Source organism: Zosterops lateralis (genome assembly GCF_965231275.1).
Source record: "Zosterops lateralis genome assembly, chromosome: W".
NCBI classification, from domain to species: domain Eukaryota; kingdom Metazoa; phylum Chordata; class Aves; order Passeriformes; family Zosteropidae; genus Zosterops; species Zosterops lateralis.
The window spans coordinates 32,094,670-32,166,758 of NC_139801.1; the positions used below are offsets into that span (position 1 = coordinate 32,094,670).

The 72,089-nt window shown below is 41.6% G+C and overlaps 2 protein-coding genes across 5 annotated transcripts; one reads left to right on the forward strand and one right to left on the reverse strand.

Annotated features, from left to right (window-relative positions):
* Positions 1-2,681: 2,681 nt before the first annotated feature.
* On the forward strand, positions 2,682-27,820 carry MEX3C (mex-3 RNA binding family member C; the record flags this gene model as incomplete). The annotated part of the gene is made up of 2 exons (XM_083882555.1): positions 2,682-3,270; positions 24,615-27,820. 2 exons carry the CDS (start codon positions 2,682-2,684, stop codon positions 25,838-25,840), a joined length of 1,815 nt encoding a protein of 604 aa, XP_083738681.1. The 3' UTR covers positions 25,841-27,820.
* A 2,326-nt stretch (positions 27,821-30,146) lies between these two features.
* On the reverse strand, positions 30,147-58,064 carry LOC310922113 (mothers against decapentaplegic homolog 4-like). Of its 4 annotated transcripts, none has more exons than XM_083882477.1 (12): positions 57,850-58,064; positions 50,842-51,207; positions 49,772-49,946; positions 49,331-49,360; positions 46,457-46,672; positions 44,568-44,687; positions 44,312-44,422; positions 42,492-42,542; positions 38,898-39,081; positions 37,775-37,943; positions 36,458-36,596; positions 30,147-35,280 (listed from the first exon to the last, which is right to left on the reverse strand). In XM_083882477.1, exons 2-12 carry the CDS (start codon positions 51,088-51,090, stop codon positions 35,069-35,071), a joined length of 1,656 nt encoding a protein of 551 aa, XP_083738603.1. In that variant the 5' UTR covers positions 51,091-51,207; positions 57,850-58,064; the 3' UTR covers positions 30,147-35,068. The 4 variants fall into 4 exon arrangements, with proteins under 4 accessions (XP_083738603.1, XP_083738605.1, XP_083738604.1 ...); XM_083882479.1 differs by having other exon boundaries at positions 44,568-44,627; positions 57,850-58,063; XM_083882478.1 differs by lacking the exon at positions 57,850-58,064 and adding an exon at positions 57,760-57,778.
* Positions 58,065-72,089: the final 14,025 nt, after the last annotated feature.

The following is a 72,089-nucleotide window of genomic DNA, read 5'->3' on the forward strand; positions in this document are numbered from 1 at the left end:
GCACACCTCTCTCCTATGAAGACAGGCTGAGACATGGGGTTGTGCAGCATGAAGAGGAGAAGGCTTCAAAGAGACCTCATTGCAGCCTTCCAGTACCTAAAGGGGATTTATAAAAAGGAGGGAGAGGGACTTTTTATATGGGCAGATAGTGACAGGACAAAGGGGAATGGTTTTAAACTGAAAGAGGGCAGGTTTAGAGGAGATGTTAGGAAGAAATTCTTTACTCAAAGGGTGATGAAGCACTGGAACAAATTGTCCAGACAAGTTGTGGATGCCCCATCCCTGGAGGTGTTCAAAGTCAGGTTGGATGGGGCCCTGAGCCATCTGAATCTAGTGAATGGCATACCTGCCTTTCTTTCATCTCTTAGAGACCCCCAGAAACCACCACGATGAACTGAGCATGTCCAGAAGGGTGTGAAGTTATTTACCATACTAGGAGAGCACAGGATAGGCAAGGAATGAATATGTATGAGGCGGATTGTGCAATGCCATGCATATGTAAGACCTCAGAGAATAATAAAAAAGGCAAGCTCTCGGATATTTGTGCGTGTCTTTGGTGAAATTATTTCTCATGCATCTCGACTTTGATTAAATACATACCGCTCTAACAACTATTATTAGTTGTAGAGTTCTTTCCGCCCCGTTTCAGGCAGGGAGGTTGGAACTAGATGATCTTTAAGGTCTCTTCCAACCTAAACCATTCTATGATTTTATGAAGTAGTGTTTTATAAAAGAAAATGTGACAAGCCTGAACTGTCCCTCTTGGGTCAATAGAAATGTAGTTCAGATTTTAATGATGTTCTTTAATAAATTCCTTCAGCCATGATGGGGGTGAGTAAAGCAATAGGGGAAGACAGAGGGTTAAAATCGCTTCCCTGGTGTGAAGTGAGCTGTGAGGAACAGGTCCCAAGAGGTCACCAGGTAAGTAATTATTTTTTTGGATCTAATATTCCATCTCAGTTTACAGTTAAGCACATAATCCTTCTTGCTTTGATATTTATATCTCACTCTGCATCTTCTCTTTGTTCTACTAAAAACAGAAAAAAAAAGAGTAAGACTGGGCTGAGAGATTCAGATGTGTGTGGACCTTGTAGGTCCCTCTTCTCTTTTGGGAGAAGGTCAACTTCTGGTGTCATGGCAGGGCTTGGGATGGTGTTAAATAGATCCAAATACAGGACTTACTTCCCTGACCCTGTATGACAGTCTAGCTGAATAAATTAATCCCAACAATTTTTTGTGAGACATCATTTTGGAGAATGCTAAGGAAACTGGGACTTCACTTTACCTGCAGATGTTAGAAATATGGTCCTCCTGGGGGCTCTAAATGCCTTGGAAATTACTGGAATTTAGCAAGATAGTGATGAAAACCAGACATTCTAATCTGTGTTTCAAAAATGAGCTGGTCATTTATGGGTGAGCAGCAGGATGTGTCCCCCAGAGAGTCCCCAGAACAAAGAATCCTAGAATCAAGGAATGGTTTGGGTTGGAAGGAATTGTAAAGATCATCTAGTCCCAACCCCTCTGCCAGGGGCAGGGACACATTCCACTAGACCAGGTTGCTCAAAGCCTCATCCAACCTGGCCTTGGTAGGAGTTGCCATGTAGGATTTATGGGGAGTATTTGTTGTGTGTGAAGTAATGTTGCTGCCACAGCAGGGACGGCCCTGAAGCTGTGAGCTCATTTTGCCATTCAAAAGAGCAAATTGAAGTGAACCAAAAGGCAGAACTTCAGCTAGATCAACTGGCTTCCACCTGCATCTACATTTGATATACCCCATAATCCTTCCGTACTGCCTACTGCTTCAGACAATAGATTCATGTAACTATTTTACAACCAATACGGATAGAAGTTTGGAGAATTACACATTTTTTTATTGACTGCAAAGTCATTATGCAAGTCTATCACCTCAAATATGAGCACGGTAAAAAGAACTTGATATTCCTAAAGCACACTTTATAAAAGCTTTATTGGATTCTAATTTCTAGTATGGGCTATAAATTGTTCAAGCTGCAGTGCTCATACCATGTCCCTGACACATTGGCCTGCCCTTGAAGATGCTCTGTTTAATAAAGCAACTAACTCTGCGAGAGATCACTTTTAAGCACTTTATTATGATTGTATTAAGATGTCCACAGCCAATTGCCTTTGCTTTTAGCACGGAGAAGGGAGATGAGTTCTGTTAGGGATGGTAACTGGCAAATCACAGGGCCTTCACCTCAGCGGGGAAACACACAACAGAGGGTATGAGGGGAAAGAGGGCACCACGTCCATCAGAGCCTTTTGAGTTTTATTTTTGTCTGTTTTGGGGCTCACCCCATCTCACCGGACCTTAACTCACAGCATCCCATCGTCCCAGGACTCACCGAAGCGCTGAGGCGGCGGGGCCGCGGGCGGAGCCGAGGACGGGGCCTCCCCACATCCTGCAGGCCCCATTCACCCCTGGCACCGCCCAGGAACCGGCTCTGCCGCCCAATGGCGACTCAGCAAGCGCGGAGTGGGACCACCTCCTCCCCGCTGCTTCCCCTATTCCATCGCTATCTGTGGTCCTGCTGTGGGGAGAGTTATGGGGCAAAAGGCGCGTTGAGAGCGCGGCCCTGGGGCCTGGGTCCTGGGTCGTGCTTCTCTCGGCATGGCGGCTCTGCGCCGCTAGGCCCTGCCCGGCCTGCGGTGCCTCTCCCGCCATGCCGAGCAGCAGCGCCGCCGCGGCCTCCCGTGCCGCCGAGCTGCCGCGCCTCCCCCCCCACTCGCTGCCGCTGCTCCAGCAGCACATCTCCGGCCTCGGCTTCCGCGACCATGGCCTGCCCGCCGGAGGCAGCGGAGTGATGGGGGTGGCCCGGCAGCGGACGGGCTTGGCGCTGCCGCCAGACTCCCTCGGGGAGCCGAGGCTTGGCGGAGCGGGGGAGGCGGCGGCGAGGGGCGAGGGAAATCTGGAGCTGGAAGAAGAAGAGGACGAAGAGGACCACCTGGCCGCGCTGCTGCTGCTCTCCACGTCTTCCTCGCCCTCTCAGCCGCTCCCGCTGTTGCCGGCGTTGGGATCCGTCCTGCTCTCGCCCGCTCTCGATGAGCAGGAGGCAGCGGCGGGGGCGCACGATCCTGAGGGCATGATGGCGGCAATGCTGTCCCACGCTTACGGCGGCGGCCTGAGTGGTGGCGGTGCGGTGGGCCTCAGCGGTGAGCAGACGGCGCTGCTCCGCGGAAAGAGCGTCAACACCACCGAGTGCGTGCCCGTGCCCAGTTCTGAGCATGTGGCTGAGATCGTGGGCCGCCAGGGTGAGTGGAGGATTGGACAGGGTGTGGGGCGGCCTGGGCCTGCTGTCCTTCATCGGGATTTGTGGCAGGCCCCGCACGTCCCTGGGGCGTGCCCCTTCGGGGCCGGCTGCAAGAGCCCCTCGCCTCGGTAGTAGCTTTATGCCTCCTGGGGACGACCTCTCCCTCCCAAGACCCCGGCTTCCCCATGAGGGATAGGATGCTGGCACCAGGTCAGCCCTACTTGAGAAGGTGAGAGCAAGGACTGGATTAGCTCAGACCTTCCATTTTTGTTCATCTGAGCTGTAAAATGCAGTAGATAGCTTAGCAACATACAGGTAGTTGTTGGCATAGGCTTTGCTCTTCAGTGACACTTGGCTCGTGGTCTTTAGTGAGAAGCTGCCTTTCACTGTACGAACTTAGTACTATGTTTTACAAAGATTTTTGAGTGAAGGGCTTTAATTTGCCTTGGAGAGCAAGGTATGGGCTGACACTCTTCCTACAGCTTTTTATGGTGCTCACCGATTACAAAGACCTGAGGAGTCAACAAGATGGAGAAAAGAGCCATGTCTGGCCCTCCTCTGTGTGAAAGCCCTTGTCTTTCTGTTCGGGTTATGGCTTCCTGTTGATTGCTGTTGCTACAGTCGGTGGGTCTCTATTATGTCATTAGGATGAGGTCATATCAGTGATGTCACCTTCATTTTGTGCCTCTCATGGTCTTGTGGGAGTGGTGCTTGGAGGAGTTAGAAAGGTGTTTTGCACCAGTTTTCTAGTGGGGAACCTAATTTTAAAAGCCCTTTTTATATATTGAGAGAAGCACTGAGCAGTGTCAAGTGTAGGTGTGGAAATGCAGACAATGAAGTTGCCACTGTCTCTTCCCTTTCTGTTATTTTTTATTGTTTTGGGGGTGATATGTCTCATTTGCTGATGAGCTCTGATAATGAGCCACTAGTTATGCTGCCTGGTCTCTCTACACCAGTGTGGCTTTGGATTGTTTTTTTTTCCCTTGAGTATGGAAGAAATAGTAAGATTGGTCTAAACCAATGCAGTACTAAAGAAAGGCCCACCAAGCACCAATGCTTAGGTGGACTTGTTTTCTCTTTCTACATTTATTTTAGGTTTTTAGCAGTTAAGGGTGAGGGTTTTGCTGTATACGTCAAAGGAGAATAGAAGGCTGTGCAGCAGAAATTTGCAGGTAGCTTCCTCTGATACAGACAAGTCTGTTCTGTTCAAGCAGAAAATTTATTTTCCAAGAAGTTATGTTTCAATGTCTTAAGACTGTTCATGTGTCACTGTGGATGGTGGGCAGAGGAGAGGGGAGTGGGTGGAAAACAGAGCTGAAAACCATGATTTCTACAGTCCTTTAAAGGAGAAATAGAAACTATTTGGCTTCAAGGACTGATTAGGCTACCATGTTTATTCTCCACCAGATCAGGGTTTTTCTCTGTAGTATATTTTTCAGTACTTTGAGTCACTTAAAGACAAGATAATGGGGTTTGCATAAAAATAGGATCATTGCTCCTGAGGGTTCATTTGCTGCTTCTGCTTTTTCATCAAGTGTCATACTGTTTGGCTTATGATAAAATATTTAGCCTTGATGGGGAGGGATTTTATAATACAAAGAATTAGGGCTACAAAAGAGGAAGGAGCAGGAGTGGAGGGAGAGCTAAAAAAATTGTTACTAAATATACTTGCATGAAAGTTTTATGCAAGGAGGCCCTTCAAAATTCTCATTCATGGGAGACTTATGCTTAAAGACTGCCTTATGTAAGTTGTATTAGTTCCACTAACTATTTGTCAAATGTCTTAAGACATACTAGTCCTTGCATCCCCTTTTATGGTCCAGAACTGTGCGGGTTCATTGCCTGGGTTAGAGGCTCTTGCTTTCTCATCCACTTGCTTTTCATGTGTCTGTGCCCTAGCCCACAAAGTGTTGTCAGTTGTAGTGCAGCTTGGTCTGCCTTGAGCAAGGCTGATCAGAGCTGCATCCTTCACAGATCATTCTGCTCTCTGTAAAAATGAAGATGCATAGTCTCTTCCTAGCAGACATCCTAACCAGCTGGTTACATTATCATACTTTCCACTAGACCAGGTTGCGCAAAACCCCATCCAACCTGGCCTTGAACATTTCCAAGGATGGGGCATCCACAGCTGCTCTGGGCAACCTGTTCCAGTACCTCACCACCCTCAGGAAAGAATTTCTTCCTAATATCTAATCTAAACGTACTCTCAGTTTGGATCCATCCCCCCTTGTTCTGTCACTACATGCTCTTGTAAATAGTCTCTTTCCATCTTTCTTGTAGGCTCCCTTCAGGTACTGGAAGATGACAATTAGGTCACCCCAAAGCCTTCTCTTTTTCAGGCTCAACAATCCCAATTCTCTTAGCCTTTCCTCATAGGAGAGGTGCTTCATCCCTATAATCTTGGTGACCTCCTCTGGACTCCAACAGGTCGATGTCCTTCCTGTGCTGGGGGACCCCAGAGCTGTATGTAGCACTGCAGGTGGGGTTTCATGAGAGCAGAGGACAGGGACAGAATCACCTCTCTTGCCTTGCTTCCCACACTGCTTTTGATGCAGCCCAGGATACAATTGGCTTTCTGGGCTGTAAGTGCACATTGCTGGCTCATGTCCAGCCTCTCATCCACCAGCACTAAGTCCTTCTTGGCAGGGCTGCCCTTGATCTCTTCATTCCCTAGCCTGGATTGCCCTGATCCAGGTGCAGGACCTTGCACTTGGTCCTGTTGAACCTCATGAGATTCTCATGGGCCCGCTTCTCAAGCTTGTCCAGGTCCCTTTGGATGGGATCCCATCCTTCAGGAGTGTCAACAGCACCACTCAGATTGGTGTAATTTGCAAATTTGCTGAGGGTGCACTCAATCCCTTTGTCTGTCATTAATGAAGATAATAAATAACACTGGTCCCAGCACAGACCCCTGAGGGACACCACTTTTCACTGGTGTCCATTGGGACTCTGAGCTGTTTACCGCTACCTTCTGGATGCAACTGTCCAACCAATTTCTTATCCATCTAACTAATCAAATCCATCTCTCTCCAATTTAGAGAGAAGGATGTTGTGTGGGACTGTGTCACAGGCCTTACAGAAGTCCAGATAAATGACATCTGTAGCCCTTCCCTTGTTCACTGGTGTAGTCACGTCATCATAGAAAACCACTAGGTTGGTCAGGCAGGACTTGCCCTTGGTAAAGCCGTGCTGGCTGTCCTGAATCACTTCCTTGTCCTCCATGTGCCTTAGCATAGCTTCTAGGAGGATGTGCTCCATGATCTTCCCAGGATTATCTTGAACAAATTCAGATAAGTTTTATGCCAGACTCCTCTATATTGCAGTACTTTAATATCTAATTATGTAAGGGTGATGAGACTGAAATGCTACTTCTGATAGATTTCCACAAAGATTAAGTTTATATCCTTTCTGTTGCTCTCTGAGGTATAAAAATAACTTGAAATGTCTGCAGCCTAAAAACATCAGCTGTGAAATACCAGGAATGATGAGTTTGATCTAGGCTTTGCTTGAGGCCTCACTGCTGTGTCTTAGAGCATGTTTTTTCTAAGTCCTAACTGAAAAAGTAATGATAACCAGAATTCCACAGTACTCTTTATCCAAATTCAATTTTTTGCACAGTGGAAGAGAATCTCTAGACACTTTATCAGACCAAAGGAGCTTCTGAGTCCTAAGCAAGCTGTAAACAAGCAAAGACCTTATGGTGCACGCATTTAACATTTTTTTCAATTGTGTGTGTTTTAGAAACAAATATAGCACTTAAGGCAGTGCAGTGGTGTTCCCACAGCCCTGCTCTAGGTTGCTGGATTCCAGATTAGAATAACAGAGTGGTTTGGGTTGGAAGGGACCTTAAAAATCATCTAGTTCCAACCCTTCCTTGCCATGGGCAGGGACACCTTTCACTAGATCAGGTTGCTCAGGGTCCCATCCAACCTGACTTTGAACACTTCCAGGGATGGGGCATCCACAACTTGTCTGGACAATTTGTTCCAGTGCTTCATCACCCTTTGAGTAAAGAATTTCTTCCTAACATCTCCTCTAAACCTGCCCTCTTTCAGTTTAAAACCATTCCCCTTTGTCCTGTCACTATCTGCCCATATAAAAAGTCCCTCTCCCTCCTTTTTATAAATCCCCTTTAGGTACTGGAAGGCTGCAATGAGGTCTCTTTGAAGCCTTCTCCTCTTCATGCTGCACAACCCCATGTCTCAGCCTGTCTTCATAGGAGAGAGGTGTGCCAATCCTCTGATCATCTTTGTGGCCACCTCTGGACCCACTCTTAACAGGTCCACGTCTTTCTTGTGCTGAGGACCCCAGACCTGGACACAGTACTCCAGGTGGGGTCTCAGAAGGGCAGAGTAGAAGGGGAGAATCACCTCCCTCGACCTGCTGGGCATGTCTTCTGCTGCAGCCTAGGGTCTCGTGTGGGCATTTTTGTTGGTAACTGTGCACAGATGTGGGATGCAACAGCTATAGAACATGTGGAGTGCTTGAAATGTACCTTGTGGTTGATATTTGAAACTATGTTGGAAGTTGCTGGGTTACTGTGACAGCAGTTCAATGTGTTGCTGCTGGAAGCATTTACATCACTGGAAAAGGCTTAAGAATTTAATGAACAGTTAAGTGCTCCTTAAAAGTCATGTATTATTTCTGAAACCTGGCAGGTTTTTGTGCTTTTTTTTTTTTTTTTTCTTTTTTTTTTTAATGTTATTTTTATTAATCTTAAATGTTCTCAGCCTTTTCTTATTCCCCTTGCCCCCTGAAAAATGAAGTTAACAGGCACTTGTTGGGGTAGTGCAATATATTTCTTTGTAGTCCTTAAGGTAGAAAAATCTCAAAGGTGAACAACAAAGGAAAAGATTTTTGTATCCTTTTGTCCTTGTAAAGGCATTTGACTGGGAGCCAGGAAAACTAGATTCCATTCCTGACAGTGTACAGGCTTCCTGTATGAATTTGAACTAGCCGTTGAATCCACCCTTTGCTAACTTGGCCAGTCATCATGCTGAGCAGAAAAGCTACTTCCTTTGCTGTCAGCAGCTAAAAATCCTACATGCACAAAGTTGCATTGGTTTAAAAAAATAAAATCAAGTTAGAGAAAGTGCTCTTGAGAAGTGGTAGCAAGAAAGTTGTGTTGCTGAGGAGGTGACCTTGTTTGCATGAGAAAAGCTGGAATTAAATAAGCATGTATCCAGACTTAAAAAGGTTCCTGAAGTCTAACTTAGGTTTTATTTTAATCTCTAAATTATGTGAAGGACTTGTGAGTCTTCTGTGGATCACCTGAAAACTTTTCCCTATGTAAAGTTGGTGATGCTAAGCCTTCAGTGCCTCCTGCACTTTGCACTTGAAGTAAGACATTTAAACACTAACACGTCTTTTGAATAATGCAAAAAGAGGGGTAGTTGTAGTGGTTTAGGGCAAATTTGGGAGGAAACTTCCTAAGGGGCCCTCCCTCCCCCAACCAGTTCGGGAAAGACCTCCTCAGAGAGAAGTGGAAAGAAACCTGTTTATTAAACAGGCAAAGCACTCCCCAGCACAATAAATTGAACAATACCAGATGACAAGAACTTCGTGCCGCTCTGGAGAGATGACAAATTTAGAAAAGAAGTCCCTCCTGTAGGTGGTTGCTCTGTTCTCAGTCCCTCTGGCGCTGGGAAAAGTTGCTGCGCAGGAGAGATCTTGGCGGGTCCCAGGTACAAGCACCCCGGTGCTCCCCCAGGTCCTCAGTCCAGAGAGATTTGAACAGTTCCAAGGAAAGGCAAAAAGGGGGGGAAAAAGGAGGAAAAAACCCCCATGAAGCTTCTATGCCTCAGCTAGCTACACTAACTAACTAAAAGAAGGGAAAAAACAAAAATAAAGCCCTCTCTGTCCCACATCTGTGTGTTGCTGACTCCGACTCTCAAGGCCAGCCGGAGGCGGAGGGTTTCTGAAAACAAACTGCCTGCTTCTCCCTCCCCTTTGCTCTCAGACCCAATATTAAAGGTACAGAGTGTAATATCCAGCATAAACCCAACAGACAATTGGGGATACAAACATCATAACGTCACCCTAGGACAGACAAACACAAAACCTGAAAGATGCTGGAAGGGACAAAGTCTGTCGTGTAGAGATGCTGCATCCCTGAGTATATTGACTGTTTTCAGATAGTGATTGCTGGAATGTATTTAATGCATTCCAGTGTTTTGACTATCCAAGTAATGTGATTTTTCCATGTTTATATCCTCGATAAAACTGACAATAGTGGGTTTTCTCCCTAAAACATCATGGAGTTGGGAGCTGCTTAACTATAGCAACACTTTTATGCAGATTTCATGATCTTGGACTCTTTTTTGTTCTTTGTTTTTGAACGTGGGCTCTTGAGCAAAATACTATTTTGCTTAAAATAATCCTAGAAATTGAAACAAACGTAATTCTGATAAGTTGCTAGCTGATAACTACCTAACATAGCTGAACAGCCAAATAAAAGCAATAGCTATCACTCTTAGGTAGTGGAAAAGTGCTAAAACAATCCTAGAGCTAAATATATTATAATAAAATATAATAATAGTAATATAATCCTAGACCTTATGTTAAGATATCTATGTACTGTATTTAGCTTTGGGAGGATTAATTATAGTCCTTTCAAAAATACTGAATATCTGGTTTTATCTCTCAATGTGTTGTGATAATAGTATTACTGAATTACTGACAGTACTTACATAGCCTTGACTGGTTATTAATTATCTGTAAGGCATAGTCAGCATAAGCATAGCTAACTAACCTGAATTGCATGTTTGTTGTTTTTTGGGGTTTTTTTTTTAAACTGGTTTCTTAAGATTTCTACTTTCATGGATAAGTTTAATTTGTAGGACAGAAGTTGTCATGTATCTCGATGCCAACTGGTTGCCACAGACAACAAAGACCACAGGTTCAACTAACTTAAGTGAAAAAGGCAATTACACTTCAGATTATTCTTTTGCATGTTCTATAACAAGCCAGTTATTAAATGCTATATTAAATGGCTTGTTCTAAAGGCTGAAATAAAACTTGAGCTATTTGTTGAAAAGCTATTTTTCTAGGTAGTTGAAGTCTTGTCATTCTTAGAGCCTGGAACTCCAGGATCTGAAACATGTGAGCATACTGTGGCCTGGCACAGTTTGAAATTACTGCTGAATTTTCAGTGGCCTATTTCTCTGATACCGTGTAACAAATGTGATTTCAGTTATGTTATTTGTCATTTGTCCTATGCAAAGATCCAACTCAAGTTGTGAAGTGTGTTAGAAAGGTGCAGGTTTTCCAGCTGGGATTGTAAATCCTTCTCATAAATGCTGTTCTTATCTGGCTTCTTGGGTGGGAAAGACACCAAACACAGTGCACACTCAGGAGACTTTGTGTAGTCTGCCAGAAATTCTGTAGATTTTAATGTATGAATGCATCATAAGATTATTTTTTAATGAAGTTGAAATTAAAAATCTTGGAAGGTAAAATACCAATTTCTAATTGTCTGGTCCTTTTGATTTTCTTGTAAAATTGCTATGTTATAAGAGTATGGTTTTCTTTTTTATGTTTATAGCATACACATAGAAAAGAAATCCTGATTAATGTGCTTCTGAACTGCACTGGATTAACCTGTCTGGCATGAGAAAACTGATGCATTCTTTTAAGCTGTTAGTAAAGTCAGCAGATGTTGTGTGTTTCCCTGTCTCAGCCCCTGTTACCCTCTCTTCTAGTACACTGTGATCTGAATTTCTAGAAAAGAAACTTTGTTATAAACAAAGTGGTGGATATCTCAAAGATCTTAAATTTTGTTTTGATGCAATGCTTCCATCCCACAGGGCCAATTTCTCATTGCAGGCAAAAATTTTACCAGGGATAAGGTTGCAAACTTCCTGTAATAAAAAATGTTGCTGAACACTAGTACACTTTTATTTAATCAAAAGAAAAGGCCAAAGAGCTCTAAATCAAGCATTGGTTTCCAATTTCAGTTACTCCTTAATGTCTTAATTTTCTCTTTCATGTATTCTTTTAAGAGCATGAGATTTTGTCAGTGTCTGAGATCTGTTTCCTTCACTGGTGTAAGTCAGTAGTTCTGAGGTCTGCATCAGGTTCTCTGTTTCTCTTTTGAACAGACACAGAATCTGTTACTTTTTACCTTCTAGATTATTTTACCTTTGACAGTACACTGTGGGATTTTGTCCATAAAAACACAGGTCTAGCAGCATTTTTGAATCAAGGTTTTGGTGTAAATGAAGATTTGCATTGTCTTTTGCAACCTTCCTTTATTGACCATCTACTGCATGGCATGAATAGTGTTTCTTTTTAATATTGTCATGCAGGTCAGTTTTCCCAAAGCTGTTGCTCAAACAAATCTGCTTCATTCAGTAGATCAATGTTCCTAATCAAAACAACTTTTTTCCTGTAGTTATTTGTTGGATGTATTCCCTCTTATAACTATTGCTTTTCTGCTATTGTACCTTCCTAATTTGGCTCAACAGCTGCTACCTTAGTCCTGGTGCTACAGCAGTGCAAGCAATTAATAATACAAGTTGCTGCCCTCTGGCTTTTTTTGCTCCATGGACCTTGTTTACAGAGTTGCCATCTGTTTTGGGAATTGGAGTATTCTTCTGCCTGTGAGATTGCTGATTTGATAGTGTCCTGGACTGATATATAGAAGGAAACAGTGTCTAGGCTGACTACTTCATTCTGTACTAAATTGATATCTATCTATTGATAAATTAATACATGCCTAAGAAATCTTTAATAAAGAGTTTCTACATGGTTCGTGAACCAGGGCTCTTTTTTCTTTAGATGAGAGAAATATCCCTGAGAGCTTTTGAGTAGCCTTCTCTTGGAAAGTTTTCTCAACATCATCAGAGACTCTTAAAGCTGCCCTCTTTTCTCATGTCTTAGCTTGGCACCAATAGGGTCAAACTAAGTCCTGCTTCCTTTGATCTGGCAAAGCCAAGTGGTCGGCCTCAATTCCTCAGCTCTTGGTTAAAGTACTTGAGATCTCCAGACTCCTCTGTCCTGGTACCTAGGCAAAGCCTGTGTGGCTGCAGCACCTGGTGCACTTGAGCTTGAAGTGCTGGTCTGGAAAGTATCTTGTCTAAAAACACTTCTACAGCTCCAGCTGGATAATGACAAGTAAGAAAGTCATGTATCATCTTTGCTTTGTGTTTTTTTTACATGTACTAATGCTAAGTGGTCAGTTGCTCCTCAGAAATGGGTGTGATGGAATTATAATGGGAGCAGTCTTGGTCACTATATATAACATAGAATCATAGAATATCCTGAGTTGAAAGTTACCCACAAGGGTCATCAAAGTCCAGCTCCTGGCCCTGCATGGGACAACCCCAAAAAACACACCACGTGCCTGAGAGTATTGTCAAACCACTTCCTGAATTCTGTCAGGCTTGGTGCTGTTACCACTTCCCTGGGGAGCCTGTTCCAGTGCCCAGCCACCCTCTGGGTGAAAAACCTTCTCTTAATATCCAACCTAAACCTCCCCTGACACAACTTCGGGCCATTCCCCTGGGTCCTGACACTGGTTACCAGAGTGAAGAGATTTGTGCCTGCCCCTCCACTTCCCTGGAAGTTGTAGACTGTGATGAGGTCTCCCCTCAGTCTCTTCTAGGCTGAACAAGTCAAGTGACCTCAACTGCTCCTTGTATAGCTTCCCCTCCAGATTCTTCACCATCTTTGTTGCCCTCCTTCAGATACTCTCTAATAGCTTAATAGCTTATATTGAGGTGCCCAAAACTGTGCCCAAAACTGTAGGTGAGTGTGTGGTGGGTTGACCTTGGCTGGACACCAGGTGCCCACCAAGCCACTCTATCACTCCTCCTTCCCAGCTGGGCAGGGGAGAGAAATAAAGATGGAAAATGACTTGTAGGTTGAGATAAGGCGGTTTACTAAGGCAAAAGTGACAACTTTTGTGTGCACAAGCAAAGAGGAAAAAAAAATTATTTTCTACTTCCCATAAGCAAGTGATGTCTGACCACTTACTGGGAAGCAGGGCTTCAGCATGTATAGCAGTTGCTCCAGAAGGCAAACATTGTAAGGAATGCCCCCCTTCCTCCTCCTTTTCTTAGCTTTTATATCCCTTTGGTTAATCTGGGTCAGCTGGCCTAGTTGTGTCCCCTCCCAGGAACTTGCCCACTCCCAGCCCCTAATGGGGGGAATGTTGAGAGACAGCACTGATGCTGTGCCAGTGCTTCTCAGCAGTAGCCAAAACACTGGTGTGTTATCAACATCTTTCTAGCTTTCAATGCAAAGCATAGCACTGTGAGGGCTACTTTGGGGAAATGAACTCTGGCTCAGCCAGACCGAATACAGAGCCATCTTGATATGTTCCACAGGCAGGCACAGGGGTTTGGCAACTGCATGTCCTGGTTTGGGACAGATTTGGGAAGGAACTTCTCAAAGGGGTCTCCTCTAGAAAGCAAATTCAAGTGGCCTCTCTCCCAACTGGTTCAGGAGGTAAACCTCATTTAAGAAAAGTGGAAAAAACTTTTTATTTAACAAGAAAAGTACTCACAAACATGAAAAAGTGAATAATATTAAACAATGGAACCTCTTATTGTTCTGAATAGATGGCAAATTCAGAGAGAGTCCTTCTCATGGGGTGTAGCTCAGCTTGCTCAGTCTCTTATCAGTCCCTCCTGCGCTGGAAAATGCCGTGTCCCGGGCCCTGGGGGGCCACAGGCGTGAACTTCCACTGTTTTTCTGGGTTTTTGGTCCAGAGCAGGGCTGATCAGTTCCAAGAAAAAGAAAAGCCACAGTCCAGAGAACTTTTCTGCCTTAGCTAGCTAAAAAAACAAACTGAAAGCAAAGGAGAGCTCTTTCCCGCTGTCTGTGCTGCAGACAACACAGTCCATGAGAAAGAATGTGGGGGAGCAAGTGCAGTTTCTGCAGACAAACTGCGTGCTTCTTCTCTCCCCCTTTGCTCTAGGATCTAGTTTTAAGGGCGCAGAATTCAATATCCAGCATAAACAAAACAGATGATAGGGGATACAAGCATCATAAAGTCACCCTAGGACACTGCAGTGTAACTAAAAGCTTGTGATTGCAGGGGTGAGTTTTTGATGGGCCAGGAGGCAAGGAAAAATCTTTTACGTATAAAATGCTCTTATTTTTTTATTATTATATAGTGAAAGGTTCAAGAGTTAAGGGCAGGGAAAGATCACTCACAGATAACCATCACTGGCAAAACAGACTCAACTTGGGGATATTAATTGAATTTATTACTAACAAAATCAGAGCAAGATAATGAGAAGTAAAATAAGACCTTAAAAACACCTTCCCACCCCTCCCTCCTTCCTGGGCTCTTATCTCCTCCCTCAGCATTGCAGGGAGAGAGAGAATGGGAGTTACGGTCTGATGTCAGGGGCCAGGGAGCTATGGTTACCTCTCACCCTGGCCACACTGGTCAGGAGTGGCTGTCCTCGGACTGCTAGCAGTCTAAGTGACAGTGTAGAACAGAGATGCCTTCTGCTCTCTATGGTCCCTGTATATCATTGGCGTCTAGGTTTGAAGCAAGAATCAGAGAAGGCTCTCTCAGATGTCTTTATTCTCCAAGGGTGTTACAAGAGAGAGAGCGAGAACAGAGTCCTGCGCCTACTTTTAAACTGGGTGATAACGGGGTAGGTACAGTTTTTCCAACCAATCAGGGACACAGCAGGGAGGGGGGAGTGAGGGACAATGGGGCAGGGGAAAATCTGGGGTAAAACCAAACAAACCAAACAATATTGGGGGGATAACAGGAACAAACCATTGGGAGAATCACTTATCAAAAACCCACCACTACAACGGTCAGTTCATCATGTCACCAAAAATGTCAGGATAAATGAAACTCTCTAACACTTATTTCTTTTAGTATTAGGGAATAGGCATTACTTTATTCTGGCCAGGGTGCATAGTGGATACCTTCAGCCACATACACCACTTTCAGAACTTTTCACTTATTTATACATTTTTAGCAAACAAAAAAAAATGTTTATTGGTTCTAAATTGCATTCTCTTCATTAATTAGTATTCTGTCTTCTATTGGTTATTGATTTCTTGCTTCCCATGCCAATTAGTCCATGTTTTTCACTCTTTTTATTATCTTTTTCCCAGACAGAGAGTCTCCAGCACTCAGGCTGAAATGTCTTTGTTAGTATCTTCTTTATCTCATGGTTACTCTAACATGTCCTTGAAGGACTATAAATTCTGGATTCCAGGTGTCCAGCCTTTAACTCTCCCAGGCTTTGTTCTCTGAAACTTATCAGGGTTAGTTTAGCAAAACTTAAAAGTTTCAGTGATCTAATAATCACACTTTAACAATAGAGTCTGTGAAAAGAAAATTAGCTGTACTGGCCAGAGTGGAAAATTACACTGCTTAACTTCTTATGATTAGTACACTGCTTATGATTAATTAAAACAATTTAAAAGTTAATTAAAGGCATTAATTAGAAAAAATTATTAGGAAAGTTATATCATTTCCAACAATCACATGTTCCTGCTGCTGCTCAGGGAGAAGAGTCCTTCCCCTGTTCCTGCATGGGGTCTCTTTCATGGGAGACAGTCCTTCATGAACTTCTCTAATGTAAGTCCATCCCACAAGCAACAGTTCTCAATTAACTGTTCCAGTGTGGCCCCCTTTTCATGGGGTGCAGTCCTTCAGGCACAACCTGCTCCAGTGTTGGTTCCCCATAGGGTCACAAGTCCTACCAGGAAACCTGCTCTAGTGTGGGCTCCTCTCTCCACAGGTCCCTGCCAGGATCCTGTTCTAGTGCAGGCTTCCTACAGGGTCACAGCCTTTTTTTGAGAATCCACCTGTTCCCATGTGTGTCCATCTTGGAGCTGGCTGGCATTGGTTCTGTCTGATATAGGGGAAGTTTCTAGCAGCTTTTTACAGAAGCCATCCCTGCAGCCCCCTGGCTACCAAAACCTGGCCACACAAACTCAGTACAATGTAGACTAGCATCTTTGAAATTACTATCTTCATCTTACTTAAATCAACTAATTATATTCAACAGCCAGTTAAAAAAAATAAAATTGTCAAGAGTTAAAATTTTCAAGTCCATTAATTAAAATAAGGTGTAAGATGAAATTAATTGATCTTAGTTGAAAGGTGATAGTAACTAGTCACTATCAACTGACTAGACAACAGGTAGTATTTAAAATGGCCTTAATAACCCAGTGAAATGCCACAAATGTTCTGGTTTTAATTTTCTTGTGTAGCCAGCCTGCTTAAGGAGGTTTAACCATTAAACAATTTAGAATAGGTTTTCATTTTGTCTCCCAATGCAGCTTCATCTCTGCTTAATAAATGGGGCATTTATCTTTTTTGTACTGTATAATCACAAACTGTAGAAATACTTTTAGTTTTTTCACAACTGAGAGGAAGAGTTCTGTTTAAACAAAAGAATGAAGCATGGAAATGAACAGCTCTTCTGAAATATGTCAAGCAGTCATTCTTAATGAAGCAGATTAATTTTTCTTTCTTTGTTAATCAGGTGTGCAGTGTTATGCTCTGCAGACCAGCAGCTGTTGGCCTTGTGGTACTACCATCCAGTGTTTCAGTCAGGTAACAAAGGATTTGCACATAGTCACAGGGGTTCTTGCTTTCTGATTAAAAATTTGTGGCAACCTAGCAATGAAAGAAGGGCTGTGCTGGCTTAACAGACTCTCCCTTTAAAGCTGTTTCCATATGCAGCTCCTGCAGGCTAATATAAAACAAATCCCTGCATGTTCCCCTCAGCACACTTAGCAATGCTATGCTATCCCCTGCTGGTCTGGAGGGACTTCCCAGACCTTGCCCTTGCTTTCTAGGCAAGAAATTAGCTATGGCTCTGCTAGCAGCTCATTGTTTGGGGTTGATGTCAGTAGTTATTCTGTTGCTGCCTTGTTACTTGGTGTCAGCTTATTATGGTGGTCAGAGTGCTAAAGACAGTATTCAGAATGGAAGCTGTAATACAATATTGTCTTTCATCAGATAACTGCAAAGCTACTGAAAAATATATTCCTGTGAACTATTGTTGGGGTGCGTATCTTTCTCTGGTCAGCCCGGTGTTCGGCTGGACCACCTGGTCAGCTCTGATATGCCTCAACAGAACTGGTTTGTGAGTTCTTGGCTCTACAGCACCTCGACTTACACTGTCATGGCCGTGGTTTGAAAGAGAGGACCCTCAGAGACATCCGGGAAACAGGTTTATTCGAGGGGTCACAGAGGAACCCCTTTGCCTCCAGTCCGATGCCTCCAGAGAGACCCCGGACCTGGGCTGCAGGGGGTTTTTGTCCAGGACAAGTTCAAGGGGTGGATACAAGTTGTAAACCAATAAAACAAAGCAAAGCAACAAATGCCAACTGAATTACCTAAACACTGACAAATCCGAGTTAAATTGGGGAGTGGTCTCTAGGGAATCTGTCAACTGCTGGCCGAATCTTCTCGGAAGGTTCTGGACCTTGGAGATAAGAATTCGGTGATGGACAGAGGGAGAAAGGATACATTAAAAAAGATGAGCCATGGGAAAAGGACCAATGGGAAGCAGTCTCTGGGCAGAGACCAAAGTTGTCATAGAAACCCTTATCAACTTATGATAAGAAAAGAATTCCAGGACAGGGGGCCCATATAGGGTAACTAAAACTACACTAAAGTTACAATTAAAAACTATACTATACTCATAGCTAAAACCTATAAAACAATTCCTGCATCCCCATAAACTATGGCTTTCTCTTTAGTGCTGATGAGCTGTGAGATCTGTGGTTGCTCTGGGGATAAGTTGAAGGATGCCAGACTTGGTCAGGGCTGCTCATCAGCCCTCCCTCCCGTTTAAGAGATGAGTTGGTGCTAATACTATTTCACCCTGCTTGCTGCTTTTCCAGCCTAGGCAGCACTGGTGGCTTCACACAGGATTTGTATGTTTGAAGAGCTGCAGGAAATTCTCAGTTTTGATCCCCTTAGCTAGTTACTTGTCAGGAGCAGGGAAGGAAAACAAACTGGTGTTCATTTGATTGTGGTTCACAGGGGCTGCTCACTGAATTTTTACCCACCATTGTTGGGAAAGATGGGACAGGAAGGGCTTGTGGATATGATTGCCTGGTAAGAAATCCTGGAGATGTAAAACCTGTGAGTGAAATAGAAATGAAGGCCAGTTTTGAGATGTAGGCATGGCAGGCAGGAAGATGGTGATTAGCTGGAGTTAGGTTGAAGGACAGAAAACAAAAGGACCCAAGAATGTAGCCCCTCTCCACCCTGCTAAAGCATCAGGGAAAAAGTAGATAAGAAAAGTAGTCTTTAGATTTTAGAATATAGGATGATATAGTAATATAGTAGTTCTCATAGGCTGCATGCAGTTTGTAGGTTTTGTATCTTGTGCCGGTTGGTCACTGTAAATTAGAATATTCAACACAAAAAGAGATATAATGTATTGTAATAAGGTTCTCACTCTCTTACTCTGACCTTTCTCTTGCTCTTACCTCTCTTATCTCTCTTACCCCTCTTAGCTTTTTTACCTCCCTTACCTCATACCCTCTCTCCCTTCCTTTTCTCTTTGGGGCTTCGCTTCAGCCGAGGCTGGTGGCTGAAGGCCAGGCCCTTTTTACCCACGACCCCTGCAGTAAAACCACGTGTTTCTAGAATATCTCAGGTCTGCAGAGTTCCTTCTCCCTGCCGTCCACAGATGTTCCTACACACCATGGCTTCCAGGCTTCTATTTGGATAAATTTCTTTCAGTTTTTTTTTTTTTTTTTCCTAAAGCTCTCCGTAATTGGGGAGGCAAAGTTAAACAGACATGATGGTAAGAAGGTTTAAGTTCCTGTGTGTGCCTGAACCCCAGTTTTGCAGCACTTGGCAAGAGGGTATAAGGTATGTGTCCCTGCTGTGACAGGTTGCATTTTGCTACTGTTGATAATTGGAAGGATTAAGGATTTCTGTCCCATGGTGAGAGAGGGGATACCACACAACAAAGGGAACCTCATCTATAAATTGATCCTTGTCCCATTCCCATTGTGTGACATGGACGTGAATTCAGCAGAAGAAAGAAATGGGGGAAAGGTTACATTTCTCCATGGCTGTGCAGAACAGGTCTGGAATGCTTTTTTGGGGTGGTTCTTGGCTCATGGAAGCAGCTCAGCTGGTGTGGTGTGAAGCAGGTGTGCACAGGGTTCCCACTGCGGTCACTTGGCTCTGCTGGCTCCATTGGGGAGTTTCCCCTCATGGATTGAATGGCCTGAGACTGGGTTTGATGTATCTCATCCTGTTAGTGATGATGAAAGGGGGAATGAGGGCTGAGCTGGTTGTTGCTGTGTGATGCATGAGGACTGCAGGTGCTAAGCTTAACTGCTGCTAAGCTTAACTCTCATTTCAAGGGGAAAAAAATAATGTCTTCCTATCATCTCATTTTAATTAGGAAGTATTTAATTATTTCAAATTGGCAGTGTATGAGGTAAACTATTCCTTTAGAGCTACCTTTAAGTTTCTTGAGGAGTATAATGTTCATTGTGTGGTTAAAATGTATGGTCGAATAATCCTCTTAAGGGGAAAAAAATGGGGAGAAGGCTTGAGAAGAATGATACAGATCAGCCAGCACAGGGTGAGCACTGCCTACAGAACTTGGCTCAGGCTTGGCTCCTTGTCAGATGCCTGGGCAGGCAAGCACTAAATCTTTGCCTAAATGAAAGCAAACCGAAAGGTTTTTATCGCCACCCGCCTCTGCCTCTGGCTAGCTCTTCTGAGGGCAGCGACCTTCCTTAGCGAGTTGCCTTGAGTAAGGCAGCCTCAGCCCAGGTAGTGCAGGGCGCCTCGGCAGATTTCAGCTCTTTTGTGAAGTCCAAGACTATCAGTCCGGACAAGGCTCTAGCTGTTGGAGGCTGCTCTTCCTGAGGGGGTGATCCCAAGTGGCGCAGAAGGAAACACAGGAGCCAGGGATGGTCTTCGGGAGGCTTCTTTACTTCATCTCTGCCGACGAGCCAAAGACCCCGAAGGGCTCGGCTGTCAGGGTTTTATGCACCTACCAAAGGGGGTGGGGTTTTACCAACAGCCAATGGGGTTAGAAACTGAGGAAACGGACCAATCAGGGAGAACATTAATAAACAAATTAGGGGATCGAAACTTGGACCAATTAGGGGAAGGATACAGAACTGACCAACCAGGGAACAGAACTGGGGTAGCCAATCCATAGTTGGGGGGGGGCTCATGCACTGTCTGCTCTCCAAGGGAGTGCAGGGTGCATGACCCTTTCAATGTCCTCTTCAGAGGCAGGGGCCTCCACAAGTTTTTGTTTTAACTGTGTCTGTATGTACTTATGGCTGAATGTGCTGCTTAGGAATGCTTATACTGCTGAACGAAGGATGGTAACTGGTATTGAATAGACTTCTGTTATCACACTAAACTAAAATCACTTGAAAATGTTTGATTAAATGAAATTTCTGGTCTAGAAGTCCCCTTTTCAGGATTTTTTCTATGTACTTCAAAATCTTGGTTACAAAAATCTTATTTATTGCAAAAGTGTGAGTGATATATTTTTTATTCCCCTTTGTCTTTTCCAGTCTCCTGAGTTTAGATACAGAAACTTCTTGATTTATCCTTTGGCCATGTGATTTCATAGCTGGCAGAACTTGTCATTGTGGCTGCAGAATTGGTGGAGAGGGAATGGGATCAGCTGTGCTTTGCAGCATTGCCTCAGTAGTGTCTAATGGAGGAGTGTGGGAAACCAAAGCAGCTGAATAAAAGCAAACAGGTGATTCAGCTGGAGTGGTATAATGGGCTACTGACCTTGTATTTTGACATGAGTCTTTTGTGGGGGTTTCCAGCACTCCTTGTAGACAAAATCCAGTGAGTATTTAGACTGACTCATTCAGAAATACTTTGTTTTATATGTGGTGACTTTCTTCAGTTTTTTCTAACTTTTCAGATAGAGAGTTGATCTTGATATTCTGGGGAGTCAGCTTTTCACTGAAGCCAATTTTCTGATGTTTAAAAGTCTTGTTTTGTTGCTACAGGGATTTGAGGCAGTGTTTGGCCTCTGCTTTTTAGGTATGTGACTCACCTTAAAAGCAAATCTCTACCCATCTTGGTCTGTGCTGTTCTGCAGCCTGAGGAAGAAAGGCAAGAAGGCTTTTCTTTATACTGGAGTGGTTTGGAAATGTGACACTGGCAAAGCAACCTGGGAATTTCCAGGGAATGGAGTTGAAAGTTCATAATTCTAACTTAATTTGAATTTCTAAAATATCAGGAAAATCTTCTCTAAAATGTAAGCTTTAGGACTAGGTAAGGCTGTTTGGAATCTGGAATTAGGTGGGCTCTGAACTGTGATATATAATATAGAATTATATTGCTATTTAGATGTCTATGTCTAAATGCCTCTAGTATTCTTTAAGTGTTGCCTCTGTAATTTTTCAGGAAATAAGGATATATACTTGGGTGTAATGGAGTAAATTAAAGTAATCTGCGTATATTGGAGAATAATTGATGCACATCAGGAGACTGACTTTGGGTTTAGGTGTTCCAGCAAAGAGTGTAAAAAATTCAGTGGCACCATTTTACAGATCCTTTGGGTTTAATGTTTGAGCCCACTATATTTTCTGAGTAACTGGAAAGGAAATGGGAATGGAGGGGGCAAGCAGATTTACTACAGGGAGAAATGCAAACAAAGACATGGAAGGAGTAAAGGTAAATTGCCAAAGTGGGATGCTGTTCTCTGGTACATGTAGGGAAATGGCCTTGGCTTCAAAGGATGTGTTCTTTGCCACCTCTGTAAGGCATCTCATGTCTGTTTTCCTATATTTTTTTTTAATCTAGTAGAGCACTAGTGCATTTTCAGTGGACTGTAGTAGGAGGTTGAGGCTTATGGGTTTGTTCTCCTGCTGATGCTGCTCTTTTTGATCTACGTGTTTGGCTCTCTGGTCTGCATCCTCTCCTTTGCACAGATCTGTCTGTGCCTCACACCCTCTCTTGCGGGAGCCCTCCTGTGCTCCTCCGTGTGCTTTCTGGGAGAGGTAGGGCCTCTCAGCCCTCACTAGCTATTGAAGATTAATGAACTTTCTTTCCAGCTGTGTCATGAAAACAAAGGGCTGTTGTGTTGAGCCTTTGTCCTTGCTATGTGCAGGGGCCCTTCAAGAAGCAGCTGTTCCTCTCCTCTATTCCAACCAGCATCTGCATGTTTGCTACTTTCTTTTTATTAGTAGATAGTACTGAATAAAGTGCATCTTTGTGTGGTTTTGTAACTGTACAATTTATTGCTTGTGATACCTTGGGTGCAAAGGACTAACAAAACACTATTTTGAGAGATTATTTTGAGTACCCAAATGGTTATGAGATGCTTAAAGTAAATAAGGAAAAGTTGAATAAATTGCTGCAAGTGAAATGATGCTTAAAACATTTGATCTGAAAATGTTACTTATAATTTTTCCAGGATGAGGTTCACTATAAAATAACATTTACTGTGACATGCTTTTGAATTTGTTTTAAAATAGGATAAATTCAATTAAGACTGAATCCAGTAGACTGTCTTGCATGTCATGGACCTGCTTGTGTCTCTTCATCTTGCAATGCCTGCTTTTCTGGTCCTGTCATGGGTAAAAAGGCCTTCTGTATGTACCATGCCTTTCAAAATGCCTTGAGCATCTTGGGAAAGAGCCTGTTGTCATTGTGTCATGGCAAACTTTATAATTCAGTTCCCAAAAAACAAAGACAAATATTTCATTAACTTTTTGCTTTTATTTCAGAATGCATTTACTCAGTTAATGAATGAGAGAAATTCCATGTAGGCACATACTATTACATAGTAAGCCTTATTTGCATGCAACAAACTGCTTTAACTCCTTCTTGACAGTTCAAGGAATAGGTTCTTCATCCCCCAGGGAAGAGTAAAGTTTTAAATAACACTTCCTGATTGTTATAAATACATATTATATAATTGTCTTTTGCAAATATTAACATGAATATTATATGTGTTATGTTAGAAAGTTATGCTGTATTAATATAGTCTCTTTTAGTAGTGTGATAAATATAGTTTTTAGGCTATAGCATATGCTTTTTGTAACTAGTCCAAAGAGAAGTGGGAGAGGCAATTAAGAAATTCCTCACATCATCCTATCTGGATGAGATAACAGCAAAGACACCAAGAAACTCCAGAAGGAAGAATTTATTGCCTCCGTTATAAAGGGACTTGTGACTTTGTGGAGCCACTGGAAAGATTTATTTGCAAGAAAGAATGGTGGGGGAGAAAAGTTAAAATTAAACAGAAACACTTAAAGTTCAAAGAAATGTTTAAATCATGTCCAAAATTTATGAATATGCAATAACCTATGATATTTAAAGGAAAGATCCTTTGTTAGCCGGTGTGCCTTGGTGTGGAATGTCAGGTACCCAGATGTCTGTAATCCCTTGTTGCTCTATATGTCTCTTATTGTCTTTTTTAAAATTATTATTAAACTTTTAAAATTTTAACAAAAGTGAACCGTGTTTTTCACATGATCAAAGGAAGCAAAAGAAGAGTTCTCAATTAATCAGTTTTATCTATACCCTACACAGGTTGCAATACAGACACTTCTGTCACTTGTAAATGTTTAATTTGCTTTTAGGTCATGCTTGTTGGTGGAAGGCTAATATATCAGCAAACTTGTGTGTGAACCTTTACTCCTTTTGCAGGATCTTAGAAATAACTGAAGTATACCTATGGGAAATCAAGGCACAGAAAATTCTCAGAACGTCATGCATGCAGGCCCAAATACAGCAGAGAATACAGGGTTCGACTTGAGGCCTTAGAAAAGGCTTCCAGCTTTAGAGACCATAAGCAAGAATGTGGATTTGTAGTTTAGATAGAAACATGTTAAGCTAGGTAGTGGAGAGTTTTAAGGTTTTAAAGTTAAGATATAGAAGTAGTTATAAAGGTAATAAGAAGTTTTAAGGTGTAGTTCTGTGGGATTGTGTGTCACTATATGACTGGATAAAATTGTCTGCATTCCGGCAGGATGTGTGATACAGTTTAATTAGTCTTTGTTGTGAAAATTAAAACAATATGTGTGGCAGCAGATTATTGGCTAATAATTGGCCAATCAATAGAAAAAAAAAAAAAATCTTACCAGTATGTATGGGATAATCACAAAGGTGGCTGACAGAGGAAAAAGTCATTCATGTTTATTCACCATCTAGTAGCAATTGAGGAGTTGCTGGGCTAAACCAGACCAAGAAACATTGCTAAAATAGTTTGTGGCTATAAGTATCAGAGGCCTGTTTGCAAATAATAGGTATAAGTTGTTACTGCTTTTGCTGATGTGGCTTGCAGTGATGCAAACAGCTGCTTCTGGTTTCACCCTATGGTTTCTTGAAACTCTCAAACAGCTTAAAATAGGTGGCTTGCTAAACTTGTGCATGTTTCCTTTAAACAGGTTGCAAAATAAAAGCACTAAGGGCCAAGACAAATACTTACATTAAAACCCCTGTTCGTGGAGAAGAACCTGTCTTTGTTGTCACTGGGAGAAAGGAGGACGTAGCCATGGCTAAAAGGGAAATTCTCTCAGCTGCTGAGCACTTCTCCATGATCAGAGCATCACGCAACAAGAGCGGTCCTGTCCTGGGAGGCCTGCCATGTACCCCTAACCTGCCAGGTCAGATGACAGTCCAAGTCAGGGTGCCTTACCGTGTAGTTGGGCTGGTGGTTGGACCAAAAGGAGCTACAATCAAAAGAATTCAGCAGCAGACCCATACCTACATAGTCACCCCCAGCAGGGACAAGGAGCCGGTCTTCGAAGTCACAGGAATGCCTGAAAATGTCAACTGTGCACGTGAGGAGATAGAGATGCATATAGCCATGCGTACTGGGAACTACATCAAGCTGAATAAAGACAATGATTTCCACTACAATGGTACAGATGTGAGCTTTGAAAGAGACACTCTCAGGTCTGCATGGCTTGCTTCTAATCCCATCCCTCTTAGCTGCACCACAATGATTTCTAATTATAGGAATGACAGCTCCAGCTCCTTGGGAAGTAGTTCCACAGATTCCTGTTTTGGAAGCAATAGATTGGCTGACTTCAGCCCAACAAGTCCGTTCAGCACAGGCAACTTTTGGTTTGGAGAAACGTTGCCTTCAGTGGGCACAGAAGACCTCACGGTTGACTCTCCTGTGTATGACTCCTTATCAATGCCTTCCCAAACCATTTGGACTCCTTTTCAACCTGTAAACCCTCTCCCTGGCTTTGGTAGTGACCCTGCTAGCAATGCCAAGCCTCAATGCCGAGGGAGACAGCCATCTACTCCTTGCCTGTCACCCACATTTCCAGAAAGCCTGGATCACCCGCTGGCTGGGAGAGTGAGTAGTGACCCACCTAACACTGGCCACCAAGTAGGCCTTCCCATCTACATCCCTGCATTCTCCAATGGCACCAACAGCTATTCATCTTCCAATAGTGGCTCCACGTCCAGCTCACCCCCTGAGTCGAGACGGAAGCATGACTGCGTGATGTGCTTCGAGAAACAAGTCATTGCGGCCCTGGTTCCCTGTGGTCACAATCTCTTCTGCCTGGAGTGTGCCAACAAAATCTGTGAAAAGGAAGTCCCATCGTGTCCTGTTTGCCAGACACCTGTTACTCAGGCAATTCAAATTCACTCTTAAATAGAGATATTATAGAGATATTATTATATGTGGACTTTTAAAGACTCTTAAAGGCATGGATGTAATGGTACCCTCTAGTAAACTTTCTAATGAATTCTGACTGTTGGACTTTCTTGGAATTAGGCTGAAGTTATTAATAAATTTTTACTTTCTCAAAAGGCTGCTATGGTAACGCTAAACTTAAGTGGTCTCTGGTTCAGTGTAAGCAGATGGCATGTTTAGCAGAGATACATCTGGTGTAATGTTATGGCACAGTGAGGGCAAGTTTTTATAAATTACACAACTGAAAAAAACCTCAAAATTTCCAGGCTTTTCTAAAGGATCTCTGTTAATTGTTTGGCTTCTGTGAGCTGGCAGCAATGAACCTTGTTGCCTAAATGCAAAAGTACTTCTCTGCTACGGAGGATGTGTGGTATTATCAATATATCAAACACTTTCAATGCTATCTTCTACCAGTTTTGAGGAAATATTTTTTGCTTTATGTGACAACTTATGCCTAATTCTTCAGCATTGCAAATATCTTTTAAAGCATAGTTTGATTTATTGAAATGGATTGTGTTATTGGCAGGTTCAGATAATAAATGACAGTGAGGTGGGAAGAGAGAAGTTGCCAGATGCACCTCCATTTTGTCCTTGATGAGGACAGTATGTCCAGAGGATCAGGAATGTCTCAATTTGGGAATTCCTACCACTGCTTTTGTTAGTGTAATGTGGAAAAAGTCTGGCTGGCTTCATCCAGTTACAGTAAAGGCTTTGGGATGCACATACTTTGACTTAGAGTGATGATGCTGACATTCTGTTCATTAGTCTGATCAAGCTGTTCTTTACCTTTTTAGAGGGTATATAGTTCAAAATGTGAAGCATTTTTATGTTCAATTCGTGTCTTGCACATAAATATATATTTTTAGTAAGAAAAAGGAAAAAGGGGGAGTTGTGTAAATGCCCTTGTATTCATGACAGTAGCTGTGACAGTTGCCCTGTAATCAGTTTACTTCATTTCAAAACTGTCTTTCCAAAAAAAAAGTCTCTTGAATGAGCTTCTTACATTTCAACCTGTGGATGTTTCTAGCTGTTTCATCCTCAGTACATTCCCAATTCTGTGCTGACATGTATTAAAACAGCAAAAACAAAAGACACAAAAGTAGAGTTCTGATGTAGTTTTTTCCTCTTTTTAAAAGTATTATTTTCCCAAGACAATCTTTTTCTCAGTGTAACAAAAAGAAGAAATTGTGTATTAAACTAGTAAATATGCAGAAAATTTTATTTCCACTTGAAAAGTTACATTTCGTATAAAAGTTTACGACTAGGAGTTGCCTTGAAGGCATATTATATACTGCATAACTTTAATACTGTAATTGCTTGTAGGATAGTTACATGTCAGTATTAAAATCTGATCTCTAGCTGCAGTCTTATAGATGCGAACAAATGTTCGCTGAGCGTGTATTTTGTTTTATTGCATTGTACACTGCAACTAATAAGCCAAGGAATCAACAGACATCAGCTGCGTGTACCACTTCTATAAACCACAAACTAAGAATAAACTGATAAACTATTGATCTAAAACTGATAAACTATTGATCTAGCTTAGTATTTGCTAATTTTGCTACACTCTTTGTTATGTATATGTAGGGAGGTCATAGGGATTATAAATTCAATTTTGGTAAAGTTTAAAAACTATATATTTTATCATAAAAGGGCCTTAAACTTATAATGATATTATATATTTGCTGTAAAGAGTTTTATTTTTCTGATATTAAAAGTTACTTAATAAAGACTTGTTTCCATTAACTTGAATATTTTGCTCTCTTCATAGTTGTCACTTGGAGCGGCATAGGCAGGCAGGGGCTGGCTGATATCCCCCACCCAACCAGGGGCATTTTTGGTGCTTAGTATTTCATGTGCAGGGCTCATAGCCATCACCCTGTGGCAGAACCCAGCCTTGTGTCCCTTGGGTCATTCCAGTACCCCCATCGACATGAAAATAGCAACAGCGTGGGCAGGGGTCTGACATGGGGTCATCCTTCAGCCCCTGGGGCAGCACAGAGGTGCTCAGACTAAGACATTTTGGGCCAGCTTTAGCTTTGTGATATGGATTTATTCCATGCCTACAGCCACGTGGTTGTATCAGAGGATTTAAACGTGCATCATGTGCTGGTATATAGTTTCTCAGTGCTCTAAAGGCAAATACCAGTGTGCTATCCAATGCTTTTACATTGGCCTCAACAATGACCAGCCACCAGTTACAAAATACTTGCTAAGTACCAGGAGGGAGCATCTAAAAAGCTCTCTGGAGAGGTATGGAGCTAAAACTGCTTTAAGGCGGCTTATGGAGGGACTGGAACTGAGCAGGAACATCTTGGTCACAGAGAATTTGAGGAGTTGATGTTTCTGTATATATAGGAAGCTGTTTGGGGGTGGAGGGGAAGTATCATCTTTCAGATTACAGTTATTAGTCTAGTACCTTAGGATACACAACTTATGCATCGGTGCCCTCCAGCCTGCCACAGCTACCAGTGAAGCCCCAGACCCAGAGTGAGTGGGCACTGAGGCATTCTGTTGTACCCATTCCTGCTCAAACAGGGCACCACATCTGCAATGGAAAAGGAATTTTCCCCCGCCTCATGCTCATAAATCACCGGAGTCCAGAGGGTTGGTGTCTTAGGGATGTTCTTTTTATCCCATATCCATTTTGGGGTTTGTTTTTGTTTTTTGTTTTGTGTCCAGGGTGGTCGCTGCCTCCCCCCTCCCCCCCCCAGCTCCCTGAGTATCGTGATGGGTGAGAGCCCAGGATTCCTGTGAGAGTTGGGGGCAAAGGGGGTTGCTTCCTTCCAGTAGGGTGATTTGTCTCAGTGGCCACACGGCGTGATCCCTCTGACAAGAGATACTGTTGCCGTGTGGGTTTTGCCCGTTTTTTTTCTTTTCCTTCGGCACTGTGACTGGAGGTTACTGGCTTGCTTCTCTGCTGCTTGGGAGTCCAGAGCCAGTGCATGCCACGCCGGGACCTGAGAGCCCTTGCCAGGGCCGCCCCCTCTGCACAGCCCGACCCTGGGACCAGCCATCACTGGTGAGCTACCCAGGGGAGTGATTCCCTGCTCAGCCCCACTGTTCTCTGCTGCTGCTTCAGGGCTCCTTGCTACATTTTAACCTGGAGTCTCTGCTACACTTTGTCACTCCGGGTCTGCTTGACTTTGCCATTCCATCTTGCTGCTTCCAAGGTTCCTGCTACAGCCCATTTCACCATCTGGAGAGGCATTGAGACTGCCCCTGGGGGTTTGTAAAGGAAGCCTCTTTTCTATCTCTTCCACCAGCTCACCTGCCATTACTGTGTGGAGGTATGGCTGAGCTTCCATCCCTTCCTGTCTCGGTCAAGTCTGCCATTACCACGTGGTACCCGAGCTCGCACCAAAGTGCCCACTGCAGCTGTGGGGAATCATCGCACCTGCCCTGCTTAGCTGGGAGTCAACAGCGCCCCTGCTGGCTGTGACCACAACTACACCAAAGGGGAAAGTCCTTGACAGCTGAGTGAAAGCTGTTATTGGGTTTCTGGTTTTGTTTGTTGTTGCTGCCATTGTTGTTTGTTTGCCTTGTTATACGTGCATATATATAAGTAAAGAAGTGTTATTCCTTTTCCCATATCTTTGCCTGAAAGCCCCTTAATTTCAAAATTATAATAATTTGGAGGGAAGGGAGTCATATTTTCCATTTCCAAGGGAGGTTCCCGCCTTCCTTGGCAGACACCTGTTTTTCAAACTAAGACAGTCGGTATATGCTTTTTCCTTTTTTCTCCCTATGGGATGCAGCTGCTAATGGAGATGAGGAGACAGAGCATTACAGACACATCACCTGCCTCCTGCTTTATTCCTACATTGCATGATTTGTGGTGGTTGGTGTTTGATTCATTTATTGGGAAGAGTTCTGCAGCCTGACTGCAGGAGCAGGTGGAATAGAACTCCTGTGCAACTTTTATCATGAGATGGCAATCACTCACCCACACCTGGCACTCATTCTGATCTCTGGTCCTTCCTCTGAGACCCTACCATGCACACAGAGCTTGGCTGGTGGCTTAAATGAAGCAATTTCCATTAACATGAACACCCACAGAACTGTTGTGCCCCACCAGCTTAAGGCAGACTGGTATCTGCACACCTGCAGGTGCCCAGAGACATTTCTACACTGGAAACTGACCTTGGCTTTGGGTTTGATACTAGTTGTACCCAAGTATCTGACATGGGACTCCGAGAAGGGACCCTCTGGAATCACAGCCCTGCTCCAGCAAGTTACCCTAGCCCTGACAGTTCAAGACCACAGCTAGCAACTCTGACAGATGACCAGAAACAGGATAAAAGCTCTCCACTGAATGAAATGAAGAAGCCAAAGACTTGAATCTTTACCTTTTTTAATCAAAAACATACTCCATAACAATTTTAGGAAAGTTAACTACAGTATATTATCCACAAACTAAGTTGAATGAAAAACATACAGTAAGCTACAAAGGAACTACTGGGAATTCTTTTGACCACTTATCAAAAGGTAATGGCTGAAAGAAGAAATGCTTAACTAGGCTTTCATGCTCAAAAAAACCCCTCTCACAGCAGGTTTTGGGTTGTGGCTACTTTGCAGCTCTCAATCCAGCTGAATCACTTTGTCCTGCTACCAAACTTCACCAGAAAGACACAGAAAAAGGTACAGGAGCAAGAAAGTGCTATGTGGTTTTGGTGAACTTATATAAGTCCTGCAAATTTAGGAGCAATGTATCACCCAAAAGGCTCAACAGCAGTCAACAGAGCCAAAACCTCTTGAGATATTGTTGACAGTTCTGTTTTCACGAGGTCTCACCAAGTGAAACTTTCATGTTGCTGAAAAGTCAAGTCAGTTCTTGCGGACCTCAGCAGCATCATGTGCAGCAGCTTTGAATCAGCATGGTCACATGCCTTAGATAATTTTCAGAAACACACAATCAAGAAGAGTGTTTTGAAAGTGAATGACACAATAGAAGATGTTTGGCATCCAGCTCCTACATGACTGGTGAAGCATTTTTCATTTTTTGTTTCCCTGTCCAGGACCAAAGTGCCAATGAGCTGCATCAGAGGATAGAAGCATGAGCACAAAGCTGGTTCACACACATGCCTATGACAGGCAACTTGCAAATCTCAGTCCCAAGAACAATGCCATGGTCCTCAAAAACCTGACATACTCCTGTTATCAGCAAAACCAGGCAAGACCATAGCTTTTAAAGTCTTTCAAAAACCAAAAGAAGGTAACTTCTCCAAAACTGCATCCTTAAAAACATCCGACAACTAAGCATCTTAGAATTTTATAGAGCAGATGTTAATTAGCATGGAGCCTGAGAGGAGGGGGAAGAGGATTTCTTAAATGAAGTCTGAATCCCACTTAAATGAAGATCCACGTGGCTGTCTTTAACTGGTTGCATTAAAGTGACCAGCAAACCCAGTCACTCTGTGTAACAGAGTAAAAATGCAAATTGAGGAGACAGTCCTTTCTAAAGTGCTTACTCTTCAAAGAAGAGATTAAAGATGCCTCAATAGAGACCACTATCAAGACATAACATTTGAAGGGTTTAGAGGCAGAAGCTCCTCCTATAAACACTGGTATATGAATTTTGTAATGGTTCCGAGTAAAAGAAGAGGCAGTTGTTCCTGAGCCGCACAGAGAAAATGTTGTCATCAGAACTGTTATGGTTTCAAAGGTAAGGCACAGGAGTTGGACACAGGTTCAATTACTGCTGCTACAGACCTGTTTTGTGACTGGGGGAGACCATTGTCTTGTTTGCAGTGTAGGTCCCTCTCTAGAAAGCAGAAGGGTACTTCCCAGGTCTTCAGTAGGCCAGAGCTGTAAATGAAGTGGTTTATATCACAGCCAAGGGCTCCAGGTCTCTGAGCACATCATTCTCATCAAGCCCAGAAAAGTAATGAAAGGAACACTTTCAACCACCACTGTTTAGCGGCTATGGCTCCTTCCAAGGGATTCCTGTAGAATTAAATATTTTTAAACCATTCCAGAGAAAAGCTTTTCTCTCCTACATCTCTACCATGTTAACCTTAAATGCCCTTGCTTTTTAAACTAACAGTAACACAGATAAAGCAATCTTAAACCTTCTGGTGTTAATCCCAGCTCACCAGTACATGAAGTTGAAATTACATCGTATTCCAGCACAATGTGTTTTTTGAGGAGCACATAATCAAGGGTGAGAAACACAGAGGTAATTACTTCATTGAAAGAACTAAGCAGAGCAGACATGAGAATGGGATTGCAAGCAGGAGATTGCTAGCTGAAAAAATACTTGTTGAATTTGAAACATTCAGAGCTGAATGAGACGCGATTTTGGCATCCTTGACATTCCTGCCTGCTGCATGTATAGGGGTCATCATGGCTATCAAGTAGCTGTAGCTCTTCTTCAACTCTCAGAAAAAGACATAAATGCAAGACTCAAAGATTCAGTGTGCTGCCACTGAAGAGTTTTTAATCCATTATGCACTGCCTTTTATGCCTTACCATAAAAATACAAAAAAATAAGTTAAATGCATATTAAGAAATGTGAATGATTCTCTTTTTGACCTTTTATAGCTACAACAGCATCTTATTAGAAACTGCCTGATGGAGAAGATGAATGCTTTTTCAGTATTTGTACTGCCTTACACAATGCTCAGATTTTTCCTGACATGGAGCCTGCAATTTCTTGTTTCTGATAAACTCATCTGACATTATTTTTTTGTTCTCCTCCAAATATTTGGGGCCATCTAAATACTACACTGTAGGTGCAGACTTAAGACTTGCAAAACATCTGCAAAGAAAACCAATCTTAAAAGTTGAATTCTTTCAGACCATAGTACAGGCCAATACACCAACAGGTGGAAGCAATCTTTCACTATTTTATCAAAGTTTGGCACAATCAAAGCAGAAGCAACTGGTACGGAAAGTTGTCTGTGAAGTAGTCATATACAGATCAGTCATCCACCAAGAAAAACACCTTGCAAAGCCACAAAGTTAAATAGGGAGTAAGCTCATGGACTCCTAATCAAATGAACAGCCTATTATAAGCAATTCATCAGTCAGGTTACATACTTTCCAAACACTGAGGCACCTTGAAACCAGCAGTAAGTGCAGGGCAGATAATCTAATAGGGAGGCTGGCAAGAACAACATGTAGTCAGGCTTTTAATTTCTTCCCCTAAATCAAGGTTTCTGTTGTGGATGAAGTGTAACCAAGCTGCTGGTTAATAAGCTTCTCTGAGGATGTGGTCTGAATTCACTACTGAGAGTGTTCCTCAAGACTGTGAAGCAGCTTGCTTTGCAGACAAAATAGATCACTTGGGAGAGAAAGCAAAATGAAAACGGTTTTAAACTAAAGGCCTTGAGAAAAGCAAACACTATTTTTCCATACATTGAGAAGTTACCACATAAGTGAAAAGAAAAAGTGATCTCATTAGAAATTAGTCTGAAGAAGACAGCACTGTTAGTGAAAATACAGAGAAAATGGATCAATTTCTGGCCATCACTCCTAGGTCATCTGTCTTCTGTACTTCCACACCTAAGAGAAACAATAACTGCTGACTTCATAAGAATTCCAGCATATGGGAGAAGCAATACCTAAACACTGTGTCACAGCCCTCTACAGATTCCTGAAACTATGCAAGAAACTTGTCCAAAAGCTTTTGAATAATCTCTTCCAAGACTTCTACTTCTGCTAACCACTCCAGCTGTGCTGCCAGGTCAGCTCAACACAGCACAGCAGGCAGACTGAACCTGCAGCACTTGAAGGACTTCAGTGTATGACCTCCTAAGCCTGTTTAAGCAAGCTCCAACACCCTACACATATGCTGAAAAAGAAGGAATTCCTGCTCTCTCTCCATATCCCATCAAACAGTCAAAAAGATATATCCTCAGGACATGCTTTTATTGAGAAGCCGTGGAAATAAGAAAAATTTGACTCGTCCCTGGCAAATTTAAACCAACAAAAATTCCTACCACTATTGGCTGCTGCAGGTTTTGAAAAGGAAAGGAATCTATCACTCAAGATCAATGGTTTCAAGATGCAGAATTACATTATATAAGCAAACTAAATTTATAAAAATCAGGTTTTTCATAATTTTATTTATACTATTAGCTAGAGAGAAAGCATACACATTGTATCTGTCATACAGTCAATACATTTTTGCAGGCTTTTTTACTATAAATTCTCTATACAAAGTCATTGCCAATTGATATGGTAGTTGATGGCATAGGGCTTCAAATAACCAAGAGCTATAAAAACAAGTTTGCCATCTTGCCCTGAGTGGAAATGGGAAACAGATAAAAAAACTGGATCCTAAATATTGATGCAATATTATACATGATTTAATAGTATATGCAAGTAAAAAGAATCATGCAACTTCTTTAAAACACCTGCCCAATTTTAGTTGAGTAAAATCATAGAAGTCAGTAGTAATTATGAAAATATGTTCCTGCCATTAGGTGCTTGTTATGCAATTTCAGTGGCAACTTTGCAGACTAGGTATTTCATGTTATTTGAGTGCCAGCACTGAAAGTATCCATTTCCTTTAGTGTTTTAAAACTCATCTGTCTATATAAATAAAAATCTAAGATATCTTTTTTAAAAAACTAGTGAAGGAAAAGCCACATTTCTTTTCCTTGCTATTTTTAATCAGTGCCAACAACGTATGTCTCATCCCCTCACTTTTTGGCAGCTTCTACATTTTAATCTGGAAAAATCATAACAAGATTGTCAACAAAATAAAGAAGTCTTCTGTTAACTATTGTTCCCTAAAAAGAACACAAATCAGCTGGAACTTTAAAGTTGCTACAAGGTAAATGTTTGTAACTAGTAGAAGGAATTTTCAGATATAAATATATATATAATATATATTCTGCATAAAAAAGGCTCCTGTGAGACTTATCACAAAGATGCCATAATAGAGAAGGAAAGTTTCAAAGGGAACAAACCCAATACTATAAAGTCTCTGTAAGGCATTTTCATTTCACTTTAAGCCTTGTATTATGACAATTAAGTTCTGAAAATAACTGAAATCCAAATTCTGCATGTTTAAATTCTTTCTGCTTAGAGCAAGACGGCAAACACATTTTTAAAACCTGGGTTTAGAAGATTAAGTAGAACAAAAGTAAAATATATCTTCAGGTTATAAACAGTACTGTATTTTACAATCCATCACCCTCACAATATAATGGCCTGCAGCAGTGCAGCAGAGGGCGCTCAGTCTAAAGGCTGTGGGTCTGCAATAGGCATGGTATGAAGTACTTCATCTAGAAGCTGGAGGGCACGGTGTAAGTGAATTTCAATCCAGCATGGTGTCTCTTTGATGCTCTGCCTTGGGTAATCAGGTCCCCAACCTTTTACAAAACTCATCCTGAGTATGCATAAGCGTCGAAGGTCATCTACACCAATTCCAGCAGCAGCTGACAAACCTAAACAGAAGTTTCAAGTAAGTGTTCAGACATGTTCTTTTATCATCTGTTTGTTTAGCCATTCCTGTCTGCTTTGCTTTTGCTTCACATCCAATTCCCTTTCACCACAGCCAAGGCCAGTCCATATTTCTAGATCTCTGCTATAATGAATGCAGCAATTAATTTGCATTTCTTACAATTAATTTTTTTTCATCATTCTGCAATCTTGTAAGGGTGCTGAAATATAAAACTCTATAATAAAGCAAATAGACACCCAATGTCTTACATGATACAATGCACGTAACCCTTATGTAGAAGCAAAAATACACTTATTCTTGATGTTTGCCAAATGCTACATTTTCAGCATAGGAAATCAGACTGACCACCTGCAGGAAGCTGGATTAACAAAACACTACTTACATGTAATAAAGAGATGAATACTGCTGGCAAACTTCAAATTGCCAAGTATGGCTAAGACAAAAACACATTTCCCCAAGATGCCTTCAGCAGTTTGTAAGATAGCTGGAAAGAGCCATGTGGCAATACAAGGAATACAGAAAACACTCTGGCACATAAAGCAGCCTGAGACATGTAAGTACTTACACTTTTAAAAGTACTTAGGTACAATTTCAAGAATCTAGAATTTAGTAACTAAGAAAACTTGAGCCCAGAATAACTTAAAAAAAAACCCCAAACAAACAAAAAAACCTCAACCATAATACCCCCCCCACCCTCACACTCTCTTCTTCCTCTTCTCAAGGATCTTAAGTCTTCCTAAACCTAGTCAAGGACTTTGTTGCCAAGTAATCCCTATTGTTTTGAGCAATATTTTTATGAGCTTGGATACAAGCAGCCAAAAGTATCTGTTTAAAGTAATAGAGTTATGGTATTTGACCTTGTATATAACATGCTTTCTGTCATACTGCAACACTTCTTGCAGTACAATAAGCAGCCACTTCCATATCCAACATTCCCTGAAGACTACAGAGTGAAAAATGGTGTGTGGAATGGATACAAAGTGAATGAATACAGACTTATCACAATGCCATCCCAGCCCCACCTTACCCCAGTCTTGCTATTTCATTCCAAGTCTGTCTGTACTGTCGCAGGGGCAGTGGGTGGGTGCTGTTATGAGGGAAAGCTGTGTTATTTGTTTTCAGGTAAGGAAAAAAGGAAACCAAGAAGTTAATGCACTTACTAATGGCTGGGGCTATTCCACCTACTGATCCTGGTCCGGGGATGTTTCCTGCTACTGCTGCAGCTTGAGCAGCAGCAGCAGCTTGGGCCGTGGCAGCCTGCTGTTGCATCTGACGATGACACTGGCGTAAATCAAACACCTATAAAAAATAAAAATATTGAACTATTAGACTTACCAAAATCAATAAAGAAAATAATTTCTCAACTCCCAGCCCAAATAATCTGGACCTCTCTACTCTCCCAAAGCAACTTGTACAATCTCACCATACACTTGGGTAAAAGCAAACCTTCCCTAATTAGTTTAATTTCTAACAGAAATAATCCATTAAAGCTGATTCTTAGAGACTCTTCTTATACGACATTACTGCCACTGGCACTACCAGAACTTGGCTGAACTGAGCAGGCTACAGAAGTATTATGTGTGGGACTGACTGCAAGATCAAAGTCTGAAGAATACTACAGGCTGATAAAATCCTAACTTTTAAATCCCAGTCTTTCCTGAAAATAGGCATATAAATTAAAAATGGATGCCAACAAGTCCATCTTAACTTTGTCAGACTTTATTCTTCACTGTTTTACTGAAATGTGTTAGTCTATTTAAAAGAAATACCAATAATTGACAGGTCTGAAGTTTCAGCAGCTAGGTTTTGGGTTGTTGGTATTTTATATCTTTGTGATCAGGCTTAGCACTAATATATATATACAGGAACTCTGTTCTCATACTAGAAAGCTCGCAAAAAAAAATAAATCAAAAATCAATGCAAACTTCATGCAGTTTAATTAAAAAATGTATTTTTACAAGTGTGACTTGTCCTAAATAGTTTCAAGTCTGGCAGAGGCACATCTAAGTAAGAACATCCTCAAAATAATTTGTTTCCATGCAATGTTCTGCAGCCTCTGGATCACTTCACGTTCATAACACTAACACGCACTTTAACATACACTTTACACTTCTACTGCATTTATACATAATTTCCCAACTTTTCTTGTTTTGGAGAGAGAAAGTAAAGAAACAGATAACTTATGCTAAAAATTTTAGTAGCAATTAATTTAAACCTGTAAAGCTAAAAATACAAAAAACTGCTATCAAGATTGCTTGTGACAAAATACAAAATTAGTTACTTTCATAGTATCTAGATAACACTTTCAGTTTAGTCAATTTTAAAAGTCATCTTAAGTGATTTGTCAAATGGAAATTTTTAGGGTTTTTTAAAGTCAAGTTACATTTATTTTAGTGTCTCATAGCTTCTCTAACATTTACAAGACTCAAATATATGCTATTTCCCCTACAATTTTCATCTAGGAACATCAAACCAACCTTTATATATGCACTTGGGTAAATCTTGTGAACTGCATCCCCTGGTGCACGCCCTGCTTCTCTATCCAGGTAATAACTCTGAACGAAGACTGCATGGTCACTGAGGCATCTAACCCACACATCACCTTCTCCTTTGCACTCCAACTGCACCCCTTTACCTATATGCAACCTTAAAAAGAAAAACAGATCCAATGCAGCTGTGTATACATACACACAAATCAGACCTTTCCTAAATAAACTATAAACAGCTCTCCAGCACTCTGCTCATACAAGGACTTGAAATTGTAGTTATTATCTTAGGTGTAAGTTAGCATTTGTTATGCAAAATCTGTAAATTAAAAAAAAAAAAAATCTGTAATACCATGTAAAGATCTATGGGAAACACAGAACGCAGAAGCAATGATATTTGAGTTGCAACTACCAGTCATTAACAATACAGAGTTGGGATACCAAACACACTTAGTTCTGTTCAGAAGTGTAAAATCCCCCAAGTATTCTAGAATAGAAAGTCAATCAAGTACATATAAAAAAACCTCATTTTAATGCAGAACTGTATATTTGTTTGGATCACATTATAGCAAACTAACATTTTGATTGTCACAATGCAACATTTCTGAAGATATGGAATAATTTCCTTCCTTTTTGTTTCAAAGGAGTGGAAAAAAATTTGAAAGACTGTTTCAGTTCCACATCAAAGCATAGCATGTGCATGGTGAGAATGAATGAAAATCCAACTAGCTCTCTATCAACCTTCCCTTGCTCCTTTGACAAACCTATATATTGCAGTTACTCTCACATCACTCTCTAGTGTGAAAAACTAATATTCAGTTTGCATATATGAGTTGCATATAGCATGAGTTGCTAATTTTATCTTTGAAGGCACAGGCTTTGAAAGCAATGAAAAGCAACATGCTACTACTGCAAAGCTCTGAAGGGCTTTGTCACATAGTTCACATTTTGAATGTGTTACATGAGCGGCCTAGAAAAATTACTCTGGTATAGTTAATTCAGTTCGAAGAAAGATACTATACTTGTGATTTCAAAAGAAAGGCACGCACTGAAGGCAAACCAAAATATTTTCAAATACCACAGACATCTGGAGCTTTTGGGATCTGCAGAATACCTTGCCCTCTCAATGGCTTCTGTTCTATGCACGTTGGAAAGCTGGCCCAGGCAAAAACGGTCTCCTCCAGAAGGATCCACATATCCATCAACAGTAACAATTGGACAGCTTGAAGGGACCTTAAATGTTTCCCCGACTTGCACATCCATTTCAAAATATGCGATTGAGCACCAATATTCTGGAGCTAAAGAATATATACAATTAACTGACTGAAAGGCGCAAAAAAACCCAACAAACACATTTAGACAATCAATTAAGCCTTCTGCAACTGCATTTGTCATTCAGACTAAGAGTGCACATTCACATAAGCAAGTTCAGATAGACAAAGACACATCTACTAGCACAGAAAATTACTACATACTACAATGAACATGGGCTTGTCTTTTTTATTAAAGCACACATCGATGTGTAGAAGCCTGGGCAGTAAGGAGTTAATTCACTGCTATGCCTCATACACCAATGACCATTCAAGCAGGCAAGTTAGAACATGATGTGCCTGGAAAGGGGGGCCTTATGAAGGTATGGCAACACCTTTCTGGAGCAAATTTTCCTATTCAGGTCCATGGTGACAACACAACATACAGCGGAAGCTCAGAAGTGGGATCAAGAAGCAGGCAAGACCAATAGAGGGGGATCAAGACCACCAAAGGAACTTCAAAGCCCCCCTACTTTTGCCATAACAGCAGCAGCAGCACAACCCATTTCCAGAAAGGTCCAGAAGAACAGACTGCACATGCTAACTCATTTACATGAAGAGGGAGGAACTTAATCCCAGGCCAGGAAAAAATTACCTATAAGAAAGTACTCCCACACAGCCTAGATGGCAACCCCAGGACACCCTTGCCATCTGTATTGATGCTGGACCCAGGACTGGTGATCCCCTTTCCTCTCTTTCTGATCTCCCTTTCATTTTTCTGTTTTTTCCCCCTCTTTATTTTTATTCTATTATTATTATTATTAGCATCATCATCATTATTAAGGGGAAAAATATATACCAATTTCCATGCAGGGTGCATAGTTTACTAATAAAACTTTGTGAGGGTTTTTTTGGACCCTTTTGGCTTTTGCCATTTTTTTCAGACCACAGGTATCTATGAACCTTGGGTGCTCCCTTCTGTCTAGGGGTGGGACACAACACAATGTTAGGATTTTTTGTAGATCTTACAAATCTTTGTACAGTTTATCATTTCAGTAATATTTTGTAAGCCATCTGCATTCCTGCACTTTATGACTATAGCTTTAGCATAAAGAAGTAATACATATATGCCTATTCGTGGCTAGGCTAGCAGAAAGTAACTTTGAAACAGATTTGGCTTAAGATAGGAGTAATTATCTCCTATCCTAACTGAAGTCAGTTTTCTCTATCCTCCCTGCAAAGCAAACCAGATTTGCAAAGTAGGGCAATGGGAAAAAAAACAAAGATCACATAATGACCTTGTCTGCACACAAAGTCAGGTATGGGCTAAAACAAGGAAGTATTAAGCAAGGGAGCAGAACAAAATGGCATGTTTTAATAGCCAAGTGGTGCCTTTTAACTCCTACTATTTAAAAAATTGGCTAAAGAAAGGTGGTAGTTGGAAGGAGCTACCATGTCTACCTGGACTTCAGCAAAGCCTTTGATACGGTCTCCCATAGTATATTCCTGGAAAAGTTGGCAGCCCGTGGCTTGGACAGGTACACTCCTCGCTGGGTTAAAAACTGGCTGGATGGCTGGGCCCTGAGCATGGTGGTAAATGGTGCCACATTCACTTAGCAGCCAATGACTAGTGGGGTTCCCCAGGGCTCAGTATTGGAGAGGGGATCAAGCGCACCCCTCGGTAAATTCACAGACAACACTAAGTTGGGTGGGAGTGTTGGTCTGCTGGAGGGTAGGAAGGCTCTGCAGAGGGATCTAGACAGGCCAGATCAATGGGCCACGGCCAACGGTATGAGGTTCAATTAGGTCAAGTGCCGGTTGGGTCCTGCACTTCAGTTACAACCCCATGCAGTACTACAGGCTTGGAGAAGAGTGGAATGGTTGGAAAGCTGTCTGACAGAAAACACCTTGGGGTGTTGGTTTACAGCCAGCTGAACATGAGCCATTGTGTGCCCATGTAGCCAAGAAGGCCAATGGCATTCTGGCCGGTATCAGGAATTGTTTGGGCAGCAGGACCAGGGAAGTGATTGTTCCTCTGTACTCAGCACTGGTGAGGCCACACCTCAAATCCTGTGTCCAGTTCTGGACCTCTCACTGCAAGAAAGACACTGAGGTGCTGGAGCATGTCCAGAGAAGAACAGAGCTAGTGAAGGGTCTGGAGCACAAGTCCTATGAGGAGCAGCTGAGGGCACTGGAGATGTTTAGCCTGGAGAAAAGGAGGCTCAGGGGAGACCTTCTTGCTCTCTACAACTACCTGAAAGGAGGTTTTAGACAGGTAGGGGTCAGTCTCTTCTCCTAAGTAACAGGCGATAGGACAAGAGGAAATTGCCTCAAGTTGTGCCAGGGGAGGTTTAGATTGGATATTAGGGAAAATTTATTCACTGAAAAGGTGGTTAAGCATTGGAATGGGACGTCCAGGGAGGTGGTGGAGTCACAATCCCTGAATGCATACAAGAAATGACTGGACATGCTTAGTGCAGTAGGACCTAAACACAACAGACTGATAAGCCAACAGGAAGAAGAGCTCTTCCAGTGCTGTAAGTGGCACTCATTCATTATAAACAGGAGCACCCAACAGTACACCTATTTGCCTCAAGAAACTGTTCTGGTTTTATTAGAAAACAATAAACAAATTACTTTAAGTTTTTTATCTTCAAATAAATACTCATGGCTCTGAGGACTGAATAGGATGAAATCAATAGAGTGAAAGAGATACTAAATAATGTGAAATAGAATTCAGCTACAGTTAAGTTTAGCCAGCAATTATCAACAGTTTTATTTCTGGTATGGATTTAGCCACTAACCAATGAATAAACAAGTTAAACTTTTAGGCTTTTCAACTATGCAGATCTCCTTATGCAGGCAACAGCCTTGCTGTTGTTAAAAACAGAATATCACCTTGCACCTACATGAGAGCTAGCCTATACCACAAGACAAAAGCTCCTTGGCTCCCTGAACTGTTACCATTAATGAAGACTCTTGGAAAGAACAAGCTTTATGTAAAGATTCAATGAGGAACTTCAGCACCAAAATGCTAAGCAGGACAATACCTATCTTTCAGGGCATCTGGCTGTAACAATGGACTAGATTACGGATCCAAGAGAACTTTGGCATGACCTAAACTCCATGATATTTCTAAGCAGGCAAAAAGTACAACTATAGGCACCTTGAAAAGTTTAGGATCAAGGACATTCAGAGTTCTGATACCTCCAGGGTAGGCACCAGCTCAGTGTGGGCTTGAGGGTTGCAATCTTTGACTTAGGCATCTCAATTAAATTCAGTACACAGCCTATGTCACCATTCCAAGAGATGTCCAAATTCAAAACAAGACTTAAACACAAAATTCTTCCTCTTCTTTGGAATTTATATCTCTCAAATTTCAGAGTCCTTGATACAAAAAATAATCAAACTTAAACCACAAAGTTAGAAGTTAGCATTACATGTTAGATTTTACTCACCAGGATGATTTGATATAGGAGGCTGGAATGCAAGTTCATTGTGAACTGGCCCTTTAAAAGAAAACATATCATTTGTTTTACATGAGGAAAAATAATGTTTTCTTACTTAGCTTGTTTTCCTATTAAAAAAAAGACTTGCGAGGATGCCTGATGTTATAAATCCCAGTAATTTCTGAATCAATTTGCCTAATCTGACAGGGGATAAAAATGCCCACAGAAAAATTACACTCTTAGAGGTTTCCTAAAAATTCAGACGTTGAGTAAAGAGCTCCATTAGTATCCTATGAGGAAAGGCTGCATGCTGCTCAAGCCAGGCCCAGCTCCAGGAGAGAACAGAAACCAGATATAGCATTGAGATGTAAGAGAAAGAGGACTTCACATCTGCCCCCAAGTTGTGCACAGAGAGAATCAGTGTATAGAGGCAGGTGATACAAGTCTGTCAGAAACCACACTTCATTAGTTTCATCAATCACAAAACAAGTTGCCCAGCATGCTGTGGACTTAACCATAAGAAACGCTCACTGAAGATGGAAAGAAGCCCTAGAGAAATCATTTTCTAAGAAAAAAAATTACAATTAATACAGTCTTGGTATTAGTTTAGTCTCTTAACTTTTATGAATTAACTGGGTCCCTTATAGGCAGCAGAGAACAAGAAGGAAAAACTTAAACATAGTATTATAAATAAGAGCAGCTTTTGCAACAAATTGTCAAAAGAAACACAATGCTGGTAGGTGTCAAAACACGTGACTTTCTGAAGTGAGAGATGGCAGTAGCCAAGAAAAGCTCTATGTAGTACAACCAGCCAGTTATAAATGATAACTATGGAAAGATACATGCACTGAAAAACATTTATAGAGTATCTACAGCACCACTAAAGGTTTTTTACATCCTGGTATTTCTGACAAACTAGATGACAGAAGAAGTGGGATCCTAACAGACCAAAATAATGAAACTTAATAACTGTATCTAAACCACAAATTTCTCTATAGAGACAAGCTGAAAAGTCACTCTAATATCAACTCACAGTTTATTCTCCCCTCTGCCAACCATGACTACTGCAAACAGGTGATCTGGTTAAGTACTATATTAGACGACCAAGAACTGTTCTAGCTTTTTGCCACAAAATTTAGAAAAACTTTAATTTGGGTGGGTTTTTCCCCACTATACTCTTATAATACATATACTGTACTAGACACTGACACTAGCAGTTTGATCACTTTTTTCCTTCCCATCTCCTGTACCTTAAAACAAGAGATCCGTTTTTATGTGCCAAATGTACTCATGAATCAGGCTGTGGCAAGACCAGTTTATTGACAACTACTTTACTGCATGAGCTTTCACAAGGTTCTTTTAAACTGGCTAGGGCATGTGGACACACATCTTCCAAAGCTTAGTATGACTTCAAAATTTTAAAAAATTAAAACAGCCAAGAACTTCCAAGTTTTGAAAGAAAAATATGCAAACAACACATTCTGAATCGACTTCCTTTTCTGCAAAGGAAATATTTAGTTCGGGATTGCAAAGCCTTAAAAACAGAGGTTTAGAAAGGAAATGCTTGTTTTGTTAGGTATAGTAAGACATATAATATAGATGATATCGCTATAGCGATCTGAGTTTCTAATCTCTGCTGCTTTAACAGAGGAAAGTCCATCAGGTTTTTATACTTAACTGTCAGAAAATACTAAACACAGTAATAGTAGGTCTGTAATATTAAACAAAACAAAAAAAAAAAAGCATTGAGGGGTAAACAGTAATCACAAATGAACCCCCACCATTCAGCAAAATTGAAAATTAAGTGATCTGGAAATCAGCGTACTTACAGTAATGCCCAGGATGCATAGGTGGATGATGTTGAAGATGGCCATTCTGGTGGTGAGGTATGGTAGGTGTGTAGGCTGCTGTCCGACTTCCAGTCCAAGTTGTAGTACTATCTAGAAAAAGAAAGGAATGGTTGGTTTTAAAGGGATTTTTTTTTCCCTGTATCTTACTTCTAATCCTCTATTTCCCCTGACATTTGGAAACTGGTTTTAGAAAACTAAGAAGAGTGCACATATATATATATATATATATACTCACTGTGATGGTAAGTAGCTGGCTGAGCTGTAAACCCATTCTGCTGAGTTCCTGGCTGGGGCCCTGAAGGAATTTGTAAGAGTCCATCACTATGGCTACCTGTCAATATACTGGGAGGTTGACCTGGTAAAAGAACACACTACCTATTCATGAATGTTCCAAAATTTTAATTAAGAAGAGCTCAGCACTACTGGGTAGGAAAATATACCCAACTAGGGGCACTGCAATACACAGTTCCTAAAAGTTTGGTTTCAGTATTTTTTTCCATCCACCGGTGTCTTAGGGAAACTTGAAGCAAGATGCTCTGCATCAACTCATTTTGACTCTGACATCCTTAATATTTTAAGGAATAAAAGTATGCAAAGAATCATGTTTATCAAGTGCATTTTTGTTTTGCTCACATCTCATTTTTCAGTTTGAAAGGAAAGAAGAAACGTCAGATTTTACTGAATAACATAGCTGGAGTAGATTTGGTGTGAATCCAAACAGGCCAGTAGCAGGTCCAATAAGTTGTTTATTTTCAGCATGCTATAACTACTGTTCCTAAGGAGAACACTCATTTGTGTTCATCCAAAACATACTGAACGGTATTTTATTTTTAGAACTAGATCTTGAATAGAGCTGCATACATAACTGGATTCCTTCCTGAAAAAGTTCCTGGGCTTTTTTCCTCCCAAGTATTTCAAGAATTATCTAAGCTTTAAAGTAAAACTACAGATATTTCAGAACAGGTTAACAGAATTTGATTTTAAAAGACCAGCTCAGCCATTAACACTAAACCAATCAGCAGTTTCACAAGTGCACTTGCACTCTCAAACTGATGTGGGCTAGCAGAATTTAATATACTGAGAACTTGAACTAAAACCTAAAATGAGCCTTTTTTTCTTGTCCAATTGGCTCCAACAATTATAATACTAACGAGAAAAAGTTATTGACAATAAACTGTTGTGCAAAAGCAATACAATTAAACTGCCTATCCTTTTTTCTCTGCTGGAAACAGAATCCACATCTCAGCTTGGCAAAACCATCATTAGCTTTAACAAAAAAGTTGCCAGCTAAAATTCAAGACATTATAAAAACAATTCCACCATAATTCAAATTTGGTAACATGAAATTCCTCATATTCCCACATCTTTGATATTAAAGTGACAATGAGTATGTGAAACCCCTCCAAACTTCATGGTTTCCCTAATTAGGGCTACAGGACGCTGCACACATAATGCTTTACTGTCCTGCTGGAGTAAAATGTGAGGTTTGGTGTTGGCAAACCAGACTCTTCCATTTGTACCAAATACACACAAAAAAAGTAACAAAAAACTTCAATGCAGCACTTCCACAGACTCATGAAAATATTATTTAGGGATTTAGGGTTGTCACTTTGGTAGTATAGTGGACCATTAAAAAAATAAGTTAAAACTGGAAGATAGATTTTATCAATTGTGGAACACTAAAGAATTGCCTTAAAACATCTTGATACTGCTACCTTACAGCATATCTGTTTGTTATCCCATTTGCTGTTGTGATAAAATAATAAAATTCTTCAATTTCTACAACAATAATCAAATAATAGCCATAATATTTTTGTTACTGGCCAATTGTTTTAACATTGTGTTACTGAACCTTTGGCATATTCAAGAGTCTTGTAACAGTCATGTAGTGTCAGTCACATTGAAAAAAGACTCGGCCATTAGGAAAAGTTACTCAAATTATGCTCCAAGGTAAAATCTTATGTTAATGCTTACGAGTGCCTAGATCATACTGCCACACACTTTTACCAGTGTAGTGTGGCAGCAGCACAGTTCAAATACAAGATCTACTTTGTTAAAAATCAGTGGTTATCTTTGAGCTTTCACATTTTCAGAGTTTAGTATTTCATATCATCTCAATCTTACTTGTTGAAGCCACAGGAATGTTGGGAAAATTAGTGGTGCTGGTAGTGCTAGCCTCAGTAGGAGCTAACATGGCTGGGGTGCTATAAGGCTCTGTAGATGCCCTGTTACTTGGTGGATGCTGGATGGTTTGGACTGAATGGCCTTCAGCAGAAGACAATGATGGCTGCCCCTCATAGTCATGAACATATTCATCTTTCACCAACATACTTGATGGAGCTGTAAAGAAACAGTTAAACATGCAAAGCAAATTGATTTACAGGATTTAACAACAGATTGTGCTACTACATTCAAGCAATAACAATGCCATTAAAACTAATGGGAGAGAATTTAATCTATATAAACATTGCTAAAGCACTCCACTAAATTACAAATAAACACTTCAAGCCAGCAGCAAGAAATTTTGAAGCATAACGGAATAAAAAAGCAAACTGTTTATTTTGCTTACTGCTATCAAACAAGCAGTTTAGTTTCACAATAGTAGACTCCAATAGCATTTTGTTTTCTAGTCCATCACTGTGTGATTGGACACGGTTAATAAAAGGGAAGAACATGCTTTTTGTCAAGCATCTAAATATATGTTAATGCAGTAGTTAAAAAACCAATTCCTAGTATACAAATAAGAACATAAATAAAGCTCCTATGAAAAATAATTCATTAACACAGTACATAAAAAGCTTCATGCATCCCTTAAATAATTTTAAGCAACTCTCATCCAGATTGACTAGAAACATCAAATTCACATTTAAAGACAATATACCACAATTCCATATTTAATAATGTAGCCACTAATTCAGAATATTCCACATAGTGTAAGGAAATTACTACCATTGCCACTACAACAATTTATTTCCATATATCCTATTGAGCATCTTTAAATAACACTACATTAGCCCCTATGCTCATTTATAAAGCAGACCTAAATATATTAAAATCTGACAGTAATTTTTTTGCTTCCTGCTGCAAAAACAGTTGCGTGACATGAAAACTTTTATGTATTTAACTGCTGGCTAGTAAGCTTTGGTTCTATACAAAAAGGATCATTTTTCAGAAGACACATGTAACAATTAGCAGAGGTGAGCAAACAAGATAAAGCTTGTGAAGTTAACAGTTTGTTGGGTAGGTTGGGTTTTTTTTAAGTTGTCTTTGCTAAAAATATTGGGTAACCCAAATTTCTCAATGACTTTCTTCCTCAAGGAAAAAAAAATCAGTTTTGAAATAAAGCAGTTACCAGCTGCACAATCTCATAATTTCTGAATAATGTTCATTGGAGATTTAATGTCCAATTTCTCTCAAGTTTCAGAGACAGCACAAATATTAGACTCCTTCATTCAATTGCATATTAATTACAGAACTTATACCAGTTTATTGCTAAACTACTTATTACATCATAAGTATCTATTATTCCCAATTCAATTAATTAGCATATCATACAGGCGCGCATGGTTTTGGGTGTCTGGGATTTTTATTAATTAGCCGCATTCAACGGTGAGTTTTGCGGTTCGGGTTTTTTTTTTGTGGGGCTTATAAGTTGAGAACAATAAAAACAGAACATACTGACAGGCTCAGCTGAAGCCTCAATTTAAAGAATTTACCATGCCTCTCACGTTTTCCACTGCCTGGAAAACCTGGCAGCCCACGACTTGGACAGGAGCACTCTTTGCTGGGTTAAGAACTGGCTGCATATGGCCAGGCCCAGAGTGATGGTGAATGGTGCTGCATCCAGCTGGCGGCCAGTCACCAGTGGTGTCCTTCAGGGATCAGTGCTGAGGCCTGTTCTGTTTAATATCTTTATTGATAACATGGATGAGGGTATTGAGTCTTTCATTAGTAAAGTTGCAGACAACACTAAGCTGGGAGCATGTGTCGATCTGTTGGAAGGGAGGAGGGCTCTGCAGAGAGACTTGGAACGGTTGGATGGATGGGCAGAGTCCAATAGGATGAAGTTTAATAAGTCCAAGTACTGAGTCCTGCATTTTGGCCACAATAATCCCCTGCAACATTACAGGCTGGGGACAGTGTGGCTGGACAGTGCCCGGGCAGAAAGGGACCAGGGGTACTAGTCAACAGCCTACTGAACATGAGCCAGTAGTGTGCCCTGGTGGCCAAGAAGGCCAATGGCATCCTGGCCTGTATCAGGAATGGTGTGGCCAGCAGAAGCAGGGAGGTCATTCTTCCCCTGTACTTGGCACTGGTGAGGCCACACCTTGAGTACTGTGCCCAGTTCTGAGCCCCTCAGTTTAGGAAGGACGTTGAGATGCTTGAGCGCATCCAGAGGAGGGCAACGAGGCTGGTGAGGGTCTTGGAACACAAGTCCTATGAGGAATGACTGAGGGAGCTGGGGTTGTTTAGCCTGGAGAAAAGGAGGCTCAGGGGTGACCTTATCACTCTATAACTTCCTGAAAGGTGGTTGTATTCAGCTGGGGGTTGGTCTCTTTCTCCAGGCAGCAACTGACAGGACGAGAGGACACAGTCTCAAGCTGCGCCAAGGGAAATATAGGCTGGATATTAGGAAAAAGTTTTTCACGGAAAGAGTGGTAAAGTACTGGAATGGTCTGCCTGGGGAGGTGGTGGAGTCACCATCCCTGGATGCGTTTAAAAAAAGACTGGATGTGGCACTTGGTGCCATGGTTTAGTTGAGGTGTTAGGGCATGGGTTGGACTCGATGATCTTGAAGGTCTCTTCTAACTTAGTCTTTCTGTGAATTCTGTGAATATGCTATTTAGCTGGTTTTTCCAAAACCAGAGAGAAAAATGCATTTTCATCTGCTCTCTATAATCTTTCCCAAGAAGAGACAACAGAATAAACTGCGTACATACTGAAGAATTTAACACAGTTTGCGCCCATAGAAATGCAATAGTAAACAGAACTACTTACCAGAACTCTGCAGTGTCAGTCCCGAGAGATCTTTAAAAAGAAAAAAAAAAAAAGGGGGCGTAGAAAATTATATTCAGAGATCTTCAACAACTTTTGAACATTAAGTTTATAAACTTCACAAACTGGTACTACAGACTACATATTATACCCCCTCCATCTCAACACAAGTCTCAATGCTAAATTATTCCTAGGATACACATTAACTGCAAGAACTGTGTGCAAAGCCAACAGAAAGGCTTAAACAAAAGCCAGGAACTGTTCTTTTAAATTTGGAATAAAAGAATAATTCCATTAAGACGATGGACAAAAGTATATGAGAGTAATTTATAATTAGATCATTAAAAATTAATGTTTCTAATTTAGGCCTGTATTTTCTACACTCAAAAGGAAAACATTTTACATTTTATTCCCACTGTTCCATTTTAAATCAAGTCTACTTACCAATGCCAGGTGATACTACACGCTCATAATGGTAAGGATTTACACAGACACTGTCACATTTTAAGTCAAAAGCATACTGACAATATTTAACATGCTTGAGTTCATTTTTATGAAGATCAGGCCACCTCCAAAGACGAGCATAAATCACATGAGGGAATCCCTTGCGACCAGCCACCTAAAAAGTTAGACACAAAAGTTGATTGGGAAAGTAGCAGCACATTTCATTTTACTTAGTGAGGAGCAAAGCTGGAAGAGGACAAACAACAACACATCCTCTCTCCATCATCAAAATATGGAAAATGGCGATGTACAGTTTACCCAGGTTCTGTACTCAACAGAAATAAATCTTTATTAGGGTTTTGCTATGGTTAAATCAACACTGTGATTCTTAAGAAACAAATACTGGATACAAAATGGCAGAAGTAGAATTTGTGCTTAAGGTAGTATGTATGGTCACCTTCCCCACCATGGATGACTAAGGAGCTTTGCCCCAGAAGAAGGAGGGACTGAGCTACACTATAAGGAATTTACAAGAAGAATGCCAATCCATTATAATGAAAAAAATAAAAATTTTAAAAAAGCTTCTAGGGTAGACAGAAAGCTAGCCAGCAAACATGACATCTGTCCTGGAACAAGGAAATTGCAACCCAAGGCTATACAGGTACTGAGTACTGATGATAAGGCTAACATAAACCCTCAGTGCAGACTCCTTGGAGTACCTTCTTAGAATAGGTCTGTCTTTATAGTTCTGACCAACACAGAGCTAACAGAAGCTTGTGGTGAAAATACCAGGAGAAACAGCCGAATTTGTTACGTGACTCTGGTTTTTACTGACACACACATACTCATTTAGAATGGCTGATCCAATGCCTTCTGCTCCTTTTGGAAAAAAAAAACAAACAAAAAACTACTGCAGCAGTCCAGAGCTCCAGCAATAAAACATGCCTACAAACGGGGGCGAGGGTAGATGCAAGAAAAGAGCTACTCTTCCTCAACACTAGGATCCTGCGTCACTCACTTTTGCTCCAGCTTCACTAGGAGGAAAACATCTGATTTCCACTTGTACTAACCTGAAGCCTCCCATCCAGTGTTCTCTGTATTGTAACACACTTGCTAGGATGAGCTCCATTTGTGGTTATAGCTGTAATCAAAGAATCCAATTCATCTTTTTTCTCCTTTAGCTTTTTAACTAAACTTTCAATTGCGCGTTTTGCAAAAGTTTCACTCTCTCCACCTTGTCGATGGCACATCAAGCTGTGAACAATGCTCAGACAAGCATCATTACTTGTTGGCGTGTTAGTAATAGACATATTGTCCATTTGTCACAGCTTTTTCTTTCAGATCAAATGTCAGTTTTGGGGGCTGTTATGATTTTCAAGCTGATGAACAAGAGATGATCCAAGTTAAGTGTTAGATGTACTGTGTCTTGGTAAAACCTAGGAGGAAAAAATATCTACATTAGATTTGTTTTTAACATTGCAGATCATGTTTCTAAGGAAGTCTGTGGCTATGTGCTTCTTTTATTTTCAAGTGCAGAATATTAAAAGCACATGACAAAACTGCATTTCTTGTCCCATGATAGCTAAAACATACTTAAGACACTGCTTACACAGTTTCAGATATAAGATTTCTTTTCCCCTAGTAACAATATTTAAATAAAGATTATAGTTCATATATATGTACACACAGTATGTACATATAGAAATGTATTAAATGAATCAGGAAAAGGAGAACAGTAACAATGATTTCCTATGTTTTATACTGGCAGGATGAAAACAAGTGAAAATACTGGCTGGGAATCAAGTGGCACTGATTTAAACAAAATCTGAATACTGAATAAGCATGAATACACACCAGAATCATCTGTCATCTTCATTTAATAATCCTGTTCAAATAGTTCAACTATGTTCTGACCTCCGACCAATTCTATTCCTCTTTGCTAATCAGAAAGGCAAAAATTGTACCTGGCCATTAACTTAATACACATTTATGTAAATTAGTATTGTGTGTATCTTTAGATACGAAAACCTCAACTGGCACATTTGTCTTTTCTTGTTTGGATCCAGCTTATTCTGGATCAAGACAAATCGACCAAAGTCACTAAAAAAGCACTTCTGAATTGTCTCAAACAGAACTGTCTCAATTACACTAAAGACAGGCTCAAGACCAAGTCTCTCCTAACACACTTAGCCTTTAAACTCCATTTGTTAAGAACCTGTAGTGGTTCCTAATCATGAAGTCATTCTTCTCAAAGCCAGCAGACATGAATCTTTAAGTTTCCTTTAATCCACAAATTATAGGTGGCCTGATTTTCTTGATTCTGAATAAGCCAATTACTACACTTTATCTTGCTTTATCCAGAAACATAGGATAGCAGGTTTTGTGCAGTCGCAGAAAAAGAGTCTAATGTCAAAAAGCTGCTCTGGTTCTTCAAGCAGCTCTGGCTTCACTAACACCGTTCTATGAACTATGTGGTCTGACTTTCTTAAAAAACTGGCAGTAAATACATATAAGTGATTTTACTACATTTACATTTTCCAAGTAAGCTTAAAATATAAGCTTTTTTGAAACTACCATGTTGTTCTCAGCAATGTAAATAAAATATATGTGATTTCAATCATTAAAGAAAAAAATGTTTGTTCTCATTATCTGAAGAATACGTCCAGTCAAAGACCTGTTTCTGCACTGGATTTTTCCATGTCATTAGAGGTACAGCAGTAGCAGTTATTTATTGGAAACAAATGCATTGCACAAAAATAAGAGTGGGACGTTAACTTAGAAAGTTAATGTATCACACAAATTACAGTATTAACACAACTTCCCTCCTTGTAAAAGGAATACTGTAACACAAATCCAGCACAATTATAAAAGGAAACAAACTCTTCCCTATTTAGTATTTTTTTCTGATTTCAACTTGAACACATCACATTTGGGTATACTTGGGAAAAAACACAGCGCAAATCCTCCCCTCCTCCATTTTCAATACTTTTATTTTGTAAGGATGCTTCTGGACCTAATTTCTCCCAAAGGAAAACAATTACCTATAAGTTTGAGTAAGATCATTTTATCTAGCTATTAAAGTTTCTCCCTCCATACTAGCTTCTTTTAATGCTTCAAATCAATAAGCCTCTATTAAAAGTCAAGCTTAACCTCCACAGCAACTCGAATTCACATAAATCTCAAAGCTTACCAGCTAAAACAAAACAGAACATAATTTTCCTTAAATATAAAACAGCATCCCAGATAGATACACATAAGTAATCACAAATAAGTGACTTGATAAAGCTACTAGCTAAAGGAGCTTTAAATAGAGATGCTTAAAATTAGACATGCAGCTCTTTTACATCCCTAAAACCATGAATGAGAATTTTGATGGCTGACTTTCAGAAGACTAAGATCAAGCAAATATACCCTTATTTAAGTGTAATGATCTTCAGAAACGTTGAGTCACCCCTCAGCTGCCACTGCGCTCAGTAGGAGCTTCTGATTCTTCAGCATTTTTGAAAGCCAGGCCAGTTGTTTAGGATTTTGAATACTGCCAAACACTGCTGGTGCATAATTGCACATTAATTCGGGAGCCTCCTTTTAGAAGTCACATCTACAGAAATCTTGTCTTTAATCTTGCAATTTTGATCCCCAGAAAGAGGGAGCAAGGTCAGTGGGTATCAATCTGGCACATATTGATAAGTGTCATGACATATTTCCTCTGAAGCACCAGAAGCATTAGTATATTTTGGAGACAAGCCAAGTTTTTATGTTTTACAAATGGACACTACAGTTCAAACTTAGATTTACAGTCGAATACATAGGGCCAAATATATTGAGCAAAGTTGTTAATTCCCTCTACCCAGGAATTTCATGGAAACAGAAGAGTGCTTTGTAAAAAAAAGAGCCAGAGAGAAGAGACAGGGAACATGAGAAAAACAGCAGCAGGAGACAGTGCTTGTAGTAAAGCTCAGCTTCATTCACCAAGGAACAAAAAGGTATTTCTCTCCCTTTTGCTATAGTGTGATGCGAGCAGAACAGGAAAAAAAACCTGACAAATAACATAAAATGCTAACAAGTTACAAAGCTATAGAGAAGTACTTGATTATGTTTGGACTCAAACTTAAGTCTTTTCCAACCTTAACAATTCTATAATTCTATGTTATAGAAAGTAATTTATTTCAATAACTATGTATGAACAGGTATATTATAAAACAAGTGAACAACAACTGGTGTTCCGCAATACTCTAAGTATTGGAACAAGAATAAGAGCCTCTGAATAGGTAAATCTGTAAGACAAAAGAAGTTCAAATTGCCAGGTAATTAAAAACACCCTTGATGATCTATAACAAACACTATTATCTCAGAGAACTGATAAGTAACCATTAACTGAAACTCTTCCTTCAAGACTGATGCAAACTTGAAGAAACACCATAATTCTTCCATACATCCTATATACCCTGAAGACCTCACCTAAACTCCCATTAATGTGCCCTAGTCATTCAGGCAAGCAAATCTTGAAGCTTATCTGAAAAATCCTTTCCTCCAAATATTTTCCATTTCCAATACTCTAATCTGGTTGAAATTTGCTGAGAAGTTACAAATCTAGATTTCTTAAAAAGAACTCTCATATTTTTCTACATATTAAGAATGACCTTAAGCCACATTTTGCAATTTGAGGAGAATGATCAACCCCCAACAAGAAAAGGAAACATGCTTATGCAGACAAACCAGACACTTATGGAGCTGGAAATCAGGGATGTAATCCAAAGGAATATGATCCAGGTACTCAGTAATCCAACATCTTGGGCAAGATAGTTAATCAGGCCTGATGCTAATATGATAAACTCTACTGTAAACAAATAGGGTAGTGAACCTGCCACTGATACTCTGGAATGTGATTTACTAGTAACAGCCATCCCAAACAAATTTCTAGCATTTTGATACTAGGCAGTAATGTGATGCTAACAAACTGGCTAATTAGAAAAGCATACAAATTGACATCTTGCTAGAACATTTCACACGAATAAAGGACAAGAAAGGCTCTTGTCTCCAAAATTAGACAAACACAAAGATGTCAGAAAATCAGCATATACATTTGATAGCTTTTAACCACCAAAACATTACTACAATTTTGCTGTTTAATAATGCAGTAGTATAAGTTTTATGATAAAGAAAAATCTGAAAACTGAGAAAACAAAAGGCAGCTTGTGATTTGATGAAGATATGAATTATTAAACTGCAGATACATTCCAGCATATTAGACTATTATCTACTTGCCTAAAGGGTTAACAGGAACAAAGTGTTTGTAGACATAAGAACAATTAGCATTAAAGAGCAAGAGAGAGTACTAAGAAGGTACTACACTCACTGTTCTGTACAGTAAGAGCCAACATCCCCCAGAATGTGCATATCTGAATCCTAAGTCTCAATTCTGCTCATCTCACTGTCAGTAGCTAGAAAAATTTAAGACACCTGACAGCGTAAAAGGAACTGGAAAATAGTTTTAAGACAACTCTGAGTGGCAACTCTTTCATCTTAACATAAATTCACAGTTAAAAAAAGTAGGAACAAGCATTCCTTTGTGAAAGAAACTGATTTGATGTAGCTACCAAGTGCAGCTCTCAGCATTTTTACTCCTCAGCTTCAACCTGTGCACTGCGACTGCTTTGAAAAGCACTTTACAAATGCAACAGACTGATCCTCTAAACAGAGCAAATGTTTCTGCTGCACACAGTTCCAGTTTTTTTAATCTTGTTCAAGAAACTAATACAAAAGTAAAAACACATCCCAATCCCTATCTTGTTTTTGAATGCATGGGGGGGGCAGGACACAATGAGCAAGGCAGAGCTACTATGCTGATGTGACTACATACACATACATTTTAAATCCTAGAAATTTTCATTTTTCATTTTGGTTCCACTCCCCTCTCTCCACATTTTTATTTTTAAAAAAGCATACAGTTGAAAACAACTTCTCTTTTCAATACAGACTTCTGTATGGTCAGAGAAGGAAGACTACCGCACCTTATATCATGAGATTGGGAAGGACAGTAAGCTCCTCTACAACTGGATCTATTTCCACAATACAGTTCTAGGCACCTCAAACTACCCCACTTGTGAGAGAACATCCCTGGGGTTCCACTGAGCAAGAGGTCATCCCCTCCTCATTCTAGCACCTGGGGATGAGGATAAAAACCTGGAAACGGCAGGACAGACCACATTCGGAGAGCAGAAGGTGGTGAAAACCCTTGCCATAGAATGACATGGCAAATCTGAACTGAACTCTTCCTCAGAGGATCTTGCAAGATTCCTCTTCTTGCAGAAGGCTTCCTTCAACAAGGGCAAATAGTAATTTGTCAAAAGCCAACAGAGAAAAAAATTGTGGCTACACCAAGCAATAAAAGAAAATCAAACCTTGCTCAGGCAAAAACAGTGTGATTTTTCACTTGTATGTAATGTTTCTATACCCTAGCAATAGGTGTATTTAGATAACATCTGTTCTTTATTGTAATCTGCACAGGGATAATGTTCTCTGCACTTGTTCAAACTTTAAAAAAAAATCACCTCTGGAAACATGGAAAATTCCAGCCTCAAACAAAAGTAGATTTTTTCACAAGGTTAGTAACACAGAGAAAGAGTCCTAAAATTCCAGCAAAACCTTAACAACAGCATAGCAAAGGCTACTCCTGATCAGGATCTGCTCTCAGCACATCTTTCTTCTCCACTAAATCTGTTGATTCCTCTCAAAACCCACATCTCTATTGTGTTACCTTTGCCTGAATGCATTATGTAAAGAGCCATCTAACTAAAAAAGGAATTGTAATTAGTTGGAGACACTGCTTTTCTTTAGGCTTCAGCTCTTTGAAATGAAGTTTCTATATCAATATTAAACATGCCTACACAACAAGCAAATCAAAAGAGGTTCATGAATGCAAAGTGAGAAGAAACTCCTTCCAGTCACAGTCCAACCAAGAAAAAAAAGAGGAGGGCCAGAAGGACAAGTTGCCTACTTATCATGATGCTGGAGTGCAAAAACACGTTTTGTTTTATAGGGCGGTATAGTTATTTCAACAACCTTGCATGGAATTAGCTACATTACTAAACAAAGTAACAACAGTGCAGGAGCCTGAAATCACTCTTGCCTGTTGACAGTGGCACACTTATTAACTAAGATAATTTGAGAAGCGGTGGTAAAAGACACCACAATCCTACTCCAACCATATGTGTTTGAGAAGAACTAGCTTGCAGTAACACAATTTGGGTACTAAGTGATAACACACCTAATCCTCAACTAGATTACCCCACAAATTAACCCGTCTTCATAGGTAAAATATATAAGGCTCAACTATGCAGCAAGTAATAAACCTTGCAAAACCCACACTCACAGAAATAGGGATGGGAAGAAAGAAGAATAAAGAAGGAACAATCTTAATTAATACCCATTGTACTGAGCGGCTCCACGCTGTCTGAAAATGAGCTAAAAGCACCGTTCTTTGTTACTGCAAATAAGATGGCAGATTTCAAAGAACTAAACGAGAAGCGGCTCACATAAAACCACCTAGAGCGTTTTTCCAGCGTGCGGGAGAGAGGAGGAAAAGAGCAGGCTGCCGAACAGCAGCGGAGGAAAGTTTATTTGGGAACAGGCCGGTTGGAGAGCCTTTGCCGGGTTTTTAAAACAATAATACTAAAAGTTTGAAGGCGGGGCGATCTTCTTTTTTTTTTTTTTTTTTTTTTCTCGTTCAGGAAAAGATGGGGAGATGAGAAGGAGCCAGGGAGGGGAAACCACAGAAGCGGGGCCGAGAAGAAGCCCCCGGGCTGGCGGGTGGGGGGGAACCGCTGTCTCGGCTCCCCGGAGCAGCAGCCGGCACGCCCCCAGCGCGGAGGGGCGGTGGGGCGCGGCGCGGCCCGGTCCTACGGCAGCCTCGGCGGCGAGCGGTAGGGGAGGGCGTGCTGCAGGCGACCTCGGCGAACGGGCGGACGAGAGGCGAGAGCGGATGTTACCTGGGCCGCGGGCGGCAGCGGAGCGGCCGTTCTCCGGGCGCGGCCTGCGGCTAGGATGAGGGGTGACGACGGCTGCGGGGATGAACTTACTCTCGCCTCAGCTGGCCCCGGTGCTGCAGAGCGGGCCAGGCCTCCGCCCCCCACCCTCAGGCCGGCGGCGCGGGGTAGGGGAAATCCAGGCGCCCAGTGACGGCCGTCGTCACCGCCGCCTCGATGCCGCAGCTCCGGCCGCTCGCACTCCGCGGCCGCCTCCGACACGTCCAGACGCCACCACACATGCGCGACATCCGGGTCACAATTTTCACCGCCACCACAGCCGAGAGCCTCCGCGCTCCTTTCGTCACACACCACTATTACGCCTGCGCGCCCGTCGCCCCGCAATAGCCATGCCGCCGGCAGCCGGAAACTGGGGTGGGCGGGCGCAATTGGTGTTTAATTTTATGGTTAGCGTCCATCGGTGGCGCATCGGGCGAGGCAGGCAGCGCTCCTGCAACCGCAAGCACGGCCCCAAAAAGGAACAGGTCCGAAAAATGGAAGCCCAACAAATGTGCAGGGCCGCAAAAGCAACCTCTATGAATGTATGGCCACGGAAATACAATCCCCATAATTGCAAAGCCCTACAAACAACCCCAACAAATGCACTACACCACAAATCAGAATCCTAGAATGGTTTGGGTTGGAAGATACCTCAAAGCTCATATAGCTCCAATTCCCCTCCCCCTCCTATGGCCAGGGACACCTTCCAAAGACCAAGTTGCTCAAAGCCACATACAACCTGGCCTTGGATGCTTCCAGGGATGGGGCAACCACAGCTTCCCTGGGCAACCTGTTCCAGTTCCTCACCACCCTCACAGGAAAAAAAAAAAAATCTTCCAAATATCCAGTCTAAAGCTGCTCTCTGACAGTGTTAGGTGGAAAGGGTTAAAAGTGGAAGAATGGCGAGGAGGATGGTAGATTTGCTCAAGTGACCTTGCAGCTGCGACTGCCAAGGCCTGTGTGAAAAACAAAGTTCACTCTTTAGAATTTTTTAAAAAATTAATATGGGGATAAAAAGGGACAATATCCAGCACTGGGGTGTTTCTGGCCATTGGCCAAAGAACACATCGTTGACTTAAACCAGCATTCTCTATATACTGATACATTGCTGGGGTACATACATACTCATGAGTTTTATACATTATTCAAACATTCTTGGGTGCTTTTGATGTTGCAAGAGCTCTCTCTTCTTTTGGTTTTACACTCAGACTTATCTGCATGACATCCTGCAGATCAGGTCAATACATTTTATTCCTTCTTGTGGCTTCATCCTGTTGTTTCACACTTCCCTGATAAGAGGGGTTAAGTTCTCTGATTCTCCTCTGATGCTCTGGTTTGTGTCACTGTTATCACTTGGAGTGATCAGTCAGCAGATGTGGGAAACAACACATTTGCTGTATACAGTTCTCTTAGTTATATAGATGTATTTTAACATTTTATGTTTTGCTAAGGCCTACAGTACAATACATTCATCACACCATTATTTCTATAAGCTATACAGTGTATTCATAGATATATTCATCACACTACTATTTTTATGGGCTATACAGTGCATACTTAAAATAATAGATTATGTTATATTAGCAAGCAGCTAAAAGGAGTTATAAATTGTGCTATATTTGAACACTTATGATAAATAACAACATGCTAATGCATGAATGTGAAAGCCAATATTATAGGGTCATTTTTAACAGTCAATATATTTTATTTCTTCTTGTGGTTCCATCCTGTTTCATACTCCCTGATTATGAAGAGTCAATAAATTCTTCTGTAATTCTTCTCTGGTGCTCTGTTTTTTGTCACTGTTATCTTATCACTTGGAGAGGCCAGTCAGCAGATGTGAGAAACAACATAATTGTTTTACACTATTCCCTTAGTTACATAGAAGCATTTTAACATTTTGTGTTTTGCTAAGGCCTATGATATAATATATCCATCACACCACTATTTCTATAAGCTGTACAGTTGTGCTGGTTTTGCACTGATTGACATTTAGTGAGGAAGGAAGAAGCCACTCATAGAAATGATTTTTCTAAGAGAAGTTACTAACAGCTTCCTCCGTGCCTGATAAAACCAAATGCATATGCAGATGCTGTGCATGGCCCAACACATGCCAGAATTGCAGCTGTGGAAACACATCTACAGAAACTAGAAGATAAGATAGAGGAGAATCATAAGAAACTCAGAGAGGAGATTAAAGAGGACCTTCTCCAAATCTCGCCAGTACAGATCAGAGGTTCTGGTACCCAATGCAGACATTCCCCAGATAGGGAGAGAGGGTACACTCCATGAGCTGAGCTGTGGTTCTTCCTGCGTGATTGCGGAGAAAGCATGAAGAGATGAGATGGAAAATCTACTTCTGCTCTGGCACAATGGGTGCATGAATTGAAGACTCAGAGAGGAAGTTCCACAGAGAAGGAAGCAGCTCCAGTTGCCCGTAGCCGAACTGCCAGGTATGATGATGATGACATGTCCGACCCCCTTGAAAGAACCTCTAAGATATACGCTCAAGAAAAGAAGGATAACCAGGCTTAGAGGGGCCCTGCCTCTAGCCAGGTAGAGGCTAGGGAAAACCGTGTTTTTTGGACTGTATGGATTTGTTGGCCTGGCACATCTGAACCACAAGAATATGAGGTCTTGGTTGATATTGATGCACAGTGCACATTAATTCCATCAAGACATGTAGGGGCAGAATCTGTCTCTATCACTGATGTGACAGGGGCATCACAGGATTTTACTTTGGTGGAAGCAGATGTGAGCCTGACTGGAAATGAGTGGAAGAAACACCCTATTGTGACTGGCATTTCGGGCATAGATTACCTCCAAAGTGGGTATTTCAAAGACCCAAAAGGACTCAAGTGGGCATTTGGGATAGTGGCTGTAGTGACAGAGGGCATCCAGCAATTGAACACCTTGCTTGGACTGTCCGAGAATCCATCTGCTGTAGGACTTCTGAAGGAGGAAGAGCAACAGGTACCAATTGCTACTTCAACAGTGCACCATCGACAGTATAGAACAACTCAAGGTACTGTGATCCCCATCCATAAGATGATTTGAGAGCTGGAGAGCCAAGGGGTGGTCAGTAAAACCCACTCACCCTTCAACGGCCCCATCTGGCCTGTGCATAAATCTGAAGGAGAATGGAAGTTGACTGTGGACTACCGTGCATTGAATGAAGTGACTCCACCACTGAGTGCTGCCGTGTCGGACATGTTGGAGCTCCAGTACGAGTTTGAGTCCAAGGCAGCGAGGTGGTACGCCACTATTGGCATTACCAATGCATTTTTCTCCATTCCTTTGGCAGCAGAATGCAGACCCCAGTTTGCCTTCACATGGAGAGGAGTGCAGTACACCTGAAACCGACTGCCCCAGGGGTGGAAGCAATCCTACCATCTGCCATAGACTGATCCAGACTGCACTAGAAAAGGCTGAGGCTCCAGAACATCTACAATATATTGATGACATCATTGTGTGGGGGAACACAGCAGCAGAAGTGTTTGAGAAAGGAAAGGAAATCATCCAGATCCTCCTGGAAGCTGGTTTCGCTATCAAGAAGAGTAAAGTTAAGGGACCAGCTCGTGAGATCCACTTCTTGGGAGTAAAGTGGCAAGATGGACGGAGTCAGATTCCTACTGATGTCATCAACAAGATTACAGCGATGTCTCCTGTCGCCCCTGCATTTCTTGCTTTCAAGTGTTTGAGTCTTTGCAGCAGCTTTCTCACGCTGCTTCATGTAAACAGTATTGTATTCTTAGAATTTATCTGTATGTTTTGCATTCTTGTTCTCTGAGAGAGAACTTGACTGATGGTCATATTGACCAATGGAGTCAGGAGGTTGCAACCTCCTTGGGCCAATCTTGGCCCTCTGTACAAAATGTATATAAGCTATTGGAGTCAGATAATAAAGAGCCTTCCATGTTTGACCCTGCTGCTGCTGCTGTCCTCTGTGAGGGTCCAAACCCACGTTGCAACGTGTTGCCCCTCTAAGAGCAGGGGTAACAAGTAGTGACCCCGGACGTGTGAGAACGGGGCCCCCTGTAACAAGTGGTGATCCCGAGCATCTGAACGGACTCCTGACGTGGGAGAACAGGTCACATCTGGTGACCTCGCATGTGAACTGCACGTCGGTGGACCTGTCTGCCCAGTGAGAGACTGCAGCTGCTCTGCCTGAGGTATCGTGGTAAGAGATAATGGTCTCTAAACCCTCCTCAGATGAGAGAACCCTCATGGTGGACCTTTGCCTCGAGGTCCTGTGGAGAGAAGTCTCCTTTCCTGGAGATGCTCTCCAGAAATTGTTCTATTATGCTAGAACTCATGGGTTTTTTTGCAGCCTTGAAGAAGTTTTTTCTACAGCAGAGTGGAAGTCTTTGAGCGACTATCTGCTCCAGGTTTTCTTTGCAGATCGCAGTGTGAAACTATTGGAACTGATAGCCACCTGGAAAAGACTGGAGAAGGTTTTGCCTAAATTGCAGCCTTCCAGCTCTGAGGACGACTCCAGCCTCGTTGGGCTGGGTGCCAGGGAAGACGGTAGAGTCATTCCTCCTGTTCCTGCCCCTCGGAGATGGGCGGGACAGCCAACCCCCCTTCCTCGGAAACGCAGCAGCTTGGGAGAAGGCCTGCCTGCACTCAGCGCATCTGCTGATGTGGGCACGGGGTCTTCTGCAGAGCAGACCCCTTCCCCACCCACGCCTCATCGGCGATGGAGTGTGGAAAAATTCGGGGCTTGTGAAAGCCCCTCGGGATCAGCCCCCCCCCTCCGAGTCCCGTGCCGTAGCAGAAGCGGTGGCAGAGGCGAAAGATCGCCTCCTCCACTTCCCCTCCCCGTGCTTTCCGGGCCTTGGAAGCGCCGAGAGTGCTCTTGGATCAGGGGGGCGGGGTGTTTTTTGCGGGCTGCCCGCATTGTGGAATTTCCATAAAATATTCAGTGCAGTTTGACGACAAGCCGAGTGCCCCGCCGAAACGGGGGGGGGAGCCTGCCGAGCCCACGGTGGACGGGGCGGCCTCAGAGAAACGGCGGGGCTGGCCCGGAGCAAGCAACGGTGCCCGCCCAGCCCCTGCAGGGGGGGCGCGGCCCCAAGGAGTGAAGGGGCCAGCCCGGGGCCACCCCGCACAGCCCCGGAGCGAGAGAAAACCCCCCCGCAGAGGCCGGTGCTGCCCGCGAGAAGGGGCGGGGTGGCCCCGTGCCAAGCAGAAGCAGCATGGCGGAGGCAGCTGCCGCTGATTTGTTCATTTTAAAGGGACAGCGCGGCCACAAGCGGGTGTTCCCCCGCTGCAGAGGATCTCGGGTTCCCGGGTTCCCCTCAGTCTCGGATGATGTCCCAACCGAGGCTGATGCTGTGGGTGGCCGTGGGTCAGTATGGTGCCCCCTGCAGGGCAGGGATGGATTCCCCAGCTCTGCAGGTGCGGTGAGAAAAATTCTCACCCCTGTCTCCGTGAAGCACACGGGACAGGATTTAGAGGTTGATGATGCCTCATCTAATGTTCAGTCCAACAAGAAACAAAGCAAGAGAGTGCAAAAAAGAGGAATCACTCCTTTGTTTCTTTGTGGAAGGTGTGGATGGCCGAATCACATGGTTTAGTGCCACACACACCTCTTCCTGTCAGTGTCCCTGAAGGGGCCAGAATTGTTTAATTTGTGTTTGAGTCTTCTGTTCACAGGACAAAGAGTCGGTGGTGAGAAGGCAGCTGCTCTGAAGTTACTGAGCTGCCTCAAGCCCCTGAGGACTGTTGCTCTGATCAGAGACTGTCCTGGAACAATTTGGAACGGACATTGGGAGTTTTTCCTTTGCTGTTTAGCAGCTGGAATGGACTGTCTTTCAAGATCCATTCGTCACCCTTCATGACTTGTTTGGAAGCTGTTGGACCAGGATCATCTGGAATCTTCAACCAGTCCTGAGACCTTCCTGTGTTCTGCATCGGAACAGAACTCTGGGGTCTGGAGGTTTTTATAACACCTCCAAAAAGCCAATCCTCAATTGTGAATCTGAATGATTGTTTTCTGTGATTCATTTGTATCCTGCAAGTATCACTGGCTGATGAATGTCCAATTCCTTGCACGTTCTGGAATGGGTCATTTTTGCCCCATCTGCCACAAGGCGGCAAAATATTGTTTGAAAAAATAAACAAACAATCAAAATTTTTTTTGTTTGAGCTAATTGCTCAATTTCATCCACAAAAAATGGCAATCAATCATTTTTGTGGTTATGTCACCAAAAATGTTTGGTTAAATGAAACTCTTTAACACTATTTCTTTTAGTGTTAGGAAGTAGCATTACTTTATTCTGGCCAGGGTGCATAGGGATGGCTCCACCTACATGCACACGACTTTCAAAACTTTGCGCTTATTTAACTATTTTTAGCAAACAAAGAAATTAATGTTCATTGGTTTTAAATTACACAATTCTCTTCATTATTAGTTTTCTGTCTTCTATTGGTTATTGGTTTCTCTCTTCTCATGCCAATTAGTCCATGTTTTTCAGTCTTTTTATGATCTTTTTCCCAGACAGGGAGTCTCCAGCACTCAGGCTGGAATGACTTTCTTAGTATCTTCATCTTCCAGTTACTCCAACATGTCCTTGGAGGGCTATAAATTCTGGATTCCAGGTGTCCAGCCTTTAACTCTCCTAGGCTTTGTTCACTGAAACTTATCAGGGTTAGTTTAGCAAAACTTAAAAGTTTCAGTGATCTAATAATTACACTTTACCAATAAGAGTCTGTGAAAAGAAAGTTAGCTATGTGCTGGCCAGAGTGGAAAATGATGCTGCTTAAATTTTTAATAATAATACACTGCTTATGATTAATTAAAACAACTTAAAAGTTAATTAAAGGCATTAATTAGAAAAAATAATTAGAAAAGTTATATAATTTCCAACAGTTTTTCCAGCTGCCTGCCTGTGTCAAGTCACACAGTCAGTTTGAAGCCATTGCCCCATGCGCTTGCCCTAAGTCCCTCTCCAGCTCTCTTGTAGTCACTTTAGGTACTAGAAGGTGCTCTAAGTTCCCCTTAGAGCCTTCTCTTCTCCAGGCTTAACAACCTCAACTCTCTCAGCCTGTCTCCATAGCAGAGGTGCTCCAGCCCTCTGATAACCTTCATGACCTCTTCTGGACTCGCTCCAACAGGTCAATATCCTCCCTGTGTAGGGGCCCCAGAACTGTACACAATCTTCCACATGAGGTCTCACAAGAGTGGACTAGAGGGGCAGAGACCCCTTCTTGCCCTGCTGGTTACACTGCTTTGGATGCAGTCTAGAATATAGTTGGGCTCCCAGAAGTTGAAAGCCATGCAAATGTAACCCCAACAAACTCACAGCCCTGCAAATGCAAAGCCCCACAAATCCAATTCCAACAAATGCATTGGGCCAGAAATGCAACTGTTTTTCTATTTTGCATTACCTCATACAGCAAAAGCAAACTCTGCAAAGGAATTCATCTGAAATGGAGGAGATTATTTTTCTTTAACTAGAAGGTTACATCTTTCTGCCTTTGTGGTGTTGAGCCACCATTAGAATACAAACAGTAAGGAAAAGGTTCATGATATACCATATCCATAACAAAACAATATATTTTTGCTAAATATGTGGGGTGTTTGACAAAGTGCTGGTTGAAGTACTAAGGCCTGAACAACAGGCTCTGAGCCAAAGTAGACCTCTGGATGAACCTTCCAACCAAATGTTATATACATATATTCACTCATTAACAAAGTATTGTTATATATGTTCATTTATTGGCAAAACATGTATTTACCTTTCCGTATCTAGTAACCGGACAAGGCCACATCTGGCCTTGTTAGGGGGATGTAGGACCAAAGACAACTCTCTTGGTTCCTCCTTGAGCCCTGGCCAGGCTTTGGGAGAAAGCCAACAGGAGAATGAAACTAGAAGTTATGTCAGCATGTTTGTTTAACAGTACAAAAGCTGGGCTATTATCACAGCAGTCAGGAAGCCTTGTGACAATCCTGCAAAGGTGGACATACTGCAGGATTGCCCAGTTCCTGGGCATGATTCTCCAGTCCTTCACTGTGATAGCTTCCCTCAGTTGATTTTTAAAGGATGTCTGGATGAAGGGGTAGAGTATTAGGGCAACTGGTGATGTATCTTTCTTAATCACTATAGGCATTCTTTCATAGTAATGATTGTGCATTGCTTATCCTTTTGTAATTCTTTGCAGTTTTGCATTATCGTAAATTATACTATTCCTTAAGTTGGTGTGTGTCTGTGTCTGTGTCTCTGACACTACTCAACAGCAAAACAAAATTGGTGTAGTTGGCAGGATTTCATGGATAGTCTGCTGCAAAAATTTAAATGTGCCCCTTCCCAGGCTGGGAAGAAGTGGAGTCAAAAATTTTGGAAGGATGAAGAGAAAGTGGTGGAATATATTGAGCAATGTCTGGCTGATCAGAAGCGTAAAGAGGGAAAAGGTAAAGGTGCCATTTGTGCACTTTTAGGAGCCTGCTTGTCTTGTGCACAAGAAGCTAAAGATTTACTTGTTTCTGACCAGATTTCTGATGTAGAGTATATGGTTTTAAAGTCAGAAATTGAAGTTTTGAAGTCATCATTAGCCTTTGAGAGGGAAACAGGAGAAAAACTGGGAATCCAAGTTCATAAATTTAGGATTAAAAATGATCATGCTAAAACTGGGGCTGACCACCTTAAAACTCTGCTCACTGCAGTGAAGCACAGAAAGAAACTGTTGCTGAAGAAATTGCATCTTGCTTTAGATATGTGACTCTGCAAATTGGTACATCATACAGACCCCGAGTCTTGGGACAGGGATATTTGCTGTGATAGTGATGATGATAAAACTGTAGAAAACCCTGATTTCAAATCTGATCAGGGTAACAATGAGATCTGCACTCCTGTGCACATTATTCACTGGTCTCTGACAGAATTGGTAAAATTGCAGGAGAAATATTCAAACCATACCCAAAATCCAATTCAATCAGAGTGGCTGATTTGCAAAAGCATTACAGCCATAAGTCAGGCAAGATTAAAAACTCACAAATGGAATACTATCAACATACACATAACAAAGGTTCATACATTTGGATTCCAGTTGGTTCTCATCAACAATTAATAAAATTTCTAATAGATAGAGATGCACGGCATTAAATATTAAAATAGTGGGATGCCAAGAAGCTGAGTGTACAACTCAGATGGCAAAGAGTTAAAATCACTGGAGTAAATGTAGCAAGCAGTATCTGCCAAGCTACTCCCTGGCAAGGAGTGGATGTTGGCGACTCACTTTGCAATTAAAGTTCATAGTGAAAATATATTGTGTTTTGATCTTCTGAATGGTCAAATCTGACATTTACCAGATGGCAACATGTGGTCTTTCAGTTCAAATGATGACCCTAGCCCCCCCCAAAATTGAGAGGCTGTGGTGCAGTTATTTCATACAGCACCTGTACTTCCTGATACAAAAATTCCTGCTGCAGCACAAAATGAAACTTCTATAGTTAATGCTGACTTGGAAAGGCAGTCAGTGTTAACTGTTGATTACTGGCACTTAAATGCCAACACAGCTCCACTAACAGCTGTGGTACCCCATATTCCAAACCTAAAAGCTACAATACAAGAAGCCACGTACTTGGGTATTGATGGGGTGATAACAGACTGAGGAAAGAGGTATTATCACTCATTCACACTCTCCTCCTAATTCTCCTGTCTGACCAGGAAAAGAGCTAGACAGACAGTGATGGTTTACAGTTTGTCGCAAACAATTGCATGCCAATACTGTGCCTTTAATCGCTGCTGTTCTAAATTTTGCGGAACTGGTAGCTCAAATTCAGAAAATGTCCCAATCATGGATGGCAGCCCTGGATGCAAGAGAGATGTTTTTGTGGAGGGGGCATATCTTTTATATCCAAGGTTTTCACTACTGGAACACAACAAAATGCAATTTGTGCTTGCCTGGAAGTGCCATACACCTTTAACAGACTCCTGCAGGAGTATAAACATTCCCCCCCCATTGCACATGTTGTACTTGCCAAAATTTTACAGTCTCACTCCCTCCAGATAATCTGAACAGAGAAGACCCCCTTTGAAATTGTAGGGGAAGCTGCAAGTCATGTGGCAAGCACTTTGTGAATTAGAAGTTTAGATTCCACCTGAATCTCAAAACCCTCTTTTTAATTAACACTGAGTTGCATTTTCAACCAAGCATATTTCCTTTTTTCTCTGTTTCACAGGAATGCTGAATGAACTGCACATGGATGGATGGATTAGGCTGCATCAAACTTGAATGTATACAAGAAATACTGTCATTAGTTTGAGCTGTATTACTATTTCTGCTATGCATAATTATCTGGAAACTGAAATTTGTTTATCAGACATCTTAATCAGATTGTTAGTACAATTTCACTTTTACACAACCCGTGCTTGCATTTTGTTCACAGGGAAAACAGAGTATCCGAATTCCTAATTGTAGAATGTAAATAGTGAAATTTGTGTACAAAGTGGTGGCCATGGATAAAAGAGTATGTACTTCTAAAAATACCTATGCCTAACCTAAATTTATTTACAGTGGCACTACACAGCAACATCACCTTTTATGGGCAAGAGTGGATCATCACAGATGAGAGTGGAAATTGACACATGCCATCTCTAAAGAGAATTAAAGGAGACATCATTTTGATAGGATGCCAAATTCAAAATAATCTTAAATACAAGACAACACTCTTACAAATTGTCGTAAGTTATTGTTATAAATATATATTATAAAATTGGCTTTTCACAAGATGTGTACTATATGATTAATAACGTTGTGGTAAGGATATAGGATATAAGGTTTTTTATTTCTGCTATTAGTAAAAGAAGATTAGGCAAAGTGGTAATAGTTAATATAGGTATGCGTAAACTGTCTGTTTAGTCGGGATAACATCCAGTGAACATGTAAAGAAGACTCTGCTACTGATATACCAACTATCAGCATCTACCACCTGAAAAAAGTATGGACCAAGGCCCAAGCTGGAGGCGATAATGAAGACAGCCACGAAACACGCATGCTCTAAAAAGGCGGACCCAAGGAGGGACCATGCAAAACAGTTCCTAGAATATGGAAACTATGAAAATATATGAATATTCATAAACTAATGCAATAGAAAGAGTATTTAAAGAATGTCTCTGAGATAGCAAGGTGTGGACTTGGCTGAATGCCAAGTCACCCGGCCAGCCGTACTTAGCTTTTTTAATCTCCTAATTGTCTTAATTTTTTTATTAAACATATTTCTTAAAATTTACCAAAAAGTGAACCTTGTTTTTGACAGTTATGTAGAAGGAAAAGGTGTTGCAAATAATGCCGAAGGGGTAAACAACATACAGACCTACTCTTTTAAGCATAAGTGCTGGCCCACCTTTAAAATACTCCATCTAACTCTTGTAATGTGTCTCTGAACAGACCCAAACTCTTGACTTAGCTTGGGAGTGTTATAAATGAGACAGCCAGATTTGAAAAATAAAAAATTAGAATTTATTTTTCGCATAACAGCGAACATGGAAAGCCACGACAAAAGGACAGTCCTGGGATCAACACTCGGTAAACCGGTAAACGCAGGACAGGCCTCTATTGCACCTTCCCCCTCCCCCCCGTTTACAAATCCCACCACCATGTGTCCAGTTTTCATACCATTTATTTTCCCTGAGGCAGAGTTTCTTTGTCCACCTTTGCCCAGATTGTATATTCATGTGTCCTCTTTTGAGACTCTAGTCCTCCTGAATAGGTTTCCAAGCAGAGCAGAGATGAGGAATTGATGAGATTTCCGAGAAGGCAACATTGGTTGACGAGTGGGTGCGTCCAGTCATCCAGTCGTTAAGGCATATCTGATTTGGTATCCTTGATTAATCACCATTGATGGCAGAGTTTTCGACTCCCCTTTCTGTTGTTGATTTCTTTTCTCTCTGCTGGAGCCGGCTGTCCCCTCACAAATGCAAACCAGCCTTCCTGGAATTGGCTGTTTTTTCTCATTTTATATTACTTTATTTTAGCATGAATTATCTTATACAGTACATTCCCCATAACAGGAGCTTCGATCTTCAATTCAAAATTGTTGTTGAAGAGCCTTATTACCAACTCTGCCTCCTGTCAAACTGTTTTCTTACATCTATAACATTGGTCCTTAATAAAAAACTGCCTTGGTTTAAAAGACAAATGTGTGCCAAGGAAGGTGGAAACCTTACTGGAATGGAAAGAAGACCCCTTCCTCCAAATTATTATATCTTCAAAAATTACAGGGCTTCCAAGCAAAAATGTAGGGAAAAACAGTTCTTCACTAGAAAATATATGTATAACAGAACAGAGCAAACAGCAAAGCAATAACTGAAGTTTCCCACCCATTAAGTACTGTTTCTCCTTTGGTGTAGTTATGACCACAGCTGGCAGGTGGGCGCTAGCAGCTTAGGCGAGGCAAAAGGGTGCAGTAGTTCACTTGCGGCCAGCAGGGGGAAATGATGGGCTCAGGTGAGGCAAAAGCTGCAGTGGCTACTCATGGCTGGCAGGGGGCACTCCAATGAGAGCTCGGGACCTCCACGGGGTGATGGCAGCTCAGATGAAAAGGATGACGTGGGGGAGAAAGGAGCGATCTTCTGGGCACTCACGTGGACTGTGCTGCTCTCCTGGCACTGGCAGCCACTAAAGTCTCAGTCAATGGGTGTTGTGGTTTGAAAGCAAAACGAATGAGAGGCTCCAAGTCAGAGATATAATTTAATAAGAAAAAAGGTAAAAAGGTAAAAATAAAATAAAATAAATGCAGTAACACAAAGGATCACTGACAGAGTCAGAATACAACCTGAGCAGGATGGTGGAAGCAGTCCAGGTGAAGTGCTCTTCCTGAAGCAGTGATCCTGTAGAAAGGTCTGGTAGCTCTGGTCCTCTGGGAATCCAGTAGGTAAGGGCTGCTTGCACTGTTCCACATACCAGCTTATATCCAGGTGAGAATGCTTGGCTCCTCCCCCTGGGCAGAGCATCTCACAATGGGATGAGGAGTGTGAAGTGGGTCCTTGATGGCCCATTAAACAGAGATAACCCCTGGAGGGAGTTACCTATGAGTCATGGGCCAGGCGTTAATGGGCCATTAGCAGAAGACACCCCCAAAGGCCATTAGCAGAAGACACCCCAAAGGCAGGGGCTTGGGAAAACACTAGCCCACCTGGTTTCAACAGTTCATGAAGATGGTGATAGAATAAATACTTTGTGTACATCCTACACTGCAACCCAGGACAATGGGGCAGCCAGGACTCTCTCTTGCAAGCAACGGGCTTGCAAGCAGGCTGCAGGGAGAGCTCCACAGCAGTGTTGAAACCGCTTCACAGGAGCAGTTCAAGGCGAAAAAACCACTGGACTATCTCTGCTCCCAGCTGGGGAAAAAACTATTCACATCCAGCTAAGAACTGCCAAACATTTGTTCCCGTCCCCTCCCCAAACCATTTCAGCATTATGTCAGAGTACTTGGCTACTCCTTTTGTTTCTTACTAGCTGTCTATTCACCTAGAAAACCACTCCATCCCCCCTTTCCAGCGTCTTTTCCAGATGACAAATGGATAGAAATTCTTTGAGAAACCTAACCAAGCAAAAAACAATACAGGCCAAGAGCAATTGTTATTCAACCCAACATGGTTACTCAAATGAGTTAAGCTGTTAATGCAGAATAATGTTTCCACAATCCAACCAGTTAGCTCACCATTCCTGAAAACCTCTTATGCAGGGTAGACAGCATGGTTGCATAAACGAGTCCTCACTTCCTCCAGGCAAACCAGGAGGAATGTGACTTGCATCCTGGGAACAGGATTGGGAGTTCTAAATGGCATAGACTCCGAGGTACTAATGAACAAACTAGTCAATTGCCAGTGAATTAAATAAATTGAAACAGTCACTGAAACTGCCAGGAAACAAAAAAACTCTCCAACATTTTTAGTGTTAGAAAATCAAGGCATTACTTTATTCTGGCCAGGATGTGCAACAGAAATAATTTCATCTACATTTTGTCTGGGTTGTGGAGAGAAAATCATTCCATCACACATAACTCTTTACTAGATTTTTCAGATATTTATACAGTCAAAATCCATAGAAATTCATTGGTTTAGTGTTTGTTGGTCCCAAGTTACACAGTTCTTAGTATTTGGTTTCTTACTGGTTATGGATTTCTTTGCCTCCGATGCTAATTTGGTCTGCATTCCATGATTCTCTTATCAGTCTTTTCCAGACCAGGTGTCTCGGACAATACCAGAGGTGATGTTTGGAGTTGATATTCATTAATGGTTGTTCAAGGTCGTTATCTTTTGTGTATCTTCTGTGCTACTCCC

Excerpts from the sequence above, each read along its gene's own strand:
- LOC310922113 (XM_083882477.1), bottom strand. The coding sequence starts at position 51,090 with ATGGACAATATGTCTATTACTAACACGCCAACAAGTAATGATGCTTGT. Across the intron at positions 49,361-49,771 it reads TGTAGTATCACCTGGCATTG|ATCTCTCGGGACTGACACTG; the intron begins GTAAGTAGACTT and ends TTCTTTTTAAAG. Across the intron at positions 35,281-36,457 it reads TGGAATAGCCCCAGCCATTA|GTTTGTCAGCTGCTGCTGGA; the intron begins GTAAGTGCATTA and ends ACTTCTGTTTAG.